General features: G+C 65.1%; 1 protein-coding gene across 21 annotated transcripts; it reads left to right on the forward strand.

The window, feature by feature from the left end:
* The first annotated feature begins 12,024 nt into the window (after positions 1 to 12,024).
* BRSK2 (BR serine/threonine kinase 2) lies at positions 12,025 to 60,698 on the forward strand. 21 transcript variants are annotated; one of them, XR_006266473.1, is made up of 23 exons: positions 12,025 to 12,429; positions 40,508 to 40,602; positions 40,825 to 40,910; positions 43,178 to 43,318; positions 44,191 to 44,307; positions 44,740 to 44,773; positions 44,961 to 45,029; positions 45,207 to 45,353; positions 45,927 to 45,958; positions 46,251 to 46,415; positions 46,501 to 46,598; positions 46,670 to 46,820; positions 48,325 to 48,390; positions 49,438 to 49,455; positions 50,228 to 50,288; positions 50,955 to 51,162; positions 51,383 to 51,431; positions 54,460 to 54,583; positions 55,108 to 55,288; positions 55,372 to 55,461; positions 55,639 to 55,733; positions 57,696 to 57,743; positions 59,271 to 60,698. XR_006266473.1 is itself a non-coding variant. In XM_043452503.1 (22 exons), exons 1-22 carry the CDS (start codon positions 12,382 to 12,384, stop codon positions 59,043 to 59,045), a joined length of 2,277 nt encoding a protein of 758 aa, XP_043308438.1. In that variant the 5' UTR covers positions 12,025 to 12,381; the 3' UTR covers positions 59,046 to 60,698. The 21 variants fall into 21 exon arrangements, 16 of the variants coding, with proteins under 16 accessions (XP_043308438.1, XP_043308443.1, XP_043308436.1 ...); XR_006266474.1 differs by lacking the exon at positions 59,271 to 60,698 and adding an exon at positions 58,870 to 58,931; XR_006266475.1 differs by lacking the exon at positions 59,271 to 60,698 and adding an exon at positions 58,822 to 58,908.
* Positions 60,699 to 65,052: the final 4,354 nt, after the last annotated feature.

Below are 65,052 nucleotides of genomic sequence, written 5' to 3' on the forward strand. Positions count from 1 at the left end.
CAGGCAAACACAGGAAGAAGTCATTCAGAAAAGAAAAATGCAAATGGTGACCAAAGGCAGGAGAGAAAACCTCTAGCCTCGCCAGTGACCGGAACCGTCCTGCAAGTGAAGAGGGCGGCTGCCAGGTACCAGAGCTGCCAGGTGTCAACACATGACCCTGTTCCGCGGGGGCGGACAGACGAAGGTGGTTCATGATGGTTTGAATGGCGGGGGGTGAGCAGGAGAGCCCAGGAAATCATCACACCTGTTCTAGAGCGAGGGCCGTGTGCGGGAGGGCTGGAGAGAAGGTGTATAGAACGCAGCACCCGGTGCCCTGACCACCCTCTGCTGGGAAATTCACTGCAGGAAAGTGATCAGAGAGGCAGGTCAAACACACGCGTGCAGATGGGCCAGACCAGCATCCTTGTTTGTAAGTGAAGACACAGTGTGAGCATGGATTTTACATGTCAACTCATTTGGACCACTGAGGGCCCAGACATTTGGTCAAACAAGAGTCTGGGTGTTTGAGTCAGTGCTAATGAGGTGGATGAACCCAGAGCCTACTAGTCAGGAAGAGAAAAGCAAATACCGTGTATTAATACGTATTTGTGGCATCTAGAAAGATGGTGCTGATGGGCCCATTTGCCGGGCAGTGAGGAGACACAGATAAAGGACAGGCTTGTGGTCACTGTGAGGGAAGCAGAGGGTGGGGTGAGCTGAGAGAGCAGCGTGGAAACACACGCAGTGCGTCACCATATGGACAAAGGGTAGCCTGTGGGAATTTGTGTGTGATGCAGGGAGCTCAAGCCCAATGCTCTGTGACAACCTAGAGGGGTGGGATGGGTGGGGGGCGGGAGGGAGGTTCTAGAGGGAGGGGACACATGTACGCCTATGGCTCATTCATGTTCATGTATGGCAGAAACCAACACCAGTCATTACCATCCAATTAACAATTTAAATATACATATATATGTCCAAAGAGTCTTGGTGTGTCTGGATAAGAGGAACATCTGAATTGGTGGACTCTGTAAAGCAGATGGTTCTTCCAACGGTGGGTGGGCCTCATCCAATCAGTTGAAGGCCTGAATAGCCCAGAAGGCTGAGCCTCCCCAGGTAAGAGAGAATCCCTCCTGCCCGACTATGTGAGCTGGGACATCAGTCTGCTCCTGCCTTCAGACTGGAACCACACCACCTGCTCCTGGGGTCTCCGGGAGAGAGCAGGGAAGGCAATTAGAGAGAGACAGAGAGGATGCAGAGCGCTGCGCTCCTGTCCCGGGGAGACCCGGGAAGCACTCACCGTTACGATGCCGGCACCTGCTGCAGCCCCTGGAGCCCATGCTACTCCAGGACCTGCGGGGAGGGAAGCGGTTCATTGGCTGAGCACCAACCTTGTGCCAGGCAGGGCTCTGGCTCCCAAGATTCATCCAGAAACAAAACAAGGATCCTGCCTCACAGGGCTGAGCTCCACAGCAGGGGATGAGCCAAAGGTAATGTAGGATGGACCTCAGGAGATGATACCTGCTGTGGACAAGGAAATGACGAGCAGGGGAGAGGGGTGAGCAGGGGAGAGGGGTGAACAGGGGAGGGGTGAGCAGGGGAGGGGAGAGGGATGTGGTGTCTTTGGAAGGAAACGTTGCCCGTTTCTAGAGGCAAGGCCGTGTCAGGCCTAGGGAGAACTGAAGGTTACGGGCTGAATCCTGTTCCCCAGATTCATGTGTTTAATCCCTGGAACTTCAGACTGCAGCTATGTCTGGAGCTGGGCCTTTAAAGAGGTGATCAAGGCAAAATGGGCTACAGGCCATGGGCTCACTAGAGTTGGACATCACTTAGCAACTAAACAAGGCAAAGTGAGGTCACTAGAGTGGGCCCTAATCCCCCAGGCCTGGAGTCCTTACAGGAAGAGGAGGTCAGGACACGATACACTCAGAATGACGACCCTGTGAGGACACGGGAGGAGACAGCCCGCCGTCTGCACGCCCAGGAGGGGGGCCTCAGGAGGATCAGCCCCAGGTGGTCAGGGCTCAAACACACTCAGAGGACGACCCTGTGAGGACACGGGAGGAGACTCCCCGTCTGCACGCCCAGGAGGGGGGCCTCAGGAGGCCCAGGCCTGCCCACACCTGGGTCTGGGATTCCAGCTCCAGGGCTGGAGACAGTGAACGTTTGCTGTTTAAGCCGGCCTGTTTGTGGGACTTGTTACAGCCATCCTGGCAAACAAATCCGCTGACACTTGATGAAGAACATGCAGGCCCTTCCAGGCTGTGGGGACAAATGGGCCTGGTACCCAGGTACCCGGCGAGGAGCCAGGGTGAGGTGGGCCAGCTGGTGGGAGAGGAGGCCTGGGGGTATGAGAAGCCATGGAAGGTACGAGCAGAGGGGGGACAGGACCTGACTTTCCAATCTCAGCCCCTGAGAGGCCGAGGGGAAGACCCAGACAGCAAAGGACTCAAGTGAATATACGTGTGCTCCAACCAACTAGACAACTTAGGGGAGAAGGGCGCGTTCCTGGAAAGACACAGACAACTAAAACTAACTCCAAAAGAAATGGAAAATCCAAATAGACTTACCACAAGTAAAGAGATCGAATTAACAATTTAGATTCCCACAAGGACAAACCCTTGCCCAGATGGCTTCTCTGGTGAATCTGACCAAACACGAATGAAGAATTAACTCTAATCCTTCACAAACCCTTCCAAGAAGAGGGCAGAACACTTCCCAAGTCGTTCTACGAGGCCAGAACCACCCTGATAGCAAAGCCAGATATAGACACCACAAGAAAAGAAAGCTTCCGACCAGTATACCCTACACATATAGACACAAAAATCCTCAACGAAATGTTAGCAGACTGAATCCATCAACACTACGTACCATGACCAAGTGGTATTGATCACAGGAACGCAAAGTTGCTTTGGTGTTTGAAAATCAATTAATGTCATACACCACATCAATTGGATTTTAGAAAGCCACACCACCTCAACAGACTTAGAAAAAGCATTTGACCAAATGTAACACCCTTGCATGATAAAAACATTTAACAAATTCGGAATTGAAGTGAACTTCCTCCACTTGATAAAGGGTATTTAGGAAAATCCCACAGCTCACACTATATTAGCAACAGAAGACTAGATGCTTTCCTCCTGACATTAGGAACAAGATACAGATGTCTGCTCACCTCCACTTTTATTCAACACTCTCCAGGAGGTTTGGGACAGGGTAATAAGGCAAGAAAAAGAAATAAAGGCATCCAGGTTGGAATAGAAGGAGTAGGGCTGTCTCTGTATGCAGACAGCCTGAGCTTGAATATAAGGAACGTAAGGAATCTACTAAAAGCTACCAGAACTAGCAAGGTTGGCAGATTAACAAGAGGCAGTGCAAGAATCGTGTGCATCTCTATATATTAGCAAGAGCAATCTGAAAACGAAATTATGAAAACACTTACACTTATAATAACATAATCAAGAATAAAATACTTAAGAATACATTTAACAAAAGAAGCACGACACTTGTGTAGAAATGCTCTCCATGAGCACACGCTCCTTGGTAATTAAGACTCCCATAAGCATCATCTTCCCCAGGGAGCCTGAGAGCACATGGTCCCACCCGCCCTCCACCCCCTCTGCCCGCTGCGTCCCCTCCGCCCGCCCTGGGTCCACTGCCCCCCCTCCTCTGGCTTCGCAGGCCCGCCCAGGGGCCCATCTCTCCGCGTCCCTCTGGCCTGTCTTCAGCGCTGCACACCCTCCTTGGGGGCTTCGCTCACACCCAGCATCACATACCTCCACGGGGGTGACTTGGTGACTCAGGGCTGGGAGCGTCTCCCCAGCTCATTTGTGCCGCCAGGTCTTCTAATTATCTACTTGTGTGATTCTGTGTCCAGGGGCTGCCACACTGTCTTTAGTCCCTGTGGCCATGAGTCTCAGGCCACGTGGAATGAGTGAATGATGAGTCCATCTGCACTTCACCTCAAAAAGCAAGTGCTGGCGCCGTGGAGCTGGAGCCTCTGCCCCTGGGACGCAAGTGGGCAGGATGGTGGGCAGGCGAGAGAGACCCCCGCCGCCGTCACGGCCAGCCAGACGCCCCGTGTGGCCCCCGGACCCCCTCCTGGGGGAGCTGCTGCAGCCTGAGTCCTACACCCTGCCCTCCTGCCACGGCTGGTCCACTGCCCTCTGCCTCTCATGGAGCTGAGTGAGCAAGCCTGCTCATTCCAGATCATCCTCCTGAGGGCCTGTGCGTGGGCTGTGGGTGCTGTGAACCCACAGTATCTGCCCTGACCCCATGCAGTAGACGTGGGAAGACCCAGTGACAGCTGGGTATCCTTGTCTTCTGCTCTGCACTCAGGTCCTCAGACAGCTCAAGCCCGCCTCCTCCAGGAAGCCTTCTGCCACTTGCCTGCCCACAGCCAGGGAATGCTGAAAACAGGCAGAGGACATAGGCTTTCTCTCCCCACCTGGCCCTCAGCTCCTTGGGTAGATCCCATTTGTGCCAGTCAGCTTTAGCCAAATAAAATTCACATGCAGTAAAACTGTGTTACGTGTATGATTCGATGAGTTTGACAAAAGCCACGGTTGCATCACCACCACAACGGGGCCCTAGAGCACGCCCATCCCTTCCAGTGTTTCCCTCTGCCAGCAGCTTCCGATCCCCCGCCCCACACCTGGCAGCCCCAGTCTGCTTTCTGCAACTGCAGTCTTGCCTCTTCCAGAATTTCATACGTGACATCACTCCATGACTCTTGAGCCCGGATTCTCGGTGTGATGTGTTCGCCGTTCATCTGAGTCAGGGCGAGCATTCCCCACAGTCCCGTTTACTGTGGGGCAGGTGTCCACCCATCCTACCACTCACTGGAGGACGTCTGGGTTGCTCCCAATTTTTGGCCACTATAAATACAGCTGCTTTTACCTACAATATAGCTCAGGGAAAGTACTCGGTGCGCTGTAGGCACCTAATGGGAAGGAAATCCAAAAGAGAGGGAATATTTATGTACACACACACACATACATATGTATGTGGGCTTCCCAAGTGGCTCAGTGGTAAAGAATCTGCCAGCCAATGCAGGAGACTTGGTTTAAATCCCTGGACTGCAGGAGAAAATGCCGACCCACTCCAGTACTCTTGCCTGAGATGCCCATGAATAGAGGAGCCTGGCGGGCTGCAGTCCAGGGGGCCACAGAGAGTCAGACACGACTGAGCCAAACAACGGCAACAACCACCAATATGTATATGGACGGCTGGTTCACTTTGCTGTATGATGGAAGCGGACACAACTGCCAGGACATGGAAGCAACCTAGATGCCCATCAGCAGACGAATGGATAAGGAAGCTGTGGTACATATACACAATGGAATATTACTCAGCTGTTAAAAAGAATTCATTTGAATCAGTTCTAATGAGATGGATGAAACTGGAGCCCATTATACAGAGTGAAGTAAGCCAGAAAGATAAAGACCAATGCAGTATACTAATGCATATATATGGAATTTAAAAAGATGGTAACGATAACCCAATATGCAAAACAGAAAAAGAGACACAGATGTACAGAACAGACTTTTAGACTCTGTGGGAGAAGGCGAGGGTGGGATGTTCAGAGAGAATAGCATTGAAACATGTATACTATCAAGGGTGAAACAGATCACCAGCCCAGGTTGGATGCATGAGACAAGTGCTCGGGGCTGGTGCACTGGGAAGACCCAGAGGGATGGGGTGGGGAGGGAGGCGGGAGGGGGGATCAGGATGGGGAACACATGTAAATCCATGGCTGAGTCATGTCAATGTATGGCAAAAACCACTACAATACTGTAAAGCAATTAGCCTCCAACTAATAAAAATAAATGGAAAAAAAATAAACTGACGCAACTTTGTAAAGCAACTATATGCCAATGAGAATTAATTTAAAAAGAAGAAAGCAGCTTCAGACAGTCTGTAACTTGGAGATGCCTCTACTTTCAGTACAACTGTCGTGTGCAATAATCCAAACCATGATGTGTTCAAGTAGCAGCACTTCTGGTTCTACACAGACTAAAATAAAACATTATAAATCAAAAAACAAAGCTGCTACGAACATTGGCATGCTGGTTCAAGTGGACTGAACTTTCGCTTACCAGGGAAAATACCTCTGACTGGGATTGTGGGATTGTGTGGTAAGTGTGTGTTGAACTTTATAAGGAATTACCAGACTGATTTCCAGAGTGGCCAGATGTCTGCATCCCCGTCAGCAACACACATGAGCGCCCCAGCAGGAGGTGTTCGTTGGCCACACCGGCAGTTGCAGTCGTTCCAACAGGCCTGTAGTTGTGGTTGTACCTTTCCTGGATCACGTGACCAATCACTTTGGCCATTTTCTCCCCCACGTGCTTATTTGCCATCTTTTCCTCTTCTTGGTTGAGACGCCTTGCCCAGTCTTAACGTTTATTTTATTTGTGTAGGCTGGGCCTTCGTTGCTGCGTGGGCTTTCCTCTGGGGCGAGCGGGGACTCCTCTGCGTTGCGGTGGGTGGGCTTCTTATTGCAGCGGTTTCTCTCGTTGCGGAGCCCAGGCCCCAGGCCCGTGGGCGTCAGTAGTCACAGCGCAGCAGTTACGGCAGTCGTGGCTTGCGGGCTCTGAGGTGCTCAGGCTTCAGTAGTTGCCACACAGGGGCTCGTGGATCGCAGCTCAGGGGCCCCACAGCACGCAGGCTTCAGCAGTTGCAGCAGCGGGCTCAGCAGTGGTGGCACTTGGGCTTAGCTGCTCCGTGGCACGTGGAATCTTTCCGGGCCAGGGACCAAAACCCACGTCCCCTCCATTGACAGCTGGCTTCTTACCCACTGTGCCTCCAGGGAAGTCCTGTTGTCCGCAGTTTTTAAATCAAGTTGTCTTCTTACCGAGTGGTGACTGTTCTTTGTGTACTCACAACGCGAATCCATTCCTGGGATGTGCTTTGCAAATATTTTCTCCCAATTTGTGGCTTTTCATCTTCTTTACAGTGTTTTTTTGGAGCACAGATATTTTTAATTTTGATGAGGTCCAATTTATTATTTAAAAAATTATATGGTTTGTGCTTTTCATATTTTATAGAGAAACCTTCATATAAACTCAAGGACAAAAAGATTGTTTTTCTGTGTTTTCTTTTAGCAGTTTTATGTTTATAATTCTTACACTTATATCTGTACTATTGCTAGTTAATATGAATAAGCATTAGTCTAGTTGATATTTGTATCAAACATAGTGAGTGAGTTTGAGGTTCTTTTTTTAAATTGTATTTATTTATTTTTGGCTGCCCTGGCAGCTCCTGGGCTCTAGAGCCTGGGCTCAGTAGTTGTAGCATATGGGCTTAGTTGCCCCAAGACGTGTGGGATCTTCCTGGACCAGGAATTGAACTGGTGTGCCTTTCATTGCAGGGCAGATTCTTAACCACTGGACAACCAGGGAAGCCCCAAGTTTCTTTATTAACATATGATGTCTAATTATTTCAGTACCTTCTTCTGAATTGACTATCTTTTCTCTGTTAGTTGACCTCTGCACCTTAGTTGAACACCTCTTGTCATAAATGCAAGGACTGAGTTCTAAACTCTAGTCTCGTCCTTTGATTTATCTGTCTTTAAGCCAACACTGTTCTGTCTTATCTGCTATAGCTTTATAAGACTTGGAATCAGGTAGTATAAGTCTCTCAACTTCCTTCTTCATCATTGTTTGGAATTTCCCTCGTCCTTTGTATCTCTTTAGAAATTTTAGAATCATCTTGTCAAAGTCTTTTTAAAAAACTGGATGGTTTTGCCGGAAATTGCATTGAACCTACAGATCAATATGGGGAAGAACCAGCACCTTAACAATACAGTCTTGAAACCCATGACCGTGAAACCAAGCAGGACCCTGTGGGGGCTTCAGGCACAGACTCCCTCTGGGCCCCACACCTCTTGTGCGTAGAAAGGCTTCAGCCTCCTAGGCCCTCCCTGAGTTCTGAAGAGCAAATTTAATCAGAGAAGTGAGAAAATGCAGAAACAAAGGCAAGGAGTCAAGCAAGACAAAATAATGAGAGTCAAAGCCAAGGTTCCTCCTTGATGGCTACGGGAAATACTCTGAGCCATATCCTCCAGTTGATTTGCAGGTAGAAGAAGTTAACTGCAAGCTGACTACCAGCATGGAGACCCCAGACTGGCTGGAACTGGATGGTTGACGGTTGAGATTCCCGACACTTCACCAGCAACCCGTCAGAGAATTGTGCACGCCCTGTGACCCCCCCCCCCGCCTCCCCACACTGTCTATAAAATCCCTTCCCTGAAAGCTGTGGGGGAGTTTGTGCCTTTTGAGCATGAGCTGAGCTGCCTGTTCTCCTTGGTTGACTTTGTGATGAATCGCACTTTTCTTCATCAGAATCCAGGGTCAGAAGATTGGCTTTGCTGCACATTGGGTGAGTGGATCCAGGTTTGGCTTGGTAACAAACAAGGCATGACTCTGCATGCATTTAGGTCTTTTTAGATCTCTCAGCAATATTTTATAGTTTTTTTTTGGGTACATGTCTCACACACATTCTGTTAAATTTACCTCTAAATAATTCATGGTTTTTTATTCTGTTTATAAATTATATTGTTCTTACAATTTCAACTTCTAATTGTCCACTTTTAGGACACAGAGATAGGATTTTTATATTTTGGCTTTTTATCCTGTGACTTTGCCAAACTCACTTGTTAGTTCTAGGAGTATCATGTAGTTTAATCTACAGATAAAAATGTCATCTGTGGATCAAGATTGTTTCAATTTTCCCTTTCCAGTTATATAAAAATATTTTCCTTGCCTTATTACATTGGCAATGTCCTCTAGTAAAGCGATGATGCGTGTGTGCTAAGTCTCTTCAGTCCAGTCTGACTCTTTGTGATCCTATGGATTGTAGCCCACCAGGCTTCTCTGTGCATGGGATTCTCCAGGCAAGGATAGTGGAGTGCGTTGTCGTGCCCTCCTCCCAGCCACGTTCCTGACTCAGGGATGGAACCCACATCTCTTAGATCCCTTGCATCGGCAGGCGGGCTCTTTACCACTAGCGCCACCTGGTGGCAGTGGATGTTTTTGCCTCATTCCCACTCAGTCTTTCACCACCAAGGGTGATGTCACTGGGTTTTTCTAGATCCCCTTTATCAGTTGAAGTGAGAGTCACTCAGTCGTATCCGACTCTTTGTGACCCCCATGGACTATACAGTCCATGGAATTCTCCAGGCCAGAATATTGGAGTGGGTATTTTTCCCTTCTCCAGGGGATCTTCCCAACCAGTGGATCAAACCGGGGTCTCCCACATTGCAGGCAGATTCTTTACCAACTGAGCTATCAGGGACGCCCTTGTCAGTTGAAGGAGCTCCTTTTAGTCCTAGTTTACTGATGTGTGTGTGTGTTTAAACCATAAATGGGCATTGACTTTTGCCAAATGCCTTACTTTTTTGGCATTTATTGAAATGATTTTGTGGTTTTCTGTTTCAGACCACTCACATCGTGAACTACATCCATCAATTCTGAAATGTTATGGTAACTTACATTCTTGGAATTAGCCCTGCTTGGTCATATGTGTTGTCCTTTTGTAAAAAAAAAATATTTAATTTTGGCAGTGCTGGGTCTTCGTTGCTGCATATGGGCTTTCTCTAGCTGTGGTACGCGGGCTTTTCACTGTGATGGCTTCTCTTGTGCGGAGCACAGGCTCCAGAGCGCTCAGGTTTTAGTCGTTGCATCACATGGGCTGAGTAGTCACAGCTCCTGGTCTTGAGAGCACAGGCTCAGAAGTTGTGGCACAGGGATTTAGTTGCTCCGAGGCATGTGGGATCTTCCAGGATCAGGGATCAAGCCTATGTCTCCTGCATTGGCAGGTGGATTCTTTACCACTGAGCCACCAGGGAAGCCCTTGTATTCTTAATATTCCGTTAAGTACTTTTGTCTGGCCTTATGAGGTGTACTGGACTTAAATTTCCTTTTCATGCTGTGTCCTCTCTGGACTCAGTACCAGCGTTAAGATGGTCTCACAAAAGAGTTCTCTCCTCCTCTGTGTTCTGAAAGCACTCTGCAGTGACCGTGTTATTTCTCCTTTAAAGGTTTGCTGAGATCCTCCAGTGAGGCCTCTCCCCTGGACTTTCTCTGCATCAAGGCCAATGCTGGGCCAGGCAGATGGAAGCCCGGCCACAAGGGGCCAGGCACAAAGATGGTTCTGTGCTGTGTTGAGTTTGAGAGTTTGTGCAACCGATACCAGGAGAGGTGCAGGAGGGAGGCTGCCCTGCGGCCCTGGAGTGAGGGTGGAGCTGGCAAGGGTGCTTCAGAAATGTGCTAGAAGTGGACATGGAGAACACGGAGAGGCAAGCAGCGGGGTCCCCCAGGGAGCCCTGAGAAATGATGACAGGTGTGGGCTGCACGGACACAGAAGACTGAGAAGTGGCCAGAGAGGGAAGACCCCAGGGGCACAGGGTGCAGTGTGGGTGGGGACTGGGAATCTTGAAAGCCAGGTGCTTTAGCCCAAGAGTATCCAGATAAGAATGGTTAGCTGGCCAGTGCTGCTGAGGGCACGAGAAGGATGTGTCTGGTGAGTCCTGCAGGCTGGGGAAAGCAGGGGACCGCAGCAGGCACGGCTCCAGCAGAGGAAGACAGGGAGGCCACAGGGCATGTCCCTTTCCTGGCAGGGACCCGTCCTCCAGATGCCTGGGCATGCCGCCCTCCTCTGTCTGCCGATGGCCCTAGCCCGAATCTTGACCACCCTGACCAGATGACTCCTATTGTGCCTTCAGCCCCTGGAGTCTCCCGTCCAAAGTCCCAAACTCTCCGTATATCCAGTTAAACCTGTGCCCACCCCCCAAGCCTGGAGCTGTCCTGTTTTGTGGGGTGAGGCCCTGCACATCTTTGGGGAACCCAGCACCTGCCACCTGAAGACTCAGTCTGCAACCTTTTAAGAAACAAGCAGGAAGCAAGGGGGGACCTGCAAGGGCGGAGGGCTGGGGTTTGGAGGGCTTTCTCCCTTTCCTGAGTGGAGAGAGGGGAGAAAACGCAAGCCAGCCCTCCCAGGGCGGGTGCTGGGACGATCTGCGGTTCCCTGAGCTGACACAGCCCTCTGACACAGCCAGCTGACACAGGCTGGGCCGGAGCAGGGCATTACCCTGACTGGAGCGCGGGCTGGGGCTGAGGCCCCGGAGCCCGCAGAAAACCTGCCGGAGAAACGTGGCCACCCAGGACTTGGTGGCAGATCGGAGCCACAGCAGGGCACGCAGCCGCTCAGAGGGTGCGGGGTCCACACCTGCACGGCTGGCACTCCCTGCTCCCGGCCCTCACCTCTCTTGCCCCCCCTCCACAGCCCCGCACTACCCCCGCCTCTGCGGCCCTGGCTCAGGCAGCACGTGTGTTTTCCGCAAGAAACACCGGGCCCCCAGGTCAGGCTTCCCTCTGCAGGGTGGGCCAGCGCAAAGGCCTGCTGTGTGGCCTTGGATGAGTTCTTGACTCCGCTGTGCTGGTCACCGTCGTGTGCCCGAGAAAACGGAGCGGAGGAGCGCAGTGTCCCGGGCACTGCCTCCGGGCGCGCAAGGTCACGGCTGGGCCACGCGCCACGCAGCGCCGCAGCCCCAGCGAGAGGGGTGCGGAAGGGCTAGTAACGCCTTTCCACCCTGGTGGTCGCGCCCAGCAGGGACGACGCCGGGAGCCGGGGTCGCAGACCATCCACCCCAAGGCCTGCCGCCTGCCTGGTCCTGGGATGCGCTTTAAAGGCGGGCCGTCAGGCAACCGAAGCTCGCCCCCTGGGCGGGGCCGGAGGGTTGGGGGGGGTGGGCGGTGGGCAGGGGGCCCGAGACGCGCAGGCCCCGGCCCCGCCCCGGCCTCGCCCCGGCCCCGCCCGGACGCCGCCCCGGCCTCGCCTCCCGGAGACCAGCTCCCGGGAGCGCCGGCCTCCGCCTGGCGGACGGGGCGGGGGCGGGGCCGGCAGAGGAGGCCGCTGATTGGCCGGCGCTGCTGATTGGCCGACGCAGGAGCCACTCGCGGCCGCCGCTGCGTCGGGCTGCGCTCGTGCGGGCTCGGCTCGGCTCGGCTCGGCTCGGCTGCGCGGCCGCGGACGGACGGACGGGCGTGCGCGGGGGGCGCGGGGCGCGGGCCTCGGCGGCGGCGGCGGCGACGGCGGCGGAAGGCTTGTGCCCCCGCCCGCCCGGTCTTCTCGCAGAGGCGGAGGTAGCGCGCGCCGGCCGTAGCTGAGCGGGCGCAGGCGCGGGGGGCGGCGGCGCGGGGGAGGCGCGGGGTCTCGGAGCGAGCGCGGCCCGCCGGGCGCCGCCGACCCGGCCCAGCCGACGGACGGACGGACTCGCGCGGACGCGGCCCCTCCCTGCCGCCGCCCGCCCGCGCCCGCCCGGGGCGCCCACCTCGCCGGCGCCGGGCCCGGGAGCGATGACATCGACGGGGAAGGACGGCGGCGGGGCGCAGCACGCGCAGTATGTGGGGCCCTACCGGCTGGAGAAGACGCTGGGCAAGGGGCAGACAGGTGCGTGCGCGCCGGCCGGTGCCGGGAGGCCGGCCCGCGGCGGGGCCGGAGGGCCGGGGGCGCCGATGGGCGCCGGGGGAGCCAGGGGACCGTGAGGGCCGGGGCGCGCAGGCCCGCCGCCCGGGCGCTCCGCGCGGGGGCCGGGGAAGGAGGCCGCCCCGAGCTGGGCGCCGCAGGCCGGGCCCGCGGCTCCGGCTCGGAGCCGCGAACAATAGGAGGCCAGGCGCCCAGGCCCGCCGCGGAGTCCTGCAGGCCGCGCGGTTGCGGTCGGCCGGGCGCGGCCCAAGGACACGCGGCGCGAGCGGCGGGGCCCGGGCCGGGCCAGCGCCCCTCGGCCCGGCTGCAGGTGCGCGGGCCCGGCCGCATTGTGAGCCCGAGCGGCCCGGCCCATTGTGCCGCGGGAGGAGGGGGCCGGGCGGGAGCCCATCTGCCGTCTGCCGCGGCCGCGCTAATCGGCGTGCTGCCGGAGCAGCTGCGTCCCGGGCCGCGCGCCCCCGGCCGCGACCCCAACTCCGGCGGCCGGCGCGCGGGGAGGTCGCCGCGCGCGTCCTGCGGGGACCGGCCGCTCCGGCCAGGCCGGGTCCTCCCTCACGGTGGGAGTGGGAGAGCGCCCGGGCGACTCACGGGGCTGGACAGCGACTCTCTCTCCTCCCCGCCTCGGCTCGGAACGTCTGCGACACTGCGCTCCCCCGGGGGAGGGAGAGGGAGGCTGCTGACGGGCCCGAGCGCAGAGCCCGGCCCAGGGATCCCACACAGGCAGCGGAGCAGACCCCCGGCGAAGGGGAGGAGGGGGCTCGCCGGCTGCTCCTGGCCGGCGGTCTTTCTGGCGGTTGGGTTAGACCCGGCCGGCGGCCAGTTCCTCATCTGCTTTGTGAGAGGCTGCGCTCAGCCATTTTCCTCTTGCTCCTGGATGGGCCTCTCTCGCGGCCCAGAGGTCCGATCGGCATTGCCTCCTTCCCCTGTCTCTCTGGGAAGTTCCTTGGACCTCCGAGGAGGGTGCGGCAGGCTCGGGGTCCAGGAGGGAGCCGCTCCAGCCAGGGACGCTGCCGGCCCTCCCCAAGGCCCCCAGGGTGGCCCAGAGGCGGAGCCTGGAGGTGGGAGGAAAGTGGGCCAAGCTCGGGGCTGGGTGGGGGTGGGGTGGGGGCTGTGATGTAACTGAGGTGGAGAGAGGGTGCCTGGGCGGGGGAGGTGGGTGCTCTCCCTCTCCTCCTGGGTGGATAGCTCTTGCCAACTGCCGAGGCACCTGGGGCCCGGGCTCTAGTGCAGGCATTGGAAGTGGGGGCGGCGGGCCCGGGTTCAAGGAGGAGGTGGCAGACAGCCCATGTTCAACTGAGTTCAAATACGCATGTTTCCTGGGAGAAACAACCGTCGTTGGTGAAATCCTCAATGGGGGAAGGGCGTGGGGCAGCAGAATGCAGGAGGCAGTGAAATAATCTAATTATCATACCAATAAAATGTTATTATAAGGAAACATCGGCCTGTAAGCGATGACAGCAGTGAATTACACGGCAGCGTTGTCTCCGTGGGTAGGGCTGGTCTCCGTACTCTTCATTGAGTTATTCTGTCGTGCGGTTAATTACAGGAGGTTTCCACTGTAATTAACAGTAATGAACACAAAAGGATGTGTGTGGTGTGTGAACAACAGGCCCCGTGATGTTTAGAAGCAGCTCCTCCGGCCCCTGTCTCAGAGTGGGATCCGCTCTCTGGGTGAGGCCCCTCTGGGGGTCTGTCTGTCCTCTGCTCCTCTTGGCCTGAGTGCTCAGAGCTGCCCCTTGAGACCCTGATGGCTGGAGTGCCAGCTTCCTGTTGGCCCGTCTCTCGGTCCCTTCTGTAGCAGGGTCACCTAGAGTTTGGTGGATACGGAGCTTCGTGGCCTGCATCCACCAGGCCTGCTCACTTGGCCTGCAGGCTGCTCTTTGGCAGCAAATGCCCAGAAAGCTGTGACTTCCCAGGCCTATCCATTCACTCCCGAGATAACTGCCTGACCTTATCTGGGGGCCAGGCTTCTTGCCCGGAGCTCTCGGGGAACAGTGCGCTGCGGGGGAGCAGCTCCCCCTGAGCCGTGCGGCCCCCCCAGGCCTGGGGTGTGGGGGGGTCCAGCCCAGCCCCCCTCATCTCATGGACACCTCCGACCTCCCCATGCATGGCCTGCCCTCTGTCAAGGTTCTGTAAAGGGGAGCTGAGGGTAGACGTCAGGGTGGTGGGCCGCGTGCAGTGGCTGATCCAGCCACTTTGACCCCATGTCCCAGGGGCGGGGTTCCTGTTGGGAGGTGGGCCCGCCGCTCTCCCTCGAGACACTGCTTTTGGGGAGTCAGATATGGGGTGGGGGATGCCACAGGCGTGGGAGGCAGGTGTGGACAGAGCCACCTCCTCTGTCTGGCTCGACATCCCTCTGGTGGCTGGCAGGGTCCAGTTTGCACTTCTGTTGCGCCTCTGTAGCCACAAGTGGTTCTATTTTGCTCCCTTGGCCCTGGGCTCTGGGAGGGGGTCCGTCGCTCCTGCAGTGTTGGGCCTCCCCGTCGGGGCTGGCGAGGTGGTCAGGACGTCATTTCTGCACAGCTGTCCTTAGTGGCCTGGCACTACCTCTGTAGGCAGCCTGGTGAGGGCCCTCACCCCAGCTGCACTGTGGTTCCTGGTCGGTCGGGGGACAGGGCCATCCAGGCCCGCTGGGCCGGTGTTGTTCAGCAGGGTGGAGTCCACTCGCTTGTCCAGGAGAGGCTTCTTCAGCTGGGGGGGGGTGGCGGGGAGGCACCCCCAGAGGGTCCAGCAGGGACCGAGGAGGCCGGGAGGGGCTGTGCCATCTTCACTCCCCCAGGGCGCAGCAGACCCAGCGCAGGGGGCTCAGCGCCCGTCGGCCAGGAGGACCCTGGGGAGGACAGCAGGGAGGCGGGGCACCGGCGTCCATGGGAGGAGGTGGAGTCCACCCTTGGAAACCCCTTGTCCAGCGGGGAGGAGATGGGGGCTGAGACGGGGCTCTCGGGCGAGGGGTCCGTCCAGCTAAAGAGGGAAGAGGGAATCGGGGGGCCGCCCTGCTGCCCATGGGCAGGCTCACAAGGTGATGGGCGCGCTGGTGGGGAGAGCCCCTCCAGGCTTTCAAGGGACCCCTGGGAGAATTAACGTGGGTGCTGGTGGCAGGCAGGCTGGAGGGCACTCCTGGGATGGGATGGGGCAGGTGAACGAGGGAGACTCAGGTGAGCTGGGAAGAAAGACAGGTGTGAGCTGGAGGGAAACGGGTGAGCTGGGAAGAGGCAGGTGTGAGCAGGAGAGACAGGTGAGCTGGAGGGAGGGTTTGCAGAGCCTGGGGTGACCCGTGGCTCAGAGCAGGACGGGGGCGGAGGGGCAGGCAGAGGTGGAGACGGGCGGGGTGATGTGCAGGGCTGTGTCCGCTTCAGGAGGCTGAGCAGAGGGAGGCGGCTGTGCGGCCAGCCAGTGGCCACAGCCCATTGGCCCTGGGGATGGTCAGGGAGGGACCGGCCCAGGAACCAGCCTGGGGCGCCATGGGGGGCTAAGGCCCGGAGGAGTGGGCGTCCCGCTTGGGTGGGCAGAGCAGGCTGGGTAGGGTGGGCCTCCACTGGCCGCACGTGGACCAGCTGTCCTGTCCAATGGTCAGCGTGGTCGGCAGGCACGTCGCCCTTTGCTGTGGGTCCAGAACCTCCCACTCTGTGTCCCAGGCCAGACCCAGTCCGTCTAACCCACTCTGTAAGCTGGGAGTGGGCTCAGAATCTGAACTTGGTCCAGGACAGTGGCTCCCAGGGGCCGTGGGAAAGCCCACGATGCTCACGGCACCCTGGTTAGACATTGGCACCCTGTCCTGGAGGAGCTGTGGGCAGAGCTGGGGGGCAGTGGGGAGCCCGCACCTATGCCCCTGCCTCCCGGGGGGAGTTGGAAAGGCTTGGCGCCCCGTCAGTGACGCTGGGACAGACGCTGCTCGGCCGTCCTCCCGAGGCACAGACCCTCCTCCAGGAAGCCCCTTGCCTAGGCTCGGAGCCAGCCCTGGAGGGCTGTGCTTGTCCACACAGGGCAGCTCTGCACAGGGTCCCCGGGGTGATGGGGGGGGTCTCACCTCAGAGGGGGGGCCTTTTCCCGAAGGGATGGGAGGGTCCTGTGTGGACCGAGCCCTAGGACCCCCGTCCCAGAGTGTCCCCGGCCCACCGTAGTCCCCTGTGGCTCTGAACACCTCTGGGTTTTCATGCACCCGCCCCGCCCCCTTGCCTCGTCACTGGCTGTGGTGCCAGGTTCTGCAGAGATGGGGCGGGGGGCAGAGGCCTGACCTGCTCTGGCAGAGCTGGGTGCTGCCTGGTGCCACTCCGGCCGGGGCTCATCTGCACTGTGGGGTTTGCGGGGAGCATGGGGACCAGCGGCCCCCAGCATGGTGCGGGGGCCCGCTTCTGCCCACATGTGCCAGGCATCATCTCTGGAGCTGTCTGTCCAGGAGTGGCTTGTGGACAGGGCCAGGCCTGGCTCTTCTGGAAGCAGCCAGGCCAACACTGGCCATGGCTCTGAGGCAGATCCTCACTCGGGGCTCCGGGGGGATCCCCGCTGGACAGGCAGCCATCTGACTGTGCTCCGGGCAGAGGAGCGGAGGGTCTCAGACTCAGCCCCGGATGGCTGGACGGTGGCCAGGGCCTCCCCGAGCCTTGCTGGTGACTGGCAGGCTGGGCTGTACGTGTTGGGGGCACGTGTGCACTGGGACCCCGGGGCTGGCTCCCCCGCCCTGGCCTGTCCCAGCCAACCTCGACCGCTGTGGGTGGGGTGGGGAGGGCTCGGCCAGGAGACTCCAGGTCCCAGCTGTCCACTGCACCTTCTCTGGCTGCTGCTTCCCCTGGTTTTCACTGCAGGCACCTGTCTGTGGGGAGGTCTCTGGGCCTGCAGGTGTCAGGGAGAAGAGTCTGGCGTCATGAGAGGCCGGGCAGCAGCCCTGGCCGCATCTTCTCTGCCTGCTCGTGTGCCCCGCTCGCTGCCTGCGCCTTCTGTGTGCCCGGAGCGGACAGGTCCTCCAGGGTCAGAGCCCGTGCATGGACAGCTTACGTGGGCCGTGCTGCAGTGCCCGTGGGCCCAGGGAGGGTCTATGGCTGCCGGGCACCAGGAGTATCCGGGGGACCTGGTGGCCACCTCGTGCTCCGGTTTGGAGAGCACCTTCGAGGCCAGTGGGCACCAGAGGGTCGGGCAGTGCCCGCAGAGGCGGCTGCTCTCTGGCTGCCTGCTCACAGCGTCCCTTCCTGCCGGCTCCACCTGCACCTTCTGGCTGCTCGGAGCGGGGCCCCTTGGGGCCTGCCTGTGATCCCTGGGGTGCTGCTATGGGCCTGGCCTCCCCCGCCATGCAGCCAGGCCCCCAGGCCCTCGTGGATGCCTTGTTCCTCTTGGGGCGATTCTGTGTCCACCGTCCGGAGGCTCAGCCAGGGCCAACCCCTGACTTTGGCACTCGAGGGACTTTGAGCCCCAGCGCCCCCCACGGCCTCTGTGAGGCCCCGATGGCCAGTTGCAGCGCCGGACTCACCTGCGGTGCTCAGCATATAGCGGGCCAGCATCTGCCAGGGTCCATTGAGGGTCTCGGGGGAGGGGAAGGGCCTCCTGCACCTGTGGGTGGTCCCTGGTGTTGCCTTGGACTCTGCAAGAAGTCCTTGGACACAGAGTGGGCTGGCACCTCCGGGCAGGTCCTGCAGGGGATCCCTCCCCAGTGCCAGGCTTGGCCAGCACCCCCATCCCCCGCAGGCCGGCCAAGGCAGCCAGGCTGGCCTGCGCTGGGTGGTAGGCCCGGGGTGGGCCTCTGTGAGCCCAGCGCCCAGGTCCTGGCTGGGGTCATCGGAGCTGCCCACAGCCTGCCTGAGGCACTGCCCCAGGCAGAGCTGCCGGCCGCCAAGCAGGGCTGCGGGGCCAGCTGCCTCGGACTCGGGACAAGGCGGAGGTTGGGCTGGGGCTGAGGCCGCGGGGACAAAGCGGGGATTGTCCGGGCTGGGCCCTGGGAGGCGGCTCCGGCCTTGTTCTGCAGCCTCTGAGGGGCCAGTGTTCCGGAGCCAGGCAGCTGGGAGCCCCGCGCAGGCCCAGGAAACGTCCTCCTCTTGCGGGTTTTCTTCCCGTCCCTCAGGGCCCCGGGAGGCCGCTGCGCCTCAGTTTCTCCCCTGTGCCCTGGGGTGGGTCGGGGTCCCGAGATCAGTGCGTGTCCAGCACCAACGTGGGGTCCTGGGACACCCCTGGCTGGGGTGCTGGCCTGCATGGTCCCCAGGGGCCGGCCAGTCCTTGTCCACTCAGGGCCACGGCCCCGCCCCCGACCGGACCCTGAGGACAGGGCACTCAGGCCTCTGCTGCCCCCAGGGCTCAGCCAGGCCCGGGGCCGGCCCTCCTCACCCCGGGGCAGAGCTGGGAGGCCCGCCTGACCTGCATGACGTGGCCGGCACTGAGGACACGTCAGGATGTGGGCGGTTCTTGGGGGCGGCGGGAGGCTGCTCGCCCAGGAATGTGGCCTCTCTGGGGGCAGGCTTGGCCACGGTGCCCCTGGGTGACGCCAGAGCTGCTGGCAGCCGCCGGCTCAGTGGAGGAGCTGGAAGGTGGAGGCCGAGGCGGCGGAGCCTACTTGGGGGTGGGGGGGTGGCCACCGGGAACCAGTGGGGCCCTCCCGATGGTCCCTCCCGATGGCCGGCTTTGGCCTGAACCGCAGGCCACGAGGCCAGAGCAGCCGCAGCCCCAAGGCTGCTGCTTCCTGCTCCTAGTTCCCCCTGAGCCGGACCCAGCAGTGCGTTGGGCCCGAAGGTCCAGCTTCCTCAGGCGTTGACTCTGGCGCCAGCTGGAGGCCGGGGCACGGGTGGGCAGGGCCGTGGGAGCCCAGGTCTGCAGAGGCCGTGAGGAGACCTGCCCACTGGGGGGCGCAGGCTCTGCAGCCCCCAGCAGACTCCCCCCGACCCGCTTTGTGGGCCTGTTTCCTCCCTGCGGGGAGCGGGGCAGGTGCTGGGCGGGCAGTGCGGGGACCTGGGGATGCCCAAGGCCCCTAGAGAGGGCTGCATGTGGAGCTCCCCAGCCCCTGCCCTTCGGGGTGGGGGCCTTGGTGTGTTTGAGGAGCTGAGAGTCTTACACAGCCGTTCGGGAGTCCCTCGGTCAGCCCTGTGGAGCCGGGAAGGAGCTGGACAGGGCGCCCCGTCCCAGGCCCATGGTGGCACCCCTGGGAGCCAGCCAGAAGGCACAGAGTGTCTGGGGTCTCTTGTCCGGGGTCTCTGCGGTCAGCCTGGGTGCAGAGCCCGTGGGGCAGGACCCCCAGCCCAGGCTGTGCCGTGGGAAAGTCACGCGTCTCCAGGCCTCCGTTTCCTGTCCTGGCCCTGGGGTGGGGGCTGGGGTGGTATGCCCTGAGGGGACGCGCCTGCTTGGGACTAGGGAGGGGGCTGGCAGCGGCGGTCACCCCTGGGCCGAATGCGTGGCCTCGGCTGCGGGCCGGGGGAAGGCAGCGCCAGGATGGGACAGATGGGCGTTGTGTCTGCTTCTCCCCTCGGCAGCCATATTTCTGGGCAGCGCCGGTTTTGGGGGCAGTGAGTGGGCAGAGTGGTTGGGGATTGTGGCAGAGCGGCCAGCTGTGCCGGGCTGAGGGCCCCCCGGGGGGACGCAGCCTGGGCTGGGGGGGCTGTCTTGTCCCTTTCCGTGGCACACGGCGCCCTGGGCGCGGCCTGCCTCCCCTCCCCCCGTGCCCCCACTCCCGCTGACCTCTCGTGCCCAGCCTCCCACCACCTGGCCGGCAGACGCCTTTGTTCCAGGGGCCCGCCCAGGAGGGCCAACATTTCTGGGCTCCCATGAGAACCCACCGCATACGGGCACTTCCAGAGACAGCAGTAGAGAAAAGAGCCCCCCAGGCCCCGAGAGCCCACCCAGCCTCGGCAAGTCACAGGGTCAGTTTGCCTCAGCCTGCTCCCCAAACGTTGTTGAACTGTCAATGTTTCAGGGCTGGGTCTAAAAGATACTGTTTTAAAAAGTACCAGATGCTTAGCATCCTGAGAAGTCAAGGCTGATTTCCAAAGCTGGCAGAAGCCCCGTCAGACGCTGGTTTGGTGGGTGGGGACTGCTTCCTGGAGGCCGAGCCCCTCTGGCCCCCGGCGCGGCCCCTGGAGGTCGTGCGGGCCTCGCCTCAGCATGTGTGACTCGGGTTTCAGGGGTGCTGACGCTGGCCGGCTGGACCCAGGAAGCCTTGCGTGGTTGTGGCCTGGCCGCCCTCATTCCCGCCCCAGTCCTGCTGTGATGGCCGTTGGTGCTGGCGGGCAGTGCACCGCGAGATGCCGGCCTGGCCCTGCCCGGGGGCAGTGGGTCCACCGAGGCTGCCCTGCTCACGGTGCACGTGGGTGCGGGCCCAGGGGGGCTGTTCCGTGAGGAGCTCCCAGAGTCAGCTCTGTCCTGCAGCGAGTGAGCCTGAGGCAGTGGACGATGGTGGCTGGTCACCCCCTGGCCCCCCAGCCCCGAGCCGCTGCAGCCCTTGGGGGTGTAGGTGAGGAACAGCCACGGACCCGGGGGCCTCACACAGCTTGTGGGAGGCTGAGGGAGGCCGTCCTGGAGAGCTTGGACAGCTTGGGGCGGGCGGGCGCCCCGTGTCCTGTCACGCTGGGTCCCGGCTCTGCCCGCAGGCCGCGGTGGCTGTGTCACGGGGGCGGACGGATGCTGTGCGAGGCAGGCCGTGCTCCGGCGGGGCAGCCTCGGCCTTGCCCACCCCCAGCCCGTGCCTCCAGCTCCTCCTCCTGGGTCGCCTCTGCCACCACGTCTGGCCTGTGGCTGCAACATGTGGCCTCACTCGGGAGCCCCCAAGCCCGGACCCCTCGCCCTGTCTGGGTCTGGGGTTTCCCGCCTGGCGTCAGGGCTGCTTGAGGCTGGGGCACGTGCTCCTGCTAAAGGGGCTCACACCGCGGGCGCCTGCTTCCATGCAGAACTGGGGGCCCAGTGACCTGGGAGAACTGCTCTTCAGGCCCAGGACAGTTGAGGACAGCCGCAGCTGCCGGGAGCCCCTGCGCCCAGGGCCAGCTGCCTGTGGGACCCCCACCTCCCGCACTCGCCCCTGTGAGTCTTCAGGAGGGCAGTGCAAGCCCTGGGGCGGTGCCCGTCTCTGCCGCAGCCTCCTCCGGGGCTTGCAGGGGTGAGGCTGGGCGGCCGCTGGTGTACCTTTTCCGGCCTGAGCAGCCTGCAGCCTGGCGCCAGGCCCTCGCCCCGGGCGGCCTGCGGGTGGAGCTGTCCGGCGCGGCGGTGCTGAATTCGCAGCTTCCTGGCGCCGCAGGAGGGAGGCTGCCATTAGTTTGTCCGCCCACGTTCCCTGCAGCTCTGAGCAGGCCTGTGGACAGGCCTGGGGTCTTCGGTGAGTTCCCGCACCTGGCTTCCCGGTGTGGGGCTGGTTCTGTGCTGAGGAGGGGCAGATGGGAGCCGCCTCGTGTGCTCCTGGGGGAGACCCCGGCCCCCAGTCCCCTCCCTGGGCTGAAGGAGCTGGTGGCCGGTTCTCCTGGGGCTGCTGCTGACTGGCCAGGCGAGGGGAGGGCAGGGTGCCCGTGAGCGAGCGCTGTTCGCCTCCCGAGGCTGCAGCACCTTCTCTGGTCTCGTGTCGACGCGAGGTGCCTCCCTGGGAACCGTCACCCACCTGTGCCCGGGCGCTGTAGGCTGCGGGTGCCCCAGGGAGGGGTGGGCAAGCCGTGAGAGGCTCTGGCTCCCTCCTGGATCCCCTTATCTCGAGGCTCTTGTGACCCAAGGGTGCATGAAACGCAGGCGTTCCTGCAGAACGCTGGGACATCGGGGTGGCCCGGGGAGGTGGGGACCAGCCGTGGGCCGGGCTCTGCACTGACCCTCTGAGTCTGGGGTCTGCCTGCCTGAGCCCCTCGGGGTACAGGTGTGGTGGGTGTGAAGGGCAGGTGTTGCCCTCCACAGGCTCAGCCTTGGGCGGATCGGCCAAGCTCCCTGCACATACAGGGAGGGTCCTCCGGCCTCAGGCTGTGTCTGCAGCCCCTGCCCCAGGCCTGGGACCTGGACTCAGGAAGCGAGCGTCCCCAGCTCCAACCCCCACTAAACATCATCCTGTGCTAGGCAGGTGGGGAGGCCGGGGACAGGCTGTATTTGGGATGGACCGAGGCCTTGGGGCGGAGGGAGTGTCCCCGTGTGTGGGGTGGGGGCTGGGCTGGGCAGACGGGAAGGGTCAAACGCTGGCTTATCTCTCCAGGCAAGAGCTCCTCTCAGATTGGAGGTTTGCTGGCTCTAAACCCCAATCCCGGGGGATTTGTGACTAATTATAAAGTGGCACAGATAGGACCTCCTCCAGCAGATGCCGCGGGGCAGCTGAGGGCACCTGTGGGCGGGTGTGGGCTGTGCCGCCTGGGAGGCAGGTGCCGGGCACTTCCTGGGGGCTGCAGGGGCCCAGGGTCTGTGGGCCACGCTCCTAGATGCACGGTCGGCTTCACTGCTGGCCCTGCTGAGCACGTGGCGTCTCCGCGTCCATGAGAGCCGGCTGCCGCCCTGGTGCCACCTGTGCCCACCCGTCCCTCTGCCAGAGGGGTGCTCAGACCCCTGTCCCACAGCCCGCCTTTGGGGTCGGCTGGCTGTAGGGCCTCGACTTAGGGGCCCCGCTTCCTGCCGCCGGCTCTGCAGGGCACGCCCTCTGGGCATCTGTGAGCTGCCCTGGCGTCCACAGCAGGGGGTGTGGGGCCCCCTCCCAGTTGGGGTGACGCTGGTGATGCCCTGTCAAGATCCAGGCTGGTGGGACAGCACAGTTGGGCCGCTGGCCGCTTTTGGGCAAAGGCCAGGGAGTGAGCCTAGGGCAAGTCAGGGCTTCGGGCCTCCAGAGGTGACTGGAGCCCCGACCTTGCAGACTCACCGCCCCTCTGAGTCACGCCCGGCAGGTGGTGAGCGAGGGGTCCTGCGCTGACCGAGGACTGGTTGGCAGCCCTCCTGGTGCTGCTGCGGGAGGCGGTGGTCTCTGGCCGGTGGACACGTCGTGGCATCTGGGTGAAGCAGGCCGGGTGCTGCTGGGGGCAGCCCTGACCTGGGCGCAGGGACCAGACAGGCAGCCACGGTTCAGGGAGGGCAGCTCCTGGGCCTGTCCGCTCCGGCTGGGCCTAGGGCCCTGGCTGCCCTCCCACCTCTGCCAAGAGCCCCCCGTGGGCCCTGGGGAGGGGAGGGCCCCGAGCGCGCCCGTCGGGCCCTGGGCAGACTCCAGGCGCGTGGGCATCGGTGCACGGCGCGGGTGCTGTCCTGGGGGCCCTGCGGTTCCTCGCTGGGTCTCGGGTTCCCCACCTGGGTGAGTCCTGCTGATCCTGGGGCGCCGCGGGCCGGCTCCTGTCCCCATGGGGCGCCTCTGCTCTGGGCTGCCAGGCGGCCCATGCTGTGGGGCGGCCCCAGAAGCATCATGGGTTTGGGGAGTTGTCAGCCCCAGGCCGGCTCAGGGCGGGTGTTGATGGAGAGGTTGGCTGCCTGCGTCCCTCCTCTTCTCTGGCTTGGGGACCCGGGTAGGTGGGGGCCGGCAGGGCGAGAGCCCGGGGACCCCGTGCTGGCAGGACGGCGTGTGCCTCCGCCTCCTCAGGCGTTGGGTCCAGGCCCCCAGGAGCCAGGCCTGCAGCCCATGGGCCCGTGGGGAGCTGTGCGCGAACCCAGCGCCTCTCCTGCCTGTCCCTGGGAGTGTGCTGGGGGCACACATGGGACAGGCTCTGCTGCCTGGGGTGGGGTCAGGGGTCAGGGCAGAGGTCCAGGGTCACTGAGCAGGTCCTGGGGCTGGCACGTCTGGCGGGGCCGCTCTGCAGCATCCCTGCAGGGCTGGGCTCCCGTCCTGAGACCTCGTTCACAATTGTGCCAGCGGCGGGCAGGTCCCGTTGCCCGGCCCTTGCATTTGCTTCCCAAGGGCAGGAGGTGCAGGGGTGGGCAGCCCACCCGGCTCCACCGCCTGGCCCCCATGGATGCGCTGGGGCCCGTGTGGGCGGGCGCTCTGCCTCTCTCCTTCCCTCTGTCCTTCAGGGGCGCTGACCGCTGAGCAGCGTCTATTCTTACCCCACACTGGCGCTCTTCCGGGGACAGGCGCGCGCTCCTGACACCTGACCTGTCTGGGCCGGGCGGGGCTCAGACCACAGGCGTTTTTCACTTCCTGCTGGTACCGCAGGCAGGGTGTGGGTCTGTCTGTCTGTCTGAGGGGCCTGGGCAGGGAGCTTGCCCAGCGCCTTGCTGTTTGTCTCATGCCCAGCCCCAGCCCCTGACTCCCCGAGATCGGGCGCCCCCACCTGCGGTCTCGAGGCTCCACAGACAGTGTGGGTGCAGAGGCCGAGACCACGCCCCGAGCTTGCCTGCAGCCTCCTTCCTCTCCCACCCGGGACCACCGAGCCTGGGATGAGTCTAGGACGGGGTGCCCGGCCCTCCGACCCACAGGCGGGGTGGGGACACAGGCTTCTTGACCCTGGGGAGGGTAGGACAGAAGACCTGTCTTGCGGTTGGGGAAGCCAAGTCAGCAAACAGTTTTTTAAAATGTGGATGAGGGTTTTTTAAAAGCAGAGTCCATGTTTGACACGGCAGAGTGGTCCTGTGGCCCCGGCTCCGTGCCCTTGGAGGGGCAGGAGTTCCTGGCCACTGACCGGAGTGCTTGTCTGCCCTGCAGCCGTGCCCCTGCCCCATCCGCTGGGCCGCTTCCCAGACCCACCCGGCGGCCCTCCCAGGCGGGCGGGGCGGGGGTGCGGCCGCCAGTGAGCACGCTGTGCCTTCCTCCTCTTGAGCCCGGGCCGGCGGCAGATGGGAGGCTCCTGCCCTGCACGAAGCTTCCCTGCGTCCTGTGCTGGGGGCTGGGGGGTCACCCGCAGCTCCAGCCCCACAGGGTGGGGGCTGAGGGAGGCCCCGGGGCTCCTTCCCGCCCCTGGCTCAGCTCCGAGCAGCCCTGGGCCGGCTCCGTGCTGGAGGGGCCGCACGCCCGGCCGTGGCGTGGGCCGCACCTGCCCCCAGGGAGGCTGTGGGTGTGTCTGTCTGTGTCTGCGGTGGCAGGTGGCGCTCCCATGGGTCTCCCGGGGCAGACGTCCCCAGCCATGTCGCCGTCACCGAGGCAACCGTGTCAGCTCCGTGGGGACCCCTCCCCTCCCCTCCTGCGCCAGGCCCCGGGTCACTGACCCTGCGTCGCTCCTGCCCGTCAGCCCCACTCTGTCCCTCTGCCGCCCGGCATCCCCGGGGCCCGGACAGCTGCCGGCCAAGGGGCTGCGCCCGGCGGGGCCTCCCGTCACCCCAGCGTCCGTGCAGCAGGTGCAACCCGGCCCCTGGCGGCCCGTCTCCTCGGACGTGGGGCTCCTCGCACCTTGCCCTCGCGGCGTCTGCGCCCTCTGCCCCCGGCTCCCTGCTGCCCTCGAGCCGGTCACCCACCTTCTTACGGACGCCTGGCCTGCGGCCCCGGCACCAGCCCCCAGTCCTGAGGCTTCTGAAACTAGGGTACCAGCTTGGGGGAAAAAAAAACAATTTACCAGATTGAATTACTGAACAGTTGCTGAATTCAATCAGAATGTTTCATTGGGCTAATTTTACAGTGTTGAGTTGATAAAGCAGTTAATAAAAACCTCACGTGGTCATCTGCCACCGTCGGAAGTGGAGCCCATTCCCTGGCCACCTGCGAGGGTTTCCCCGCGTGAGTGGGTGTGGGGTCTGGACACGGAGGACTGGCTGTCTGGACACAGCCGGCTGGCTGTGAGCCGTCGCTGGGTCAGGCACACCCCAGAACTAATGGCTCCACAGCGCTGCCCCCGGACAGGGCCACGGTCCCCCCGGGGCATCCTGCCTGCTGGCCGCGGCCCCCAGGAGCCCAGCAGGGCGGGAGGAGGGGGGGCCGCTGAGTGCACAGTAGGTGGGCGCCCCGCAGAGATGCTGGCTGGGCAGGTGGGCTTTCGGTGGTGTGGCTGAGGGGGTCCAGGGGCCTGCCGCACACAGGGAAACCTCAGCCTGGACGCGGGGCTGTGATGCCCTCGCTCTGGGTGTCAGCCAGGGTACCTAGGCTGGGGAGGAGCGTCCACCCTCTGCGGGGGCTCCGGGGGCTCCTTGGGTATGGGGAATTGGCTGGGAGACGGGGTCACAGAGTGGGACGGGGAGTGAGTTGGGGGCCGCCCCTGTCATCGCCATGGCAACTGCGTGCTGCCGAGCTGGGGGCAGCATCTCTGGCTGGGCCCTGAGCCCCCGAAGGCAGCCCCCGCCCCCTGGCCCTCTCGTCTCCCATCAGCCTGGGGTGGGGGCACCTCGGCCTCCCCGGCCCTGACCCTGCTCTGCCTGCCGTGAGCGTGTCCTTCTGCAGCCCCGAGTGGGTCCCGCCTGTGCGGGGGTCCTGGACACGCATGGGTGGACGGGTGCCGGGGCAGTGGCCCTTGGAAGGATCTAGGGGGCACATGGTGACCACAGGGGGTGGGGGGTGTCGTACTGCAGCCCCAGGCTGTCCCTGCTCCCTCCCACCCCTGCCTCCCAGACCCACGGGCAGCCAGGCAGACGGCGAGGGCCCCCAGCTCTGCCTGCAGCCCCGCCTGGCTCCCGGCTCCCCGCTCCTGGGCCAGGCCTGGGGCTGGGGCCGCACCTGGAGCATCTCAGGCCCCAGGTCTGCACACGGCTCTGTCTGGTTCTGGTCGGGCCACGGCTCCTTCCTGGGTGTCTCGGACGCTGGTGTTTCTCCTGGGAATTGCTGATCTCCTCCTCGGCTCCTGGAAGCAGCCGGCGCTGGTGGATTCTAAAAGAGCTCGTCTCGTAGGAGGGCCGGGTTCACCAGGCCTCCTTCCTGCCTGAGTCACTTCTGGCTGTGTGTCTCCCAGCGACTTGGTTCATGGGAAATCCCAGGGCAGGCGGGCTGTGCACCGTGAGCAGGCTACTGGGGTGAGGGGTGAAGGGGCCTGGACGCCTTGGGGAGGCGGTCGGCCGGTCCCAGCAGGGTGGAAACACTCTGGCACTTTTAAGTCCTCAAGTCGCTGACTCCTTCCCAGAGCTGCTGAGATGGGGCAGCAACCCGGGCTCAGCAAATGCAAGGGAAGGAAAACCCTCCACTCCGCCGGTCTCAGCCTGGGCAACTCCGGGCCGGTCACGGAGCCTGTCCGAGCCCGGGCCCTGCGCTGAGCGGTCATCACGTGTCTGCCTGGCAGAGGCAGGAGAGCCACCTGTGGCCGCGTGTCCTCCTCGGCCGCGGCCGCCACGTGTGCTGGCCGCTCCTCCCGGGGGTCTCCCTGCTCCGCTCAAGCTGACCTGGGGCACCTCCTGCCGGGCCCTGCCTGCGGGCCGCCGGGGCTCCCAGAGCCGCCCCAGGGTAGGGTCAAGGGTGGACTGGTCTCCTGGTGCTGCTCCTTGGGTGGGGCTGGCTACAGGCCGGGGCCTCACGGCGGCGGGGCGGCAGGGGGCGCAGCAGGGGAGGTGGGTCAGAGACCAGGCAGGTCAGCAGCCACCCCGAGCACAGGACAGGCCCTGCTGGGCAGGCCGGCGCCACGGCGAGGGGATGCGGGCAGGGGAGGGGGCTCCGCCTTGCCGCTTGGGCAGGAGGCAGGTGCTCCTGGGGCTGGGGCAGGGGTCCCTGAGGCCCGTGGGGGCTGCAGTCAGCGGCTTGCTCTGAGCCCAGGGCCCAGCTGAAGGGAGCTTGGGGTGGGGGGAGCTCAGTGCCCCTGCCTGTCTGCTCCCGGCGTCGTCATGGCAACAGATGGTGGTTTGGCAGGAGACAGGAGGGGGAGGGCTTTGTGTGAGGAGGCTGGGGATTTGGAGACCAGCTGGGATCCTTTGGGGGGGGCTCTGGCCCCCAGTGCAGCCCAGGTTCCCAGGAAAGTTGTAGACACAGGCGCCTCTGTGGGTGTCCTGCCCGCCCTGCCCTCTCCCCTCCTCTCGAGGCTGGTGCTTCCCCCCAGACACCCCAGGAGCCTGGGTCGGCAGGCACAGTGCCGTGGGGGGGCTGCGGCTGGGCAGTGAGCCTGGCTGTGGCCCCCGCCCTGGGGTGGGAGACGGGCTGGCTGAGCGCAGCAGCGTCGCCCCCTGCAGTCCCCGACGGCAGGGGAGCCCGCCTGGGGGCGCCAGCGCAGCCTGACCAAGCCCCGGAGGGTCCTGGGCCCACGGCCCCTCCGGTCCACTGTGTCCCGCTGCGTCTGGGGAGGGGCCCAACTTTGTGGGGTGAAGGCCCCTCAGCCCACCCTGTGCCCCCAGCCCCCGCCACGTCCTCCGCTAGGCCAGGCTGGAGGTTCCTGCAGACAGCGTCCCTCCTGTAGGCCCGGTCTGGTCGCTTAACCACTGCACTGCCGGGGACGTCCGTCCATGGCTTTCTCAAAGAGTCCTTTGGTTTTCCTGGCGTTCCCCGTTGCCTTTCTTTTTCACTACAGTGTTTACTGGAAACTCATCGCGCAGGTTTCCAGGGAGGCTGCCCAGTCTGTCGGGTTCCTTTCTCCCGGCAAAGCCCTCGGTCCTGCCCCGGGACTGCTGTGTGTCTCTGAAGGGCCTCCTCCTCGGGTGGGGGTTCCCAGGACCCCTCTGGGTGGGATGGTGGCTTCCTTGTGGTCTGGCGCGCCCTCTCGGCAGGTGACTTCCCAGGAGAGGCGGCCTGGGAGGTGCCCCCTCTGCACACTCAGGCTCCCCTGTGAGCTCTGGACCTCGAGTGCTAATGGGACCAGGCGCCCGTCTGACTCTCCTGCCTTTTTCTTTGCATCAGAGCCCCTCGAAGGTGTTACTCTCCCTGAAGCCAGTCTTTCCCCTCTGCTCCTTGACCCGGCTGCCCGACCCTTGCGGTGCGAGTCTGCGGTCACTCGGCAGACCTGCCCCGTCCGCAGCGTGGGGCCCAGGCGGACAGCCTCCTTCACTGGTGAAACCCCGCGTTTGCCCTTTCGTTCCCTCCTCGCCGCCCCGCGCCTCCGGACCCTCTGATCCCGCCAGGCTGGGAGCTGGAGGGCCCCCGTCAGCTCGGCCCTCCTCTGCTGGCGGACGGTCACCCCAGGCGAGCTGCTGCTGCCCCGGGTGCTCAGGGCCTGCCTGGAGCATCTTTATCCTCCCCTCACTTTCAGCCTGGGTTTCCCTTTCCCGTCTGAGTGTCTTTCAGTCTGAGCGTTTAGCTCATTTACATGTTGTGTCATTACTGACACGCTTTGGCTTATGTCTGCCGTCTTTCTGTTTTCTGTCTCATCTGCTCTCTGTACAGTTGTCCTCCTTTCCTGCCTTTTTTGGTGTCAAGCAGGTATTTTTTAAAATTATTCCACTTCCTTTCCTCTTGTAGTGTTTTAGCCACCCCTCTTTTATTATTTCTTTAGAGGTGGCTCTAGAGCTGTTGTCCTCAAAGTCTTCGACCAGGGACTGCTGGGGAGACCCTCATAGGGAGCCCCAAGGGCCAAACTGTTTTCATTCTTTTGCCCTCTGTACTTCAGCCTGGATGTTCTACGTTGACCTGTCTTAGATTTCACTGGTCCTTTCTTCTGCTGTGTGATCCATTCAATGAATTCTTTTTGTGCATCTTTTCCTCTAATTAAAAAGATATTTTGTAATATTATTGCAAAGTCCTTTTCAGAAAATCCTGCCACTTCGGTCAGCTGCAGCCTGCTTCGTTGGCTGTTTTTTCTCTGGAGGTCTAGGTCCCTTTTGCTGCTTCTTTGTGTATGCCATCATCTTTATTGTCCACCAGGCGTCATTTATTCAGATCAGTGGGGTCCCCCAGGAAGGCTCACCTTTCCCCCCGTCAGGCATGGAGGGTGGTAGGGCTTTCCCTGGCCCAGGACTGGGTGGCCACTTCAGTGACTTTCTGTCCACCTCTAGCCAGGTGTCTCGAGGGTGTAAAGCCCCACGGTGTGGACACCTCTTTTTTTGTCGTTGGTTTGAATGCCTGTCCCTGGAGAAGCCCAGTGTGTACTTGTCAAGTGAATGACTGAATGAATGAAGCAAGCTTCCGTGACCTCACCTTTGAGAGGCTGTGCCTGGATGTGGGTCCACTTGGAGGCAGTGGATGGGCGGACCCAGGGCCTGTTGCTCTGGCAGGACCCTCTGCTCCGGGCACTAACTCTGTACACTCGGCTACTCCCTTTGGGTCTCATCGTGGGCTGATCATCTGTTTCCGTTTCACTTTTTCTTTTTGCCTTTTTGCTCTGCCTGGTTGGGCAATTTCTCATGTTTTTAGTCTTTATTTCAGCAGTTTCTTTCTCTCTTACTGTTATATCTTAGAGCTCTTGTTTTCTCTTCCTTTTGGGGGATTTCTTGTTTTATAGGTGTAGCAACTTATTAAGTCCTGGTAAATCAATGCAATAAACAGTAAAATAATTTAAAGCTGTCTGTTTACCACCTGGCTGTTTACCACCTGTGGGAGATTCAGGAATGTTTGGTTTCCTAGGCATCTCCCGGGGCGTCTCCTGCCTCGAGTTCAGTGTGTGGTGTCTGGTGGGGGCGTGCTGAGGGCAGGGCCTGGCCGTTCGGGTGCCTCCTGGCCCCTGGGGTCCTGGGCTGTGTCCCCGGCCGTGTTGCACTCTCGGCCTGAGGGGGGATGCTGACCTGGGCTGCCCCCCTGGCTGCACCCTTGGTGAGTGCCCGTCTGCTCCTGCAGCCCCATCCCGGGCCCAGCTGGCACTGGCACCTGCAGCCTCTCTCGGGCACCCCACCCCAGAGGCTGGCAGGCCCGGCCCCTGCCCTGCCCCCATCACCTGCATTCCTCCTTCCAGAGGTTCCTGGTTTTGAGATCTCTCCTTTCAATCTCTCCTTATAATCTGTGGGGTGGGGTCAGCAGGAGGCCAACACAAGGGACCCGGACCTGTCTGGCTGGCAGGACCCTGGCAGCCTCTCCTGGTGCTGACCCCTAGCTGACCTCCTCCCAGGTCCCGCCAGCATCCTGCCCCCCTGCCCCAGAGCCCCACCGGGCTCTGCTCTGCCATCACCTGGACCGCCAGAGTCCTCTGGGCCGGTCCTCCCCTCCCGCTTCCTCTCCTGATTCATCATCGTCATCACTGGAGCTGCTTCTGCACGTGCGCCTCGGTGTGGCCTGCTTGGGAAACGCCTCCGGGCACCTCCTGGCCACGGAGGGTGCTCCTATTCCTGGCTGCCTCCAGAGCCCATGCCAGCCTGTGGTGGGGGCAGGTCTCCCAGATGCTGAGCCAGAGGCCAGGGTGGTCGGCATCCCCTTCACGCCCAGCAGGTGCCCAACCTCTCCTGCCCAATCTCAGCTTTGACCTGGGGAGCCTGGGCTGAGCGGCTCTTGGGGAGGAGGGTCTGTGTCCCCAGGGTCACTGCGGCCCCTCCCTCTGCCCTCCGCTTGGTCCTGGCAACTGAGCCTTCATCCCAGGGCTTCCGCTGGTGGTGTCTCTCAGCACCTTCCTACTGGGCACGGAGCTGAGCGGGAGCTTGGGGGGGTTGGGGGGAGGGCAGGCAAGCCCCCCAGGAGAGGAGGGTGGCCCTGCCTGCAGCTCTGTGCCCACCGCTGGCCCAGCTGGGGAGGGCCTTCAGGTCCCAGCAGGAAGGGGGCCGCGTAAGGGGCACAGGATGGCCACGGAGGCGGGCAGGGCTCCTGAGGGCTGGTGGGGAGCAAACCCCCATCTCCTTCCTCCCTTGGGTCGAGGGCTGCCCCACTGAGCTTCCGGCAGCCGCCTCTGGTGTTTGGGTGCTGTAGCGGGGGTGGGCAGGGAGCCCTGCAGAGGCGGCTACAGTGCTGTGTGAAATATTTCAGGGCTTAATTAATTTAATTTGAGAGGTTCCTTTCGGGGCGTGAACAGTCGTCTCCCAAGAGACGTGCGCCGCCCCCTCCCCCTTCCGCCTGCCTGGCGCTGGTGGGCGAAGGAATCCGCAGAGTCTATATTGAGCGTGAGCCGCGCGGTGCGGCGCGCCCCCGGCTCGATTCCTCCCGTCGCGGCCTCATTCCCAGCCCTGGAGGAGCGCGGGGCGGGGTGTGAGGGTGTCGCGGGGAGCCCGGAAGCGTGGGGGCCCCCGGGGTGGATGTCGCGCGAAGCCTGGGCGCGCGATGAGGGCATCCCCACCAGGGCGTCCCCACCAACCCGAGGGGGAGGGGAGGCTGGGGAGCTCGGCCCCCGGAGGAGAGCCCGAGGGAACCGGGGTGCCGCTCGGCGCACCAGGAGCTTGGCCCGGGGGCGGGGAAGGAGGGGCCGCGGGAAGCACCGGGCGGGGCACGGATGAGGGGAGCGCGTGCACTTTGATGTGGCGGCAACTTCAAAGAAGCCGCCCCTTCCGCGCGGGTCTGCGTCCGCCCGGGCTCTGCGCGCAGGCGGCGGCCTGTTTGAAGTGAGCCCCTGGGCAGGCGCCCGCAGGGCTGGGATCCGGGGCGCCCGGGGCGGTGGGGGTGCCCCCAGGTCCAGCTCTCCGCTCTCCCTGCGCTGCGCCTGGAGGAGCAGACTTTGAAGCCTCCAGGGAGACGGTCCTGGACTCTGCCAGGGATCTCAGAAGAGGGGGCGGCAGTTCAGGGCGCCGCCAGACGTCCTCGTGGCCCGGCCTCAAGTCCAGGCCAAGGGACTGACTGGGGCCGCGGCCAGGGACGCGGATGGAGCTCGCGCGCTGCTGGCCTGCGGGGGACAGGGCTCCATGGCCTTTCTCCATTTATTCATCAAGTCTCTGTCTACTGAAGGCGAGGCCCGCAGCCTCAGAACTTCCCCAGCCGCGCATGGGCCCCGGGGTGGGCAGGTGCGAAGGGAAGTCACTCGGAGAGAGTGCTGGGCAGCGGGCTGCAAAGCTGCCGGCAGGTGGGGGGAACAGCGGCAAGTGGGGGTGAGGCTTGGCTTCCGTGCGACCCCCCAGCTCCCTCTGCGCCAGCCCAGAGCACCGTGGGCCCTGTCCCAGCAGTCTCCCTCAGGCTTGGAGGGAGCCAAGAGGATCCCCCAGTGACGGAGGGTCCCTCCCCCAGGACCCCCCTGGGCCCTGGAGCCCCATCCCCCACCAGCCCAGTCCTGGCCCTGCCCCCCCCCAGAAGGTGGGGGCTCCTGAAGAGTGTTCTCCTGGACTCCGAGGGCTCTTCGGGCTGTGGGAGGCTCTGTGGGGGTGCGGATGGGGCCCGGCATCCGGGCACCAGGCCCAGCTAGTGGCGGGCCTCTCCTGAGGTTGGGGCTAGTGTCGGGGGTGTCTGGGCTTAGAGGTCACAGCCGGGGATGTGGTGCAGGAGGCCTCCTGCTTGGCCCAGAGAAGAGGGGGCGCCTCGGAGCTCTGGCTCCCTCCCTGGGCGGGCTCCTGTCCGTGGTGCTGAAACCCGCCCATCCGCAGTCCCGGGGAAGGGCCGGTATTCGCTCTAGCGTCTCTCTTCTGTCCCCGCCTGTTTGCGCAGCACACCTGCGACTCCCCAAGCCTGTCCTGAGGGAGCGGCAGGGAGGCCCGCCTCGGGGCTGGCCGGCCGTGGGGCAGCTTCGCCCTGACCCCTCCGGCAGTGGCAGCGAGCGGGCCTTGGGGCTGCGCAGGCCTGGTCTGGTCTTGTTTCCCTTGCTGAGGAAGGGAGGGGCTGTTGCAAGGGTCAGGGTTCCAGTGGAACACACGGAGGGGCCTTAGTTCTGACTAGGTGGTGGTTGGCTGCAGCAGGTGGCTGCATCCAGGCCCGACCGCTGCCCAGGGCACCGCCCCCGGGGTCTCAGCCATGCGCAGGGTGGCCGGGTCTGCGGCCCATGAGGCGCCCTCCCCAGCGCTGTGCCCGGTGCAGGAAGGGTGAGGAAGAGAGCTGGGCTTGCCGGTGTTGGCTCTCGTGGAGGCGCAGACCCCCACCCCCTCCCAATCCTGTCCTTACATCTCAGGCCCCCACGAGTGCTGAGGACTCTTGGGAACTGCCTGTTTCCAGTGCATGAGGCCTCTGCTGCGTTTGGGTGGGCGTGAGGAGGGGCCCACCTAACAGTGAGTGACGGGAAGACGCTTACATAGAAGAGTGAAAGTGTCAGCCACTCCATCATGTCAGACTCTTTGTGACCCCAGGAGCTGTAGCCCGCCAGGCTCCTCCGTCCATGGAGTCCTCCACGCAAGGATACTGGAGTGGGTGGCCATCCCCTTCTTCATGGGAACTTTCCGACCCAGGGATCCAACTCGGGTCTCCTGCACTGCAGGTGGATTCTTTACTGTCTGGGCCACCAGGGAAGCCTGTGCTTACGTAGCATCCTCTGGAATGAAGGGAAAGCCTTCTGAAATGTACCAGGAGGGTGTGATGAGAGGAGACAGGGTGGATGCCGTGTGAGCCAACGGCCCCGTGCACAGCCCTCTGGGCCGCACGCCTGCCGCAAGCCTGGTCGTTACAACAAGAGTCTGTTCTCAGCTCCGGGGGTTGGAAGTCTGCAGGTGGCTCTCTGACCTTCTGAGAGAGGTGGGCCCGGCCCCTTGCCCCGGCTGCCGGTGGCCTGTGGCTCTTGTGGAAGCACCGCCGCAGCCTGTCTCCATGTCCGCGAGGCCTTCTCCCATGCCTCCGTCTGCCTTTCTTTGTGAGAGCCTTGTCGTTGGCCTTGAGGCCAACTTGTCCTACACACAGGGCGATTCCTCCTGAAATCTGTGGCTTAAGTGCCTCTGCAAAGGCCAGGTTCCCAAACAGGCTCATGCCTGGGGTCCAGGTATCGGGACGTGGGCCTCCGTTCCACCCCTGCACACCTGGGTTTGGGGCCCCAGGCGGATGCCTGCCCGTGGGCAGGGCTGCTCAGCCGCCACCCGGAGCACTCATCCTGCAGAGCGAGGAGCCAGTGCCCTTCCCGGAAGCCTGAGCTGCGGCTTCTCGCCCACAGCCAACACCTGGGGGTGGGGGGTAGGAGGAGAGCCAGGTGGGCACAAGGGGTGAACCCTCACACCAGTGGGGTGGCCTCCTGCCCACCCTCAGGACCCCCCACACCCAGGCAGACTCTGGAGGGGGCCGTGTCAGGGGAAGAGATGGGTCAGTGTGTCTCCACGGGGTATCGCCTTGAGACAAGGCAGCAGGCTCCTTCGAGCAGTGACCCCCAGGATCCCAAAGGAAGCTGAGCTCTTGTTAGCATCTGACCTTGGAGAAAGGAGGCTGTCCATTCTGCCATGTCCCACTGGCCACACAGACCAGCCCTGGTGCAGCCTGGGAAGGACCACACTGCCCTGGGGGTCACCAAGGGGTCCCTGGGAAGGACCACACTGCCTTGGGGGTCACCAGAGGGTCCCTGGGGAGGACCACACTGCCCTGGGGGGGTCACCGGGGGTCCCTGGGGAGGACCACACTGCCCTGGGGGGGTCACCGGGGGTCCCTGGGGGACCACCGGGGGTCCCTGGGGAGGACCACACTGCCCAGGGGGCCACCAGGGGTCCTTGTGGGGCTGCATTCTGCTGAGGTGAATGGACAGCAGGGTACCGAGGTGGCAGGTGCAGACACGTGTGGTTCCTCGAGCCGGGCCTGCACCTCCTGCCTCATCACTCCTGCCTGGTGGAGCCTGGGGAGCTGGGGGAGGGGCTGCTCCTTGGACGCAGTTTCTTGGGGAGCCCCCTCAGGCCCGCCCTGGTCCTGCCCCCCCCCTTTGGCTGCCCCCTGGGTGGCACAGGCTCCTCTCCGGCCTTGGGCTCATGGAGAACCTGGGCTCCTTCCTGAGTTCTGCCTCCACAACCACCCACCCTCTCTGCATCAAGAGGGCACATGTGAGCCCCGGTGAGGGCGGGCTGGGGTCCGTGGGCTGGCACTCAGGTGGGGGGCGGGTGTGTGGCCAGAGCAGAGCCGGGAAGCTGCAGGAGCAGCTGAGACCCCCACTCAGCAGGACCTCCTCAGAGGAGCCACTGGGCTGGCCTTGGGTGCAGGGCCTGGGGAGCTCTGGTCCCGGGGATGGTCACGGGCAGCCTGCAGGCTCTCAGCGGTACACCAGAGGCGGCCCCTCCCAGAGTGGGGACTCAGCCCTGTCCTGCCCCTTCTCAGTTATGTTAACAAGCCGTGCCTGCCCCCACTGTCCTCCAAGCTCCTCGGTGCCGGCGTGGGAAGCCAGCTGGGAGGCAGGGACGGCTCAAGGTGGCCAGCTGTGCTGACTCATCTCCCCAGGAGCCAGTGTGGAGCGGCATCCCCTGCCCTCATCCAGGGAGAGCCCCGCAGGAGGGGCGGCGGGCTGTCCGTTCCATCCACCCCGGGAAAGCAGCGGCCCCCACACCCCCCGACAAGGTGTGCAGAGGCGGTGGAAACTGGGTCGCCGTCAGCTGTGCCTGTGGCCCCGGGGAGCTGGCCACATGGTCCAGTGGCGCAGTGACAGTCATGGGGAGGGCCGGCCACCTGCCCCAGGGTCAGTGACCTTTAGGTGGCCCGGTGAGCGTTAGCGGCTGGACGCTGGTGTCTCCTGAGGCACCGAGAGGGGCTCTGGGGGGGCGGGGGGTGTCCAGGCTGCCCTTCCCTCTTCCTGGCTCCGCGGAAGGCTGAAGGGAGGGGCCCCCGGGTTCCTGGCGCTGGGCTCTGGTGCGTCCTGTGCCCCCTCCCGCTCGGCCTGGTCACCGGGCCCGAGCCCCCAGCACGGGGAGGCCGGTGTGGGCACACGGAGGGGTCTTCGCAGGAGCGGGTGTGGCCCGTCCCTCAAAGACCTGGGGTCGTCAGAGACCGCGCTGGGCGTCCGCAGCCCCTGCTCTGTCAGCACCACGGACAGCGGCCGGGGTTGTGGGGCGGCGCTGCAGCGAAGTGGGTTCCAGTCCCCCTCCGCCTCCGCCTCCGCCTCCGCGCCCTCCGCCTCCTCCGCGCCCTCCCTGCGTACAGTGACTCAGATTGACAGTGCCCACTCGGCGCTGGGGCCCTCCCCCTCCCCCAGAGCCTCCCGAGACAAGCTGACTCCCACCCTTTCATGAGCCTTCACCCTCATTTGGGGGGCGCGTGGCAGAAGCCACAGCAGGGGTCTCGGGTGGAGTGGAGGTGGATGGCCGGGGGGCCTCGCTCAGCACGCAGGACCGGGGAAGAGTTGCCTGGGGAGCTGAGCTGTGCTGCCCGCCCGCGGGGGCTGGGGGCCCAGGGCAGCCCACCTCAGCTGGGCATCTCGAGAACTCGGCGAGGGAAGCCCGGTTCCCGTCCGGCCAGGCCTGCAGACTCTCATTGCTCAGGGAAGGGGGGAAACAGTGCTGGAGGCTGGGGCACAGTCTGGGGAGTGTCCCCCGCCATGTCTGTAGGGAGGGGGGTCCCCAGGCAGTCCTGCTGCGCCCTCTCCCTTTTGACTTCAACTCCCTGCGGGGCCACAGGACTGGGCCCGGGGTGAGAGGTCCCCTCTGTCTCAGGTGCGGCAGCAGCGCCTGTCCAGACCTCCGTCCAGCCCCAGGCAGCGCACCCCTGGGTGCGGTCCCTTGTACTCTGTCCTGTTCTCTGAGCTGGTCCCTGGGTTGCTGAGCCCTCCAAAAGGATCTTTTCCGAAGCACCATGACCAAGAAGAAAAGGGAGGTCAAGGATGACCAGAGGGCCTGGGTGAGGGCCACCCCACCCAGCCTCTGACCCCTCAGGCCCTCCAGCTTTCTCCCTGCAGGTCTGGGGCCCCAGGGCCGCAGCCTGAGCCGCACGCCTCCCCCTCCTGCTCCCCCCGCTCCCAGGTCCCCAAGGCTCTGCCGTCCTTCCTTCAGTAGCTGGGGGCGGGAGCCGGGCGCCTACCGCAGAGGGTGCTGAGCCTGGCCTGGAGACTGCCCCGCCTCCTGTGACTGCCTCGAGGCTCTTGGGCCCAGTGGCTGAGGGGAGGGCAGGGCTGCTCGGTAGGCTGGGCCGCCTGGGTAGGGAAGGGTCCTGTGGTCAGCACCTGGGCCTGGGTGCGGGGGTCTGCACTCAGCCAGCGGCCCCTGGGTCCCTGGACTCCCCAGGCTGTGCTCAGGAAGCCTGCGGGGGGTGTTGCCCATGTCCATACACGTATGTGGGTGCCTGCTGGGGTGCTGAGGAGCGCTCCCTGCAGCCCCGGGCGCCCGCCGCCTGAGCAGGACTGCCAGCTTCTCCAGCAATTATCTGTGACACTGTATACTTTTCTTCTCTTGAGTGTGCCTGAATTTGCTGTAAAGACAATAATTAGAGATAAAGTCACAATTGGAAAATGAGCCTGAGCAGTTGGAGGGCTGGTAATTAGGGCGGCCCTGGGCTTCCCTCACAGGCCCTCCCGAGGGTGCGCTCTGCTCCCCGGCTCCAGGGAAGTGGTGGGGCTCCTTGAAAGCCAAACCTGCCGCCCAGAGGGCCCTGGGGCTGCAGGAGACCAGCATACCCAGGGGCCCAGAAGCTCCAGCTGACAGAGGCGCCTCCATGCTGGCCTTTGCAGGGTGTGTAGGAATCCGTGCACAGTGGAATTTTGGGGACAGAGGCAACAAGCGGGAGAAGATGAAGGCAAGGAGGAAGCCACCAGAGTTCTGGGACACGGCTCAGGGCAGCCCGCTGTGCCCTGGCCACGTGTCCCTGGTCCCCGGGCCCAGAGCAGCTCCCCGCCTGCGTGGGGCGTGTCCCAGGCGCCTTGTCCGCTGGGTTCTCCGTCCTCCCGGCCCCTGTGTGCCGTCAGCAGGCTGCCTGCTGTGATTATCGGGGTGGGGGGGTGGCGGCAGCCACCTCACACCCCACTTATGGGGCCGTCGGCGTCGCCCCCCCAGGCTGACATTGAGGTGAAGCTCGTTCTCTCATTGGCCACGTGTCTCTGAGTCCTGCCTCCTGAGGACGCGTGTGTAGGGGTGTGTGTGCACTGGTGTGCCAGGCCCCCGTGCGGGGTGTGAGGCTCGGTGGTAGGGCCGCTGGCGACTCCCCAGGAACCCTCCCCTGTTGTGTCTGCAGTTTGTCCCACGTCTGCCCTGGGCCTCGGAGGGGCTCATGTCCCCGGGAGCAGCCGAGCCACTGTGGCTGCGGCTCCTTGAGGCCTGTCCACCTTGTCTGGGGGAGGGGTCTGTGCCAGTCCCGGTTGCCATACTGGAGGCCGTCCTGGAGGCGTGGAGGCCCTGGGTCTCGGCTCTGAATCGCAGACACTGCTGCTCGCTCTGCTGTCTCCTGACCTGAATCACAGGCTCAGATCAAAGGCAGCTGGTGAGAGCCCCAGGAGCCACAGCCCTTCCCCGCGAGAGCTGGGGCTCAGCGGGCACCCCTGCGGGGCCTCCGTCCTTCCCTGAGCTGACAAAGGGCAGGCTCAGGGCTCAGGGCTTCCACCAGGCCTGGTCCCTGGCCCTTGACCGGCCCCCCTGCCTCTGGGGAGCACGGATCACCTCCCAGCCACCTGCGAGCTCGCTGCCCATGGGTGAGGCTGCAGGGGGGTGGCGGGGAGGAGGCAGCGGGTGGGGAGGAGGACGCGAACTGCTGGGAAGGTGTGAGCACTCACGAAATGACCCCAATGGTCAGATAAAGAGACGCGTGCCCCTTAGGGGAACCTGGATGTGGCAAGAGATTTGCTTCCCAAGCAAAGGGCTTCGCAGTTTTCTGAGCGCTGCCCCACAGCAGCATCCAAAGGGGCAAGTGCAAACCCAGCTGGTCGGAGCCACGAGCCGCGTCGCGGTCGCAGTTAGAGCAGTGCAGAGCGTGAAAGAGACGGGCGTCCGCCCAGGCTGAGCACAGGCTGCGGAGCTGGGAGCCCCGCGTCTCCCCCGGGGCTGCCTCTGGGCTCCCACGTGCTGGAGGCGGCTCCAGCTGTGGTGGTCACCTCCGTTCCCATCGGGGAATGTCCAGGTGGGGCCCAGGAGGCCAGGAACCAGGCCCGGGAGGCAGAGAGGCTGTCGGGGGCTCTGCCGGCGAATCTTCGGGGGAGGGTGGGTGGTAGGGCCAGGTGCCTGGCTGTGCCCGCGTGGCCGGGAGGCAGCGAGCAGGGCTGAGGGTCCCTGCAGCATGCTGGTGACAGCAGAGGTGCGCTGACATCACCCTGCCCGGGGAGGGGCCCTGCGCCTGCATCGGTGTCCCGGGTGAGCTGGTGCCCAGCGTCCCTCAGGCCAGAAGGAGGGTGAGGGGTAGTGGTGCAGGGTCGGTGAGGCCCAGCCTTGGGGGGGGGGGGTGCCGTGTGGGACCGGGTGTCACCCTGGCTTCCCCACTGAGGTCTGGGGAGGGACTCTAGGCGTCACTGGCGAGGAAGTGAAGGCCGGACTGAGGCCAGGCTGGAGGACGCCGTGTGGCGTGGGGCAGGGACTGCTCGGGGCAGCCTCTGGCTGGTGCCTGAGGAGTGGGGGCAGAGAGCTCCTGGGGTCTGGCTCAGGATGTGCCAGGCGGGGCAGGGGCTGAGTGAGGGGCCCTGAGGGCAGGGTGCGAGCCATGGTCTGGCCGGACAGGCTCTGAGGCCTGCTGTCCCCCCAGGCCTGGTGAAGCTGGGGGTCCACTGTGTCACGTGCCAGAAGGTGGCCGTCAAGATCGTCAACCGGGAGAAGCTCAGCGAGTCTGTGCTGATGAAGGTGAGGGGGGAGGCGGGGGCCCTGCCGCTGGCGGCCGGGTTGGGGGCAGGAAGTTCAAGATGCTCCAGGATACCCGGGTGGGGAGCTGGGAGCTCACGGAAGGGGACCCCGGGGTGGGCGGGCAGGGACCGGGCAGAGCTGGGGGGCAGGGGGCAGGGACCGGGCGCAGCTGGGGGCAGGGAGACCCCCGGGGGAGCCCCCAGTGACGGCGGCGCCCCGCAGGTGGAGCGGGAGATCGCGATCCTGAAGCTGATCGAGCACCCCCACGTCCTTAAGCTGCACGACGTCTATGAAAACAAAAAATATTTGTAGGTATTGCTGGGTGCGGAGAGCGGGGCGGGGCCGCCTGGGGGCGGGGCCTGCAGGGCGGGGCCTCCTGGGGGTAGTGCTCCGGGGGCGGGGCCTCGGGGACGGGCCTCCGGGAGCAGGACCTCCTGGGGACGGTGCTCGGGGGGCGGGGCCGGAGGCAGGGGTCGAGGGGCAGGAGCCACTCAGGCCGTTTCCCCTGCCCCGTGACCCTCGCGCAGCCCCCGCAGCCCCCACGTGCTCCTCACGGCGTGGGGACCCCAGGCTGGCTGGCTGCACCGTCGCCACGGCCTGCTGTCCGACTGCGGAGCGTGGCTGCCCTTCCGTCACCACTGAGGCCGGCGGACCTCTCACTGCGTGCAAAGCCTGCGCACGTGCCCCCTCCCGCGCGTGGCCTCAGCGAGCGCAGCGGGGTGGGGCCGCCCGCTCACAGGGTCACCAGGGGGCGTCGGCTCTGCTGCTGCCGCGGGCGCGGCTGGAGGCAGGGCCCGCGCCCTCCTTGGGACCGCGGCGGAGCGAGGGGGTGAGGGTGGGACGCCGGCCTGGCACCGCCCCCGCAGGCCCGTGGCCCCAGCCCTCGGGGCCTCCAGCCCGGCCCTGACTGCGCCCTGATGCACGCAGGCCGGCCAGCCCCGGGGGCTCTGTCCTGGGCAGCCCTGGGGGAGCAGGGGGCCCAGCGCCCCACCAACAGCCCCCTCCGAGTGTTCAGTGGCAGACGGTGTGACAAGCCGCCCCCATGGGGCCCCGGGAAGAACACTGCCCCCGCACCTCAGGCCTGGGGGCTGAGGGAGGTGGGGGTGGTTCTGGGCCCCCAACACTGGTGAGCTGGAGCTTCCATCAGGACCACGATGAGGGGCACGACCCATGGGTCTCCCCTCCTGTCTACATCACCCCCGTTGACCTGACTGAGGACCCACCTGGTCGTGTCTCGGTGATGGCCTGTGAGCCTGGGGTGCGGGTGGGTGCTGCGCAGGTCTGGCCCATGTCTGCACACAGGAGAGAGTCACGTGTCCTGCTGTTCTGATACTTATGGGGCTGCTGGGCAGATAGTGTGGCTCCTGGGAGGCCGCCCAAGATGAGCTAGAAGCAGGGAGGGACCAGGGATGGCAGGCCAGGTGGGGGACACGGTCAAGACAGGCTGGGTGACGGGGCGGGATGCTGGGAGGACACAGGCTGGCCAGCCTGGCTGCTGCTGGGCCCAGCACCCTCCCGGGTGCCAGGGTGGGCTGGGAGCCTGGAGGTGGGAGCTGAGGCGGGGGTCTCTGCTCCTGAGCTGGGGTACCTCCTGGACCCCTCTCAGGAACAGGGCAGGCCCCGGGAACCGCCCTTCTCCCTGCTGACACCCCATGTCCCCACCCCGTGTCCCAGGCCCTTCCTCCCCGAACTCCTCCTCGCCACACACACAGGCTGCCCCTGCACCAGCCCCTCCATTTCTGTAAGACCAGCTCCTGATGCCACCCCGCCCCCCAGGCCCACACTCCATCCCTGCCCGCCCTGGTCCCACCACATGGCCCCTGTCACCCCCTCCTGTCCCCAAGTCCCCTCAGACCACCAGAACCACCCTTGGCCAGCTCCCACCAGGGGTTCCTCAGGGTCTGTGCTCAGCCTGAGTCCCAGCTCCCCTGAGGACCACCGCCCAGCCCACCCCAGAGACCAGCCCCTCAGGCTCCACCCCAGGGAGGCTCAGCTCGGACACAGCCCACTTCTCGGTTCAGAGGGCAGTGGGGTTCCCCCCATACAGCACCCAGCTGTGTTGAGCCAAGTGGGGGCCGTCTCTACCTGCCATCTGAACCCCCACCCAGGTCCCTCCTCACCCTGGCCCCTCCCCACCCTGGCCCCTCCCCCCCACCCTGGCCCCTCCTCCCCAGGCCCCTCCTCCTCACCCTGGCCCCTCCTTCCCCGGGCCCTCCTTCCGCCCTACCACACATCTTCCCAGACCAGCTGTGCCCTGCCAGCTCCCATCCCGTTTGAGGTCTGCCCTGCTGGCCCCCGGCTCCCTCAGGGCCTAAGCATCTGACGTGTCCTCGCTCATCCAGGAACCCAGGAAGGGCCTGGAAGGACCACACCTCAGGCTCACGAGAGGGTCAGCTACCTCAGTGCTCTCTGGCCTTGAGGCTCAGTGTGGGCCTGTTTCTTGGGCCTGCCAGGAGGGGAGTGGGTGGGCGCCCACCTGCCGAGGGCAGTGCTGGGACCAGGTGGTGGCCCACCGCCTCTGGCCAGCGGTGGCCTGGCTGGGTGCACCCACCCAACGCCTGCCTGCCCCCTGCAGATACCTGGTGCTAGAACACGTGTCTGGTGGAGAGCTTTTTGACTACCTGGTCAAGAAGGGGAGGCTGACCCCCAAAGAGGCTCGGAAGTTCTTCCGCCAGATCATCTCTGCGCTGGACTTCTGCCACAGCCACTCCATATGGTGTGTGCCCCGCCCACCAGGCGCCCTGCCCCCACCAGGTGCCCCTCTGCCCCTCCAGGCACCCCAGTTCAGTCGCTCAGTCATGTCCGACTCTTGGCGACCCCATGGACTACAGCACGCCAGGCCTCCCTGTCCATCACCAACTCCCAGAGCTTACTCAAACTCATATCCATTGAGTCGGTGATGCCATCCAACCATCTCATCCTCTGTCGTCCCCTTCTCCTACTGCCTTCAGTCTTTCCCAGCATCAGGGTCTTTTCCAATAAGTCAGCTCTTCGCATCAGGTGGCCAAAGTATTGATGCTTCAGCTTCATCATTCTGACCTCCTTTAGGGCGCACTGGTTGGATCTCTGTGCGGGTGCCCCAGGCACCCCATTCCCCACCGAGTAGGCCCCATTCCTGCTGGTGTGCCTGCCCCAGCTCTTGCACTCCCCCCGCCCCTCAGTGGATCAGACAGTATATCCCTACTGACCCCTCGGGGCATCAGAAAGCTTTCTGCCAGGTGCCCACCCAAATCTCCTTGGTGCTTTCAGAGGCCCCGGGGCCAGGGCATCCTTGGTCTGGGGGCCCCAGGTTGGTGCTGGCCCAGAGCAGGTGTGGTGGGGGAAGGGCCCAGACAGAACACGTGTGAGATGTGGTGGGGGAAGCAGGAAAGGGGAGAGACTCTAGGGAGTAAAGCAGAGCGTGCCCATCGCTGGCAGCCCTGTCTGCCCATCCTGCCACCCTGCAGCCATCTGCCCGAGGGAGACTTCCGATTGGCCGCTGGTGACGTCAGCAGGCTGCGCTGCCATTGGCCTCGTGCTGTGAGGGCGGGGTTTTAGGGGGGCCGAGGGCTCCCGCGGCGGTCAGCCTCAATCCCACCTTCCTTCCAGCCACAGGGATCTGAAACCAGAAAACCTTCTGCTGGACGAGAAGAATAACATCCGGATCGCAGACTTCGGCATGGCGTCGCTGCAGGTTGGCGACAGCCTGCTGGAGACCAGCTGCGGGTGAGCTGAGCCCCGAGCCGGCCTCCGGTTCTACACGGGCCAGGACGGTGGCCGCAGCCTGGGCCCATGGCTGCCCCTCCAGGTGGCCCCGTGGTCTAGGCTGGAGGCAGGGGCCCGGCTCCCCCGTGGGGCTGCCGGGGCGGGGATAAGGCGTGCCCCGTGGTCCTGCCTCTGCCCGCCGGCTCCTTGGGTCCCTGGCTCCCGGGAGCATGCAGAGGGTATGAGGTTGTGGGAGAATTGGCACCAAAGCCCTGGGACGCCCCAGTAGGGCATCCACGCCAGGCAGAGTCTGGAGGCATGGAGCGGGGGTCACCCCGCCCTCAGTCTCCACCTGCTGCCGTTCTGCGGGGCAGCCCAGAAGTCCAGGGGATGGGATGGCCGGGGCATGGTGCGTCCTGAGCCTCCTGCCCTGACTTCGGCTTTTGCCTTCAGGTCGCCCCACTATGCCTGTCCAGAGGTGATCCGGGTAAGTAGCCACCCCACCCCAGCCCCTGTCCAGACAAGGGGCCTCCCTGCCCCGGTGATTGCAGACCCCCAGGTTGGGGCTTGGCCGCCTGGCCGAGGCGCCGCCCCCGGGGCCAGCCCCTCCCGGACCCTCCGTCCCCGCAAGAATTCCGGCCCTGCGCACCCGCCAACCCCAGGACTGTCCGCAGGGGGAGAAATACGATGGCCGCAAGGCAGACGTGTGGAGCTGCGGCGTGATTCTGTTCGCGCTGCTGGTGGTGAGGCTCCCTGCGCCCGTACCCCGCCTCGTCGGTCCTCCCAGCGCCCCTCGCCCCCGCACCTCCTCCCCCATCGCCCCCTCCCCCTCCATCCCCCCAATCCCCGCCCCTCTGCCCCCCACGCCCCCCACGCCCCGCCCTGTGGGTCCGCCCGCCTTGACCCCGCCCCGCCGGCAGGGGGCGCTGCCCTTCGACGACGACAACCTGCGGCAGCTGCTGGAGAAGGTGAAGCGCGGCGTCTTCCACATGCCGCACTTTATTCCGCCCGACTGCCAGAGCCTGCTGCGCGGCATGATCGAGGTGGACGCGGCGCGGCGCCTCACGGTGCGTGCGCCGGGGCAGAGCCCTGAGTGCGGTTCTTCCGGACTCGCTCCGGGGCTGGGGGGGGACTAGGGTCTGGGGGGGACCAGGGTCGGGGGCGCCCGGCGGTGGGGTGGGGGGAGCCAGCTTCTGGGGGGACCAGGGTTTCGGGGCCCCGCTCTGAAGAGAGGCCCAGCGCGCCCCCGTCGGGGCGGACGCCTCCTGCTCTCCCTGCGTCCAGCGCCCCCGCTGCCCCCTGCTCCCCTTCCTCCTCCCCGCCCCGAGCCCCCCCGGAGGGCTCCTACTGCCACCCCGGAGCCCCGCTCTCCCCTAGCTCCCCGCCGTCTCCGGGGAGGCCTGTTCTCTCCCCCGTGGGTAGGTAGGCTCAGGGTGCTAGCCAGGCGTCTGGGATGGCCCCCCTCCGTGAGCCCCCGCCGTCCCCGCCTGCCCCCCGCTCCACACCTGTCTCCCCCCGCCCCCGCGACTGGCTCGCTCTGCTCAGCCTCCTGCCCCGCCCCTCCGCTCCTGCCCCTCTGGCCTCCTAACGCGGCCTCCGCTCCTTCCTCCTACTAACTCCCTGTTTCTCTTTCCTTGTAGCTAGAGCACATTCAGAAACACATATGGTATATGTAAGTAGCTTTTCCTGCCCTCATCGCCCGCTTTGCCTGCCTCTGTGGCCCGGAGGGCCCGCTAGGGACGGCGTGGGGGGAGGGCCCGGCCCAGCGCAGGCCTGCCTCCAGCCTCGGTGGCCCCCGGCCAGCTCTCGGGGACCCTGGCCGGCCCGCGCTGGGCACAGGCAGGACGCAGGAGATGTGCAGAGGCCGGGCACAGGGAGAGCAGCAGGACTCAGGCCCAGGGCCGGGGAGCGGGCGAGGAGCCTCAGGCGTGGCTGGAGGGAGTGACCGGGCCCTGTCCCCGCAGAGGAGGCAAGAACGAGCCGGAGCCGGAGCAGCCCGTCCCCCGCAAGGTGCAGATCCGCTCGCTGCCCAGCCTGGAGGACATCGACCCCGACGTGCTGGACAGCATGCACTCGCTCGGCTGCTTCCGGGACCGCAACAAGCTGCTGCAGGACCTGCTGTCCGAGGAGTGCGTCCGGGGGCCTGCCTGGGGGTGGGGTCCCGCCCTCCAGGGACCCCCATCCACCCTTCCCGGCGCCTCTCACCCTCTGCAGGGAGAACCAGGAGAAGATGATCTACTTCCTCCTCCTGGACCGGAAGGAAAGGTACCCGAGCCACGAGGACGAGGACCTGCCACCCAGGAACGAGATAGGTACGGGGTCCCCGGGGCCGGCCCGTGCCGCCCCTGGGGGCTGCCGGGCCCTGACCCCGCTCTGCACGCAGACCCGCCCCGGAAGCGCGTGGACTCTCCAATGCTCAATCGGCACGGCAAGCGGCGGCCCGAGCGGAAGTCCATGGAGGTGCTGAGCGTGACTGACGGCGGCTCCCCCGTGCCCGCCCGGCGGGCCCTGGAGATGGCCCAGCATGGCCAGAGGTGCGTGCCTCCTGTCGCCCTGGCCGGGCGGCGCTGGACCGGGCCTGGCTCCTCTCTGCACCCCGGCCCTGGGGCTGGGCCAAGGCCGCTGCGTGGCACTGGGCTGTGCTGTGCCTGGGGGGCGGGGGCCTGCATGGGCTGCGCTGGCTGCTCGGAGCTGGCTGGGAAGGGCTGAACTGGGCTGGCTGGCTGGGCTTAGCTGGAATAAGGTGATCTGGGCCGAACTCTGGGCCGGAGCAGGCTGGGCTGGGCTGGGCTGGGCTGGGCTGAGCGGCAGGGCTTTGCTTGGTTGGCCTGGGTCAGACTGGGTTGGGTGAGGCCATCCTGGATGGAGCGAGGCCGGAGTGGATCAGACCGGGCAGGGCCAGACTGGGCTGGGCGGAGGGGGCTGTGTTCAGAACCGCAGCCCAGGAGGCTTGACCCTGGTTGATGCTGAGCCCATGTTTGGGTCAGCTGTGGCCACGCAGGGGTCAGAGACATGGAATCTTGGGGTGGGGGTTTCTGGACCCCCCCCCCCGAGGAGGGACGGGCATCGGGGCCCTTCAGAGCCTCTGCTGCCCTCGAGATGCTGGGTGAGACCAAGCCTCCCTGCCCAGGCAGGGCCTTCAGCCCTCGGGGACGCCCTGGGCTGGGAGCTCTGCGGAAGGTCTCGCCGCCGGAGCCCCAGCCACACCGGTCAGCGGGGTGCTCGGCGCTGGGGCCAGCCAGGCCTCTGAGGAGCTGCAGGCTATGGGCCACTGTCAGGATTAAACGGGCCACTGACCCACTGGCCACGGCCCCCACCCTGAGTGGTCCCAGCCCCCACCCTCCGGGGTCCCAGCTTCTGGGGCCCTCTCCAGGTCTGCCGGCCACTGCGGTCCACTGCCCACGGGTCCTGCCCTGGGGTAGGGGGCAGGGAGGAGCAGGAGGAAGGTCCTGCCCGGATTGTGCCCGCCTCCTGCTTGTTGGAGCATGCCTCTCCTGGAGGGGCCCTGCAGAAAGGCCGCCACCATCCTTCCCGAGCCTTGCGCTGGCTTCCGGTTCCACAGCTGTGGGCACGCTGGGGGCTCGCCAGCCTCCCCCCACCCCGCACACCCCACCTGCGGCCGTCCTGGCTTCCGCTCTGCCTTTCAGGCCCTCGTGCCTCAGGGGCTGCAGGGGGCTGAGGCGGGGTCAGGGGTCACCGGTCAGGGGTGACCAACCCCAGGGGTCACTGGAAAGCCGCCCCCTCCCCGGTCCCCACCCCAGCCCCCCGCACTCTCTGCTCCTCCTCAGAGGCTGCTTCCCCCCTGGCTTGGCCCCTTGTCCTGGTGGCAGGCCACACCCCTGGGCGGTGCCAGGTGTCCTCCGAGGCAGGCCAGGCCGCCCTGCCCAGCGCTGGGCGCTCCCGCCTGACCGGCCCTCCTGTGCGCCTGGCCTCGGCCGGCGGGCTGTGCCCAGCTCGGAGGTGTGGAGGGCCGGCCTCCTGGACCGCCTGGCGGGCCCGCGGCAGTAACTCTGTTTTCTCGCTTTGTTCCCGCTGTAGTAAAGCAATGTTCAGTAAAAGCCTGGATATCGCTGAAGCCCACCCCCAATTCAGCAAAGAAGACAGGTATACACCCTGCCCCCCATCCCCCGCCCCAGCCCCACAGACAGCGGGCGGGCCTGGGGGCAGGGCCGGGCCTCGGGTGGCCTCCGCCCTCTGGCGAGGGAGCCTTCCCGCAAGCCGCGAGCCGGGGGAAGGGCTGGTCAGCTGAGGCTGACGCCCAGGAGGAGGAATGCGGCCCCCTAAGTGGGCCAGGAGACCCGGACTCTGCCCGCCCTGGGCCCTGGGCTGCCCTCGGCTGTGGTCAGCGGGCCTCTGCGCCTGTTCGGCTACCCTTCCCCACTCCACACTGGCCTATGTCCAGGGGCCGCCCTGCTGTCCACAAGGACCAGAGTGGCGGTGGTTGCCCCGGGCGCTGCAGGCTCCCCAGGAAGGGGCAGGGGGGCCGTGTGGGTCCCAGGAGGCCCTGCATGTGGCCCAGCCCTCCGGGCCCCCGGCGCCCCGCCTGTAGGGCCCGCTGCCCGCGGCAGTGCCCGTGGTGGGGCCTCGCCTGCTCTGGCCCCCCCAGCTCCCCCTCCGTGCCCCCCCCGCCCCCCGCCGGCTGCTCCGCGCTGGCGTGACCTTCCCGCAGCTCAGCTTCCAGGGTTAGACAGCAGGGTGTGGACGCGGCCCGTCTCTCTGTGCTGCTTTTTTGCTTCCTCTGTGCCGAGCGGCAAGCTCGTGATTGCTGCCCCTGCCGGCTGCGGTGTGGGGGTGGGCCCCTGCCGGGACCGCCACCAGCCCCAGCTCTGTGCTCACGTCTGTCACGTCTGAGAGCATCGGGCCCGGCCCGGTGGACGCAGGCGGACTGGGCTGGGGCTGCCGAGGGCAAGGTCAGCGCCGTGCCGGCTCTGTGGCTGCGTCAGGCGGGGGCAGTCGGAGGGTCGTCGCTGTGGGGCTCTAGCCCACAGGTGCTGGGGGCCTGGCCTGCAGGGGCCCGGCTCCTCCCCGAGGCCCAGGGGCTGGCCGCAGCGTCGGCAGCATGGCCGGGCGGGCGGTGTGGCCGCCCTTCACTCTGTTCTGTCCTCTTCTCTCCTGTGGCTGCCTCGACCCCTCCGGTTTCCTTCCTCTAAGGATGGCTGGCGCCCAGGGGTGAGCGGGCGTCTCCTTTCCCTCGAGGCCACATGGGTGGTGGAGCAAGGCCCCGCAGGCCCGGCCCTGCCCTGAGAGGTGTCCGGTTCCTGCCCCGAGGGGGCAGCGGCCGTGGTGGTCTCTGCCGGGCGTGCTGGGCCAGTGACCTCTGTGCGGTTGTGCCCAGGCCAGGTCTGCAGGCCACATAGGGCCGGGGTGGACAGAGTCTGTGTCCCTGCTGACGGCCGTCACAGGCGCCGTACGAGTGAGGCGGGGCGGTGGGCGGCTCTGGGCCACACGGGTGGGCCGTGGGCATGGAGGGGCTGGGCTGGTGCCCAGGCACCAGGGGGTGAGGCGCTGGGCAGAGTGCAGGACTCTGGGTCTGTGCCAACTCAGCCTGGAGGTTCAGTTGGGCTCGGGTCAGTGGGCCCACGGAGAGGGGACCCCGGGAGCCTCGCCTCCCCCGTCCCTCTGCTCACCAGGCTCTCGAGCCTTGCTGAGGGCCCCTCTCTGCCCTCCAGACCTGGGGCTTCGGGCCTCGGACGTGGGGCAGCTTTTGCGTGGGGGGAAGAGGAGCCCCCAGGCCGCCGGCTCCAACGGCCCCCAGGGGCCCGGGCCCTCCTGGGCCTGGTGCGAGGCTGGTGGGGACTGCGGGCCCGCCCTGGGCACTGCCAGGCATGCGCTGGGCCGCGGCTGCTGCGGGGCTCTCTGCAGGCGCCCCTGAGAAGAGAGGCGCCGGGAGCCGGTGGCCACCCCCCGCCGTCTGAGCTGCTCTGCGCGCCTGTGTTCCCAGGTCCAGGTCCATCAGCGGTGCCTCCTCAGGCCTGTCCACCAGCCCGCTCAGCAGCCCCCGGGTGAGTGAGCTGCCCGCCAGGGCGAGCCCGGGTAGGGGGCGGCCGGGCGGACCCCCGCCCTGCGTGCTGCTCTGGGGCTCCGGCTGCTCTCGCTAACTGCACGTTCTCTGTTTTGTTTTCTCGTGTGTCGTTTCCTCTTGTGGCGAACGCTCCCCCCGCCCGCCTGCTCCCCCCTCCTGCCTTGGGGTCCTCCTGGCGCTGTGTGTACTTGCGGGGGGGCGGGGCATGCTGGGGGCGGGGCGCGCGCTGGGCTCTGGGGGCCCCCTGCTCTACCTGCGGCTCCTGCCTGCCCTGTAGCCTATTAGAAAGTTCGTCCTGCCTCCCCCGCCCCATGAGCTCCCCTTTGTGCCCTGCCCCCCGGCCACCTCCGCGGAGCCTGAAGCTTGCCGGAGCGCCTCCCGGCCTGGACAACTCCTCCCTCCGCAGGCCGCCCCGCGGCCCAACCCCAAGACCCAGACCTTGCCGAGCAAGGCCAAGCTGACCGACAAGCCGCTGCAGGGCGCCAAGTCCAACCCGCTCCCGGCGGGCACCCAGGCCCAGCCCCTTGTCCCAGGGGGCCTCAGCCCGCAGCTGGCCCCGCCCCCGGGCCCACCCGCCCTGCCGTCGCCTGCCCAGCTCCCACCCACCGGAACTGAACCGAACACCAAATCTGTCCCCACCATACAGGTGACCCCTCACCCCTCTCCAAGGGGCAGTCCCCTCCCTACCCCCAAGGGGACGCCTGTGCACACGCCCAAGGAGAGCCCGGCCGGCACGCCCAACCCCACGCCGCCGTCCAGCCCCAGCGTGGGAGGGGTGCCCTGGAGGACGCGGCTCAACTCCATCAAGAACAGCTTCCTGGGGTCACCCCGCTTCCACCGCCGGAAACTGCAAGGTGAGCGTGGCCAGACACGGCGGGGGCCGGGCACAGCAGCCGCACCCGGTCAGCCGGGCAGGGCGCGGGGGGCGGGGCCGCCATCAGAGACCGCGGCGCCGGCTGAGGCCAGAGAAGGCGAAGCCTGGTTTCAGCACCAGGAGAGCGGACAGCTCCCCGTGCGGCGGCCCTGCCGGGGGCGGGGCGGTCACCGCGCTCTCTCCCTGTCCTTCCCGCGCAGTTCCGACGCCCGAGGAGATGTCCAACCTGACCCCGGAGTCGTCCCCAGAGTAAGTGGCCCTGCTTGAGCTCGAGTGTGAGCTGCCGGCTCCTTCCGCTGCCTGGATGTGGAGTGCGTGGGCATCCAGGATGGACCCTGGGTGTCAGGCCGGGGTCACTAGGGCGGTGGGGCCGCCCGCGTCTCCACCTTGAGTGCCAGGGCAGGCGCCGGGCCGGGCGGAGGGGGACGCGGGCCTGCCCAGATCTGCTCCAAAGCTACTCCGAAGCTGGGGTGGGGGGGTCGCAGGCAGCGGGGATGGCACAGCTGCGCCTCAGAGTGACTCCGCTCCTGCTGCGAGCCACGGGCTCCACGCAGGGAAGCTGGAGGGCCCCAAGCCCCTGGGGGCCAGCTGTGAAGTGCCCATAGGAAGGGCCTCTGCCAACCATCCCGCATGAGGCGGAAGCGCGGCCCTGAGGTGACAGGGGCGCAGTGCTGCCTGGGCGTCTGGACACAAGTCCCTGTGTCTGCAGCCCAGACACCCTAGAGGCTCCAGCCTCTCTCCCTTCACCGTGTGAACGCGACCTGCGGGGTGGCCGTGGGCAGGGCTGCCGTGACCTCACTGCGAGAGAAGCTCTCTTTCCGCAGTGTCGAGACCCCGCATGGGGCCTGTCGATGCAGTACTAGGCTGGAGCCACGGGGCTGCCAGCCCCAGGTGCAGGGTCTCGGGGCCTCTGGGACCCCCGTTGGTGTCCGTTCGGCCAGATTTCCTGCTGTCATTAGCAGCTCTGGCAACCACGTTTGTAACTTAATTGTTAGGTTTTCCAGAAAAGCTAAAAAAAAAAAGCCTACCCAGAGCAGCGGACAGCACGTGCAGGCGGCCCACAGCCTCTCGCGCCCACGCTCAAGTCCTGGAGGCCTCATCCCCCCGCCAAGGGCCCTGGCTGGCATCCAGTGGGTGTGGGTGACGGGGGAGCAGATGGGTGGCTCTGGGGCAGGGGCGTCCCCGGCACCCACTCCTCGTGAGGTCGTGGTCGCCCACCCAGAGACGTGCCCCCCACATGGTCGCAGCCTCGGCCCGTTGTGTGTGCGCGGCGTTCGCATCCAGCCTGCACAATGGCGCAGACTCTGGGCTCCGTGGGCAGGGAACCAGGCAGGTGCCTCATCTCGGGCCTGTGAGCCCCGTCTCCTCCGGGAGGCCCAGCCTTTGCTCTCAGCGCCTTCCCCCAGCGGGTGAGGCTCAGAGTCCGTGTCAGCACGTGTAAAAGCTGCTATCAGACAACATGCCTTCACCAACAGGCCCAGCCGGGCCCAGACTGGACCTCACAGGCCTTCCCAGCCCCTCAGGCTGCCGTCAGACCCGACGCCAAGTGCACAACTGAGCGCTCCTGTTTCTTGGCCTCTTCGTCAAGGGAGACGGGGTGCTGGCCCCCACCGCGGACTCCAGGGTCACCTCCTGGCCCCTCGTCTGAACTTCAGGCCCACAGCGTTCTGATGCGCCGACGGCTGCAGAGCCAGCAGGGTGTGCGGAAGGAGGTGAAGGTGGCCAGCAACCGCCGCGGGCCAGGAAGGGCAGGTCCCGCGTCTCTGCCTTGGAGGCCACGCCCAGAGGCCGGCTCCGGCCCCATGAGTGGACACAGCCTCTGTGGGCAGGCTGCCAGCCACCGTGGCGTCACCAGGGACCTCAGAGCAGCTCCAGAAACGGTCAAGACAAAGCGGCGCCGCACAGCGGGAGGATACCCCGCAAGCCACGACCCAGCCCGGCGCCCGCGGGGCGTCAGGCTCCACCGCTCACGCTGCCAGCGCCTTGCGAGCAAGACTGGCCTGGGTGGGGCCCCTGCTTGTGGAGGCCGGCCTTTCAGAGCCTGATCTCTGGGGAGAGGCCCACCGCCCTCCTGCTCAGAAGCGAGTCTCAGGCCTTGTCCTCTGTGGGAGGGGCCCACACAGGCTGAATGCGGGAGGCAGGACGTGTGCGCTGAGGGGCGGCCCGGCCCGGAGAAGGGCCTCGGACGCGGCAGAGGGACGGAGGGCAATGGGCAGCGCAGGCTGGGTGCCCACGAGATGCGGGCTCTCATGCGAGAGGGTGCTGCTGCCCTGGGTCCCTGGGGTGGCCCCTGCTCTGCCCCACGCAGCAGCTGGGCCCCCTGGGGTCGAAGCGAGCTCGGTGTTCCAGGAGTAACCTGGGCGGGGGCACCGGCACCAGTCCCCGGGCACAGAGGGAGGGCAGGTGGCATCTGGGGCACAAACCCTGTCCTCTGACCCCATCCCTGCCCCCACCCTGGGCAGACCTGCGCAGAGTCCCCCCCGCCCCGCCCCACCCACAGAGCCCCCGATGGGTACCTCTCCCTGGAAACTGCAGGGAGGCCGCTCCGCAAGTCACCCCCAAACCGTGGCGTAACGCAAGGCTGGGGTTGGGGGCGCTTGAGGGCAGGGCGCCCCCCACTCTCCCCTCCTGATGGGGTCTCAGTGGCTGCTGTCCACACCCAGGTGGGAGGGGGTGGCTGTGGGACCAGCGTGAGGGCTGCGGGGTCGGGCGGGGGTGGTCAGGGGTCAGGATGGAGGGACGATTAGGGTGGGGAGTCGGTCAGGATAGTGGAGTCAAGATGGGGTCACAGTCACAGCTGGGATGGGGGTCAGGATGGGGGGTCAGAGCTGTGGGGTCACAGTCACCGTGATGGGGTCAAGGTGTGGGCCAGGATGGGGTCAGAGGTCAGGTCAGGATGGTGGGGGTCAGGGCTGTGGGGTCACAGTCACCATGATGGGGTCAAGGCAGGAGCTGTGGGGTGAGGGTCAGAATGGAGTCAGAGGTCAGGGTCAGGATGGTGGGGGGTCAGGGCTGTGGGGTGAGGGTCAGGATGATGGGGTCAGAGGTCAGGTCAGGATGGTGGGGGTCAGGGCTGTGGGGTGAGGGTCAGGATAATTGGTCAGAGGTCAGGGTCAGGATGGTGAGGGTCGGGGCTGTGGGCTGAGGGTCAGGATGCTGGGGCCAGGGTAGGGGTCCAGTTAGGACAGCGAGCTGCCCGCAGCCCAGGGGGTGGACAGGCCGGCGCTCACGGCATGCTGGCTTGCCCTGAGCTGACCAGCCGCCCGCCTGCACCCAGGCTTGCCAAGAAGTCCTGGTTCGGGAACTTCATCAGCCTGGAGAAGGAGGAGCAGATCTTTGTGGTCATCAAGGACAAGCCGCTGAGCTCCATCAAAGCGGACATCGTCCACGCCTTCCTGTCGGTAAGCCTCATGCCACGAGGTCCCTGCCCCCGGCACCCTGGCCTGGGCAGGGCCGGGGGTGCGGGAGACGGGGGTCCCCTGGGGCGGGCCCAGGCTGGGGGCGAGGGTGAGGTGGGGTGACACACAGCTGCTCTGAGGAGGGACCTGAGGCCTCGTCATGGGGCAGGGGGCTCTGCAGGTCTGGGGGGTTCGCCTGGGGCCTCAAGACTGCCCGCCTCCCGCAGCCCCACGCGCCCCCTGGTGGGTCGCCCCGCAGCCCCTCCACGCAGAGGCTGCTTGGCCCGACCAGAACCGCAGGTCTGCATCCAGCAGAGCCGGGCCTTGACCCCGGGGGCGCACATCCCCTACACGCGGCCCAGACTCTGGCCCGGCCTCTCCCCTCCCACCACTCGAGCCCTGCTTTCTGCCCTGTGTCGGGGTCCACCTGCCTGAGGCGGAGAGCCCCCGCCGCTGGGGCCTGGGGCCAGGGCTGGAGGGGGCGGCTCCACAAGGGGAGGCCGCGCTCACGCCGCCTGCGCCCACAGATCCCCAGCCTCAGCCACAGCGTCATCTCCCAGACGAGCTTCCGGGCCGAGTACAAGGCGACGGGGGGCCCGGCCGTGTTCCAGAAGCCGGTCAAGTTCCAGGTGGACATCACGTACACGGAGGGCGGGGCCGCGCAGAAGGAGAACGGCATTTACTCGGTCACGTTCACGCTCTTGTCTGGTGAGTCGCTGGGGAGGCCCGGGGCCGCCCCCGGGCGCGGGGTCCCCACCGGCCCTGCCCCTCACCTGCCCTGTCTCCCCCAGGCCCAAGCCGCCGCTTCAAGAGGGTCGTGGAGACCATTCAGGCCCAGTTGCTGAGCACACATGAGCAGCCCTCTGCCCAGCACTTGTCAGGTGAGGGTGGGGCCCCGCTCGGCTGCGCGAGGGCTGGGGACGGGGCGTGGCCCATCCACGAGCCGCCTTGCCCGCAGCCGCGCGCCCCCAGGGAGCAGGGCCCTCCCACCAGCGGCGTCTGCACACCAGGGAGGTAGGGCCGCACGCACGCTGAAAGGCGCCTCTTGTCCACTGTAGAACCCCCCCCGCCAGCTCCGGGACTGAGCTGGGGTGCTGGGCTTAAGGGCCAGAAGGTGGCTACCAGCTACGAGAGTAGCCTCTGACGCTGGCAGGTAAGGTGTCCGGCCCCACCGCCGGGGCAGGGAGGGGGCTGTGGGCAGGTCCTCTGCGAGAGCCAGGCCGGCCCAAGGAGGGCGCCCTGCGCCCGCCCACACATCCAGCGGCCGCCTCCCGGCCCTGGACAGGCCACGCGGGCCCAGCACCCAGCTGAGCAGCTGGACTTGGGGCGACCCGGCCCCAGGCCAGCGAGAGCGGGCTCCTCTGGAGTGACCAGGGTCCTGCCGGGGCCCTGCGCCCTTGGGGTCCCCCACAGAGCATCCTCCTGGGCGGGGGTGGTACCCACTCTGGTACCCACTCTGGCTGATGTGAGGGGCTGTCCACCACACCCACCCTCCCCTAGATGGGCAGGACAGGGGGGTCCAAAGCAGGGGCCCCCCAGCTGGGCCTAGAGCGGGGCACACAGGGGCCGGCGCTGCCCAGGCCTGCAGCGCTGGAGGCCCGGGAGCCTGAGCGTCAGCCCTGTTGGGCCCTGCCGGGGAGGGGCTGCAGCCGCGCGGGTGTGGGTGAGCCCTGGGGCTCGTGCATGAGTGGTGAGCGGCGTGTCAGGGAGGGCGTGCGGCGCGGGTTCGCGGCGGGAGATGCCAGCTGACCGTGAGGCCCTTGTGGGCCTGGGGAGCACAGGGTCCAGCCCAGAACCCCCCTCAGAGCCCCCCTCTCAGGGCCCCCGTGACCGTCTGTGCTTGTGTGTGGGGTCCTAGAGGCCGAGTGGCCCCCGTCCATCCCGCCCTGCCATGCTCATTCCATCGTCTGTGTTCCACCTTCGCCCCTTGTCACGTGTGCCCCACTGGTGGGGGGGCTGGGGCTGGGGGGCTCTGACCCACAGAGGGGGCCCACTCCCCTGGCCCTGGGGGCTGGCTGGCCTGGGGGCTGTGCCTTTAATGCCCCCACCTCAGAGGAGGCAGTGTTCCCAGGGGGAGGCCAAAGCTGGGGAAGAACAGCTTGTCCCGGGAAGCGAGCAGGGGGCCTGGCGAACTGCCTGGAGGACAGGGACACGGGCCCTCTTTGCTCCTGGCCAGGCAGAGTCCCATCCTAGGGGACCCCCTCCCGTCAGCCAGTGTCCCCCCACTAGGCCCCGGCCCAGTAGCAAACCTGGTGGACCGAGCCTTTTTGCAAGGCCCCACCCCCGCGTCAGCTCTGGGTCTGAACCTCCTCCCTGGAGGCTGCTGGGTGCCGGCTCTGGGCCTCTGCCCTGCCTTCTTTCAGGGAGCCCTGGACTTGAGGAGTCCTAGCCCCTCCCAGGGGTTGGCCCTTACCTGTTCCCTCCCTCTCATACTGGATTCGTTTGTCCAGAGAGTTCATTCCTAGAGCCACTGGACGGGGGGAGGGGTGCAGAAGCTGGGGTCCCCCTGGGGCTCCAGGCTGAGACCTGGTGGCCACTCCGGCAGGGCCCCGCCACAGCCCAGGGAGGGGCCCTTAGAGGGCATGGCTGCCTTCCCCACCCCCAGCCCACCCGACCCAGCCCAGCAGAGGGTGGAGAGGGTAGGGAAAAGGGTGCCTCCCTGAGTCTGGGGCAAAGGGGAGCCTTGTAGCTAGCGGGTCGAAGAGTGAGTGGTAGGCTGAGGAGCCAAAGGTAGCCAGCACAGACCCCAACCAGAGGCTTGGACCTCTCAGCTTCGATGCACATGCTCTGGGCCCAGAGTCAGAGGGGAGGGAGGGCCAGGCACGACCCCCCCCCCCCCAGTGCCCAGGAGAGGGGCCCCGCTTTCCGCTGCCCTCTGCCCTCTGCGGAGCCCTGCCCGGCTCTGAGCCCCGGCCCTCTTAGCCCGCCTGCGTTGGCCCCACCCCTTGGCCACAGCCCCGCCCACCCTTGGCCACGGCCCCGCCCACCCGTGGCTACGGCCCTGCCCTCGGCCCCGCCCCCTCCCAGGGCCCGGCCTGAGGCTGCCCCCAGCTGGAGGTCTGAGCTGGAAGCTGTGTTCACACGTCTCCCCTCCTCTCTCCGTTCTGTGCTCCAGACACCACTAACTGTATGGAAATGATGACGGGGAGGCTTTCCAAATGTGGTAAGAAGCCCTCACGCGCACCTGGGCCCCCCAGCCTGTCACCCCATCGCTCACCCCTGCACCCCCTGCAGCCTGCTCCTGGTGGGTGCTGCCCCCACCCCCGGCTGTCCTGGGGTCCCCGTGTACCTGAGGGGCCTGGACATGTACACGTGGCTGCGCTGGCCCCCAAGGAGCCCGGCTGTGCCCAGCCCCCAGCCTCTGCCACCAGCTGCCTCCCTCACTCAGTTTCCAGAGCGGCCGCAGGCCCAACCCAAGATCAGGGCAGGCCAGGGAGGGACTTCAAGGCTCAGAGCAGGAAGGGCCGCTTCGGCCCCAAGGCCAGCAAGGCTCCCAGCTGCTGGATTAGGTCTCCTAATCCCTGGGCCGCAGGCTGGGGTCAGGCCCTCTGCCCCCTGGAAGGGGCGGGGCGGGGCTCCTGCTGCTCCGTCGTCGGAGCAGAGAGGGGGTCCTGCCCGTTCTTGCCCGGGTGGGGCCCGGCTTAGGAGGAGGGGCTGAGGTGTCCCGGGGCCAGAGCACAGGGTCCCTGGTGGGCTGGGCCCCCATGGCTGCCCCTTCCTCTTCCCTTGGGACGGTCTCGCCGGGACCAGGGCCTCCACTCTGGCTGCCTGCCCCAGCCCCCACCACACTCAAGCTCCATGCGTGTCCACCCATCCGTCCGTCTGTCTGTCCGCTGCTGACCTCTGTGTCCACGCTGTGCCATCTGGGCTGGCCGGGGGCCGGGCTCCAGGCCTCCCGGGAGGAGTGTGATGGGCACACTGGCTCTGGCCTCCAGTCCCTGGGTCCCGCCTGGCCCTGGCCTTTCCGCCTCTGACTCCAGAGCTGGGCCGGCCTGCCGCTGAAGATGCAGGGTGACAGGAGGCCTGGCGGAGGAGGAGGGTCCCTGCTGGCCTGGGCCCCAGCCCGCTGCCCAGAGGCCTCGAGCCCCCCGGCCACCTGCCCCGCTTGCTGCCGCGGCCCCGTGCGCCCGCGCAGACGCCCTCGCGGGCCCCTGGTTCATTCGTCTTGTTCTCTCTCTTCCCTCCCTCCCCCCTTTTCTCTCTTTTCTTTTTTTCTTTTGTCTTCTGTTCTGTGCACCCAGGCAGCCCATTGAGTAACTTCTTTGACGTAATTAAACAACTTTTTTCAGACGAGAAGAACGGGCAGGCGGCCCAGGCCCCCAGCACACCCGCCAAGCGGAGTGCCCACGGCCCACTCGGGGACTCCGCGGCCGCTGGCCCCGGCCCTGGAGGGGACGCCGAGTACCCAGCGGGCAAGGACGCGGCCAGGACGGGGCTGCCCGCCGCCCGCCGGGAGCAGCCTTAGACAGACACATAGCCCCCTCCCCTCGCGCGGCCCGCCGCCCGCCCCGTGTGGACCGAGGGCCACGCCCTTCTGTCCGTCTAGACTGTCGTGAAGCCGGGGAGGAAAGGAAAGGGGGCCCCGGGGTCTGCAGCCCAGGCCGGGCCGCCCGGGCCCGCTCTCTCTTTCTCTCGCTGTCTCTCTCTCTGCCTGTCTCTGACAACGCCACTGTCTCCACTCTGATACCAGGAATTATCCCGAAAAGTTAACATGTCACCTCCACGAGGCCGTCCTCCGTGCTCTGCGCCGGACTCTGGCTGACCGAAGGCAGCTGCCGCAGACCCGCCCTCCTCCCGCCGCCCGCCCGCCCGCCCGCCCGCGCGGCAGCTCTGCCCAGTTTCAGCTCCGCATGGCCATGGGGAGGAGGACCCGGGCCCCCCGACTGGACGCGCGCTGACCAGCGCCCTCGGCCAGTCCAGCCGGCCTCCGGGGCGGGCCCGAGGGGGCGAAGCAGTCGTCTGGCCCGGCCGCCTCGGCCTCTTCCCGGCGCGCCCCACCCCTCCCTGCCGCTCCTCGTCCACATCCATGCACCTCAGCGCTGCCCACCTGACCCGCCGCGTCCCACCCCAGCTCCCTGGGCGCCACAGGTGGAAAGAGACCCAGGGCCGAGCGTGCCCGCCCGCCCAGAGGCTGGCTGAGATCAGTATTATTTATTTGCTGTTTTAACTTATTGAGTTTCTTCTCTGTTCAGGGAAGGGGCAGCAGCAGCGCCGTCCTGCCGTCTGTCCATCCGTCTGTCTGTCTGTGTGTGTGTGTCTTGGGCAGGGTGGGGTCTGGGCCGAGGTGCCCCGTGGACAGAGCCGTTGGGGTGCTGGGGGCAGCCGGCCGGTGCAGCGCCGGCAAGCTACTGTAAACTTTAAAGAATTCCTGCAAGATATTTTTATAAACTTTTTTTCTTGGTTGTTTTTGGAGAAGGGTGTTGGGGTGGGGGGGCGGGCCGCGGGGCAGGGCTAGACTTGGAGTTCGGTTCTTTCTATACACACACATATAAATATATTTAGAGAATGGCGTGGTTCGCTCTGTCCCAGGTTCGGTCCCAAGGAGACGCAACTCCATCCTGGGGGGCCCAGGCCGGGGCCCATCTTGGTTTTGTGTCCGAGTGTGGGGCCCGGGGAAGGCCCGAGTTGGCCCCCTACACGTAACACGCAAAACGGCAGGGGGCATTGCAAGGGTTTTTTTTTTTTACTAAAATGACAAAAAGTTAAAAAAAAAAAAAAACAACCAAGGACAAAGAAAGGCAGCGAGTCACTGCACCCGGAGGGCCGCGCGGCAGGCGGGGTTGCATGCCCGCGCCGCCACAAGGCCACGTCGCGTCCACCTGCCTGCTCGCCCGTCGTGGATACATTTTAATGCTTCTGTTCCATTGACCCCGCCCCAGGCTGGGATCTCAGTACATAACAAAAAACGAAACACCTATAACAGCAAAAGCCACGCGGCCCCCGTTGGAGGGGCTCCTCCAGAGACGAGGACCGGAAAGCAATACCTCTCGTTAGCCTCCCTCTTTTGTACTCGGACACACACAGACGTCACGGAATTGGACGAGCCCCACCCAGTGTACCCCATCAAATAACTGTGAGCAACTTTAGTTCCGAACAATAAATTCCTTCCGTAAAGTCACCCACGCCAGTCTCCGTGAGGGCGGGTGGGCGGGCGGGCGGGGACGTGGGGCGGCCTGGGACCGAGCCAGCAGGTGTGATGGCGCGACGTCTGCCTGGCCAGCGAGGACCTGGGCCGCGGACCTGAGTGGGCGTCGCGGGGGCTGGGCCAGGTGGGGCGCGGACGCCAGGAGGGCATTCTGCTGGGGACGGGCGCCGGGCGGGCGCGCCCCCGCCCGGCCACTGTGCCTCTGCTGCCTCCCTGAGACCACACCCTGAGATCACACCTGAGCCCTTCTGGGACGATGACCTTCCTTTTCGCCACTCCCTTCTGCGGGAAGAGGCAGAGGGGCATGTGGCCCAGCCCGGGAGTGACGGGCTAAGGTGGTGGGCAGCCCTGGGCCGGCGGGCCGGCAGGGCAGCGTGGTCCCCGCCAGGGGCGGAGGCACCACAACCCCCTGACGGGCAGCCCACGCCCCCCCCGCCCCACCGCCCTTGCTGCAATGCCGGGGACAGGCCCAGCCTCCTGAGGGCCCCGGGCCGCCCAGCCGCACGATGCGAGGGCAGCAGCCGGGAGGAGGGACGCAGGGCAGCCCCTGACCGGGCCCCCAGCGGGGAGCACGAGGCCCTCGGAGCCGCCACCCGGCGCGTGGAGGGGACTCTCTGCACCCAGCCGTCCGCACCAGCGCAGCGCCCCCGGTGTGGGGGCTGGGCGGCCGTCTCGCCCGTGGTGGGGGAGGCAACATCCCCGGCTTCCAGCCACCCAACCGGCTGTTCCTAGATGCTGCCGTCTGGCCCTAGGGCGGGCAGGTCGGGCCGACGGTTCACGCACTCCCCTCCCGGCCATCATGCGGGGAGCACAGCGGGCTTCCCGGGCATAGCTCTGAGCTTGGGGGCTCTGCTGCAGCAGGGCGGGCCCCGGACTCATGAGGCGACGCTGGAAACCGCCCACCGCCGAGGAGATTGGCGCCCAGAGGGTGCCCTGGGCCCCAGCCCCGCGTGGTGTCCCGTTCACTTCAGCTTAAGAACCGGGGGGAGGGGGGGTCTGGTTGCTACATCCTGGCAAGGCGCGTGGCCGTCAGGCTCTTGACCGGCCGCCAGAGAGGTTTTCTTGACCCCACGGTTCTGCACGTGCTTCACTGAAAGCAGCTGACTCGCCACAGACCTTCCCGGCTCTCCCCCCGGCCCTCTTACAGTCTGCAGTCTGACGAGTCGGCCTCAGTGGGCATGACTGGCATCCCCAGAGGACACCACAGTCGTCAGCAGCGCCCTCAGCCTCCCGTGGGAGCCCACCAGCGCGCTCCCTGAGGTGGAGCACCCCTTCCGCAGCCCCGCTTCTACACCAAGCTTGCTCTTGGTTGTAAACAAAAGAAACCAAAGCAAGCTAAGCCACAAGCTGCTAGGGCTACTGTTTCCTCCTATAACTACGTCAGTGTGTGCCAGACAGATGCCTTCTGAGCGCTTTACACTGAGCACCATGTCTGTGAAGTAGAGACTTCAATGGGCCCTTGCAGAAAACAAAAAGGATCAGAGGATGACGTCGCAGGCCTGGTGACCCACCAACCGGTGTGGGTGCAGCCCCCCCAGGGTAACCCTGGGCGGGGGGCCCCGGGGGCAGAGTCGGTGGGCAGGGCACCCAGCCGTGGGTGGAGCCCCCACCCAGCCCTCCCTCCGCCCTGCCCGGAGCCCACCCTGGCCTGTCCACGCGCTCAGCTGACAGGGGTGCCTGAGCTGGGAGAGGCGCTTCCACCCGCCGGCTTCTCTGCAGAGCGGAGAGCTCGCTTGCCGCAGGAGGGGCCTGGCCCTCCACCCGCCCCACCCGGTCCCCACCCCGCCCCCACCCCGCCCCCCGCGGCTCCGCGCCCACTCCTTCCTCACCCTAGGCCACCAGGTCCAGTCCACAGCTCCTCCCTCCTGGGCCCGCCCCCACCGCCCAGCAGCCCAGTCTCCCTGTGTGGCTTGGCAGGGGTCGAGGTGGCAGGGCGCAGAGACGGTGGCCAGGGCTGGGAGGAGAAGCAGTGTGGACGTCAAAGCCGGGGTGTCAGCGTAGGCGGGGGCCGCGGACACAGTCCCCCGCCAAGGCGGGGAGGCAAGTGCTGGCCCCAGGGCGCAGGTGGGACTGCGGAGTCTATGCTGCGGTCACGCTTGTCCGTGGGGTCAGGCCCTGGGTGCAGTGCCTGTGTGGACCCTCTCGGGCCCTCAATGACCCTGTAAGACTTCCATGGCCCGCCTTACACATGGTGCTGGTATAATGTGTTCTCAAAACCTAGGGGCTTAAACCATACAAACGTGCCTTCTTAAGTTACGGAGTTCATGAACGGGGTTTCACTGAAATGGCCTCACTTCTGCAGGCCCTGGGGGAAGATCCGCTTCCTTCCTTAGCTTTTTCTTTTAGCATTTGATTCACTCTTGGGTGCCCCCGGGCTCTGTCACTGGGGCACACAGGCACGGGGCCGACCAGGGATTGAACTACCCTGCGCTGAAAGCCGATTCTTAACCACTGAGCCACCAGGGACATCCCCGTGGTCAGCTTCCGGAGGCTCCCCTGCCTCCCTGGAGCCAGGAGCACAGGCCAGCCCTCCTTACGCTGCGTTGCCCTGGTTCTCCCCCCTCCGTCTGAAGGAGCCCCGTGACCACACTCGGCCCAGGCTCCCCCCTGAAGTTCAGCCGGTGAGCAAGCTTCACTCTACCTGCAGCTGTCCCCCTCCGCTGGGGAAGGTAGCAGGCCGTAAGGTTCCAGGCACGTGGGGGTGGACCCTTTTTGGGGGGAGGGTGTGTTACTCTGCCCACTCACTGCAGACTGCTCCCTAGCAAGTTCCACATCCATCTCGTGTGTAAAACACACCAGTCTCCTGAGCTTTCCTGAAGTCTCAACCTACTGCAAGGTCAAGTCAAACCCCAAATCTCACCTCAACCACCTGAACCAGGTAAAAGCCAGACGCAGAATGTGAACTGTCCCGGCACATACTGGGGAACTGCCCCTTTCCATGTTGGGCGTCTGAGACGAGAAGTCATCTACTTCCAAAACACAACAGTAGAACAGGTACAAGAGGCCAGGTACGGGTGTTTCCATACAAAAAGGGAGAAAATGAAGGAGGCGGATTTCGAAGTCCAATGGGGCACACCCCTTGAGGGAGGTGCCCAGCAAGGCCTGGGAGTTGCCCTCTGCGGCTGAGGGCTCCACGCCCAGGACTCTGCCCCCTTCAGCCCTTCATTTTAGAGAGAAGGAGCCAGCGTCCTCAGCCGAGGTTCCATCAGCCTGTGTCCTGCCCAGACAGCTGTGAGTCCAACAGCCTCCCACTCGACCCTCTGCCCCCTTCAGTCCTCGCTGGCAGCGTTTGTGACGGAATGAAGTTCTCAAGAACCATGGAGGTATCGTGGTACGTCGTGGGGGTTCTCTCCCTAAGGCAAGAGGCTCCTTCAGATCCTCCCGAGATCCTTCCTGTTTCCGGCTCTGCCGGGACGACTGAGGTCTGTTCCAAGACTCTCTGATGGAATCTCTGCCCTCGTTCATGTTCCGAGTTATCAGCGAAAGGCTGCCCAGCAACCCTTGGCTTTTTCTCCAGGGGGCATTTCCCGACCGGCAATCTCCTCATTCTAGTGTCTTTTTCGTCGGGCTGGGCTGAGAACTTCTTAGACCATCGAGTGTTTTGGTCCCTTTTGTCACTAGCTCTTTCTCAGTCTCTCAACGTGTATTTTACTATAAGCAACAGAGAAAGCAGGCTGCACCTTTGACACTTTGGCTGGAGTCTCCTCAGCTAAACATCCAAGCTGCTTGCTCACAAGCCTGCTGCACGGACATTTGGGGACCCAGCAGGCCGGCTCCCTTCCACCCTCCCTCCGGCTTCCCCCAGAGGGTCCTCCCTGGGTGCCAGGTCAGCCGTGGTCTAGTTCCCCTGCGTCTGAAGGCCTCTACTTCAGAGATCCATACCCAAAGAGGAGGGGGACAGCCCATGCGGCCTGTGGGCCAAGGGCTCACAGTGAGCCGGGAGGCAGACGGGAGGTGAGCAGGATGGGCAGGGTGGGTGGCCTGGGAGGGGCTGTGGCCTCCCAGAGGCAGAGCTCTTGCAGCTGGCATGCGGGCGTAGGGTGGTCAGCTAGGAGCCTGTCCTTCTGGGAGGTGGAGGGAGCAGCTGGCCCCGCCAGGCCTGGGGGCTGGTGACATGCCAGGGCAGCAGAGGAAGGGTCTGCTGGCCACGACTGAGTTTGAGGTCAGCTGAGCATCAGGAGGGCAGGAAATTCAGGATCCAGCAGGGCACGGGCTGGCAGGGGGCAGGGGCGCATGACAGGAGTCAACACGCGGGGACGGTGCAGGGCCCTGCGGGAAACCCGCGTCTCTGCCCACAGGGGGCTGGACCAGCTCCAGGGCTGTTCAT

Source organism: Cervus canadensis, chromosome 29 (genome assembly GCF_019320065.1).
Source record: "Cervus canadensis isolate Bull #8, Minnesota chromosome 29, ASM1932006v1, whole genome shotgun sequence".
Taxonomy (NCBI): domain Eukaryota; kingdom Metazoa; phylum Chordata; class Mammalia; order Artiodactyla; family Cervidae; genus Cervus; species Cervus canadensis.

Bases quoted from the DNA above. Each gene is read 5' to 3' on its own strand.
- BRSK2 (XM_043452501.1), top strand. From the start codon at position 12,336: ATGACATCGACGGGGAAGGACGGCGGCGGGGCGCAGCACGCGCAGTAT. The intron at 44,308-44,739 runs GTGAGCTGAGCC...TTTTGCCTTCAG, and splicing joins CTGCTGGAGACCAGCTGCGG to GTCGCCCCACTATGCCTGTC. The intron at 55,289-55,371 runs GTGAGTCGCTGG...TGTCTCCCCCAG, and splicing joins CACGTTCACGCTCTTGTCTG to GCCCAAGCCGCCGCTTCAAG.